This window comes from Ascaphus truei, chromosome 6 (genome assembly GCF_040206685.1).
Source record: "Ascaphus truei isolate aAscTru1 chromosome 6, aAscTru1.hap1, whole genome shotgun sequence".
NCBI classification, from domain to species: Eukaryota; Metazoa; Chordata; class Amphibia; order Anura; family Ascaphidae; genus Ascaphus; species Ascaphus truei.
In genome coordinates, this window is record NC_134488.1 from 133972209 (window position 1) to 134044297 (window position 72089).

General features: G+C 43.3%; 1 protein-coding gene across 1 annotated transcript; it reads left to right on the forward strand.

Annotated features, from left to right (window-relative positions):
* Positions 1-25030: 25030 nt before the first annotated feature.
* Positions 25031-47948, forward strand: LOC142496607 (phospholipase A2 inhibitor NAI-like). Its single transcript, XM_075603270.1, has 5 exons — positions 25031-25148; positions 26708-26821; positions 30433-30588; positions 40948-41100; positions 47470-47948. Exons 1-5 carry the CDS (start codon positions 25097-25099, stop codon positions 47613-47615), a joined length of 621 nt encoding a protein of 206 aa, XP_075459385.1. The 5' UTR covers positions 25031-25096; the 3' UTR covers positions 47616-47948.
* The last annotated feature ends 24141 nt before the right edge of the window (positions 47949-72089 follow it).

Sequence of the window (72089 nt, forward strand, 5' to 3'; positions counted from 1 at the left end):
GACAGCTGTCACCCCCTCGCCCCCCCCCCCCACCAGGGTCTTTTTTAATGGTTTTTAGAGTGAGGATATAATAACTCGGAATTACAATGAGAATTTGAGGATCTTCTCTACTGAGAGTTCTTCATTAATCACATGCAATACAAACAATGTGTGTACTACAAATATGAAAATAAGGGAAATAGGAAATCCAAAATAAATGTAGATATTATGAGTAGAATGCTAGTGGACCTAGAAAGGTGTAACATGTAGCTCACCACAAACCAGACGTGACCCCAAGGCTGAGGTAGGGAATTGTATAAAACGCCAACCCACAACCGGGAGGGCGCGTTTAGCGTGCAGAATGGTCTTGCAAGCCGGGTCAGGAGTACAGAAGGTAGAATAGTCTAATATACTTGCCGGATAAGGTTTGGAGAGTAGCAGATCGTTGGAGTACTTTGCCAAGGTCAGGATTGGAGAGTAGCGGATCGTTGGGGTACTTTGCCAAGGTCAGGATTGGGGATGGTAGAATGGTCGTACGTAAGCCAGGTCAGGAGAGGAGAAGAGCGGAAGTCAAGTAAACGTAGGAGGGTCAGGCAGCAGCAGGTACAAGGCAGGAGCAGCAAGGCACAAGGCAGAATGCAGCAAGGCACAAACAGAATGCAGCAAGGCACAAACAGAATGCAGCAAGGCACAAACAGAATGCAGCAAGGCACAAACAGAATGCAGCAAGGCACAAGGCAGAATGCAGCAAGGCACAAACAGAATGCAGCAAGGCACAAACAGAATGCAGCAAGGCACAAGGCAGAATGCAGCAAGGCACAAACAGAATGCAGCAAGGCACAAACAGAATGCAGCAAGGCACAAACAGAATGCAGCAAGGCACAAACAGAATGCAGCAAGGCACAAGGCAGAATGCAGCAAGGCACAAACAGAATGCAGCAAGGCACGGCATCACAAAAGGTTTGCTTTGCAATGAGTGAATGAGCAAAGCAGGTATATAAGGAGCCTCCCTCCGATGGTGAGCCAGGGCGGAGCAAGCAAAAGAGAACTGATAGGCTGCTGGGTCGCGCAGGTGAACCCTATTGTGCAACCAGATTAGACTTGGGGGCGGAGCTACATCCCGCGCGCGTCACCTAAGTCAGGGGTTGGCAACCCAATCACGCGCCACTCGCACACTGTGCATGCCCGGCCGCCGAACGAGAATGGACTCTGGAGGCGGGTCCAGAGGAGAGCTGTCCCGCGTGTGTCATTGAGGTCAGAGGGTGGCCACTAGACCGCGCGTCACTCGCACAATGCGCATGCCCGTCTGCCGAACGAGAACGGAATCTGGAGGCGGGTCCAGAGGAGAGCTGTCCCGTGCGCGTCATCGAGGTCAAAGGGCGGCCACTAGACCGCGCGTCACTCGCGCACTGCGCATGCCCATCACTAGAGCGGAGGCGTTGCCTGGGAACAGCCCTGGAGTGTAGGCTGGCCGAGCAGACACGACGCACGTCAGAGCGGGGGCGGAGAACGAAGGCAGAGCCCACGGAGGGGCAGACCGATCATGCACATGTAGCCTGACCGTTGCGATATCGCGCATCCTGAGTGCCTGTCATGGCTGAGGGGGTAAGATGAGAAGATGAGCTCCAGCCACCAGGATTGCGAATCCTCACAAAAGGGATCTAAAGGTTCTCTGTTTCTTATTCAGTGACTATATATACACAAACATTGGAACATTTTGTCCTTAGAGCCAACCATATGAAAGTACTGTATGTTCAATCTGGTCCTAGATGTGTTTATAGGCAGGCTAAAACAACTGAAAGACTGTACATATCACCGTGCTCCTCCCTATAGAAGTTTGCTGCTGGTAACAAGATAGAAAAATGTGCTTAGCAGCACTAATGCTTAAAATATTATTAAGTGCTTACAAAATAAATACTTTCAATTGTGAAGGATTGATGATTCCTGACGAAGCAACAGCGAAACGCGTAGAATCAGCTGTTGGAGGATACTGAGAATTGGGGAAACAGCGCAGGGAGGTGCTGGCAAGTCACGGAGGCTGGATTACCAAGCAGCTTCATCCGCCATGATCAGAGCCGTCACAGGACGTGACGTAGGCAGATGTGACGTATGCGGAAGCTTTCCAGTGACTGAATACACCGGCGTCCTCCACGAGTCACCAGCAGTTCTCTCCAACGAATTGTCTCTAATGCCAAAATGTGAGTGCATTACCTATATGCTATTTTTGTGCAATATATACCCTTATCATACCACACTATTGTGCGCGCTCTCCTTTCTTTCTCCACATTCCTTGGGAGGTATACTGAGTACTTTACGATTCCATCACACGTCAAGCTTACCAGACCAACAGTTATAAGGCTTCCATCACTAGAGGGCTTCCAATAAAGGGCTCCCATCAGAGAGAGATGGATCTCTTATACGTCTGACATATCTGAATAAATTTGTGAGTAACACTAACACTGAGACTATTTTATATTTCACTTATTAAAACCATCTGCACTATTATATAATTTTTTTATTTTTCACATATTATCTCGAGAACCACAGCGCTCCTCCTACCTGGAAGACAACGCAAGACTACATTGGACCTGGACAGTCCTTTAAAGGGTGTAGAGCTGATATATTCATTTGTATTTCACATTTAACATTTAATATTTTACTGATCACGTCTTTTGGTGAAGGTTATTTATTCACTATATTTGTATATATATACTTATGTTTTTTTAGGTTCACTGTTATTGGTTATTTTTAACCACTAATTGACATCAGTTATTTCATAGTTAGAAGTGCCCGGTTCCACCTTTTTGTTCTGTGAAAGATAGGCAGCCTGAAAAAAAGTTTGATACAAATCTAACCAATGACATATAAAAAAAGGGAAATTTGGCGCCTAATATTAAGTGAACAGAAAAACTACGTGAACTAAGTGTCCAGAAAATAAATAAAAGGAACTCCAATCATAAATAGTCCAATGGCAAGATGTAGGAAACCTCCAATAGGTCTCTTGAAAGTTGTCTCACAGCACATGGAAATTAAAAATTAAGAATATCATAGTGCAACACCATACAGTGGAGACAGAAGTTAACCAATTCCATTTCTGTAGGTAGCTGCAACACCATGCATCAAGAAAAACACATGAATGCACCAATAATAACAAAAATAATAAAAAAATAGATATAAAATAAATATGAATGAATATTAATACTAAAAAATAATAAATGAATAATAAACCACAATTAATACCAATATATAAATAAACACACGTGGCTAGTGAAAATATAGAAAGACTAATATATTAAAAATAAATAAAACAGACAAATGCCTTCACAAAGGGAAATACTGACACAGTGATTCACTTCCAGAGAATCCTACTCACAACAGGGAAAAGTTATTAAAGTGTTATGTTTAATAGGGATATGAACTGATAACCTGTGAATGAACTGTGGGATTTCCAAGTCATGGATTCCGAGGGACCAGATGGCTACCAAGCTTGGTGCCTCAGGGTCTGTTGGAGTCTGGACTTGAAAGCCTCAGGGATGTCAAGGTGTTAGACCAGGAGGGGTACTGCAGTTCTGCTTGAGTACCCAAATCCTGGGCTAACACAGGGCTATCCAGCAACAATTTGCTAGAGCCCAGACTCTGTGGAGCCTGGAGCCATGGGGGGCTCGGTATGCAAAGACGCAGAGTTGCCAGATTGGCGCATGCCCCTTTGCAGAATGAAAAAATGTGCCCACCCGGCTTTACAATACCGGCAAATCAGTGATTGGCTGCCAGGGGAATTCCCACGCTCTGATAGGCTGTGGAAAAATAGAGGAATGAACCTCAAAGGATGGCGCTACTAGTTTCTAAAGACAAGCGTGCATCACGCTGAGGCATCCATATGTAACCCTTAGTGTACCGGAGTCTGGAACCTTGTATTCCAGGCAAAGCTGCCACTGCAATAATGTAAGCCCTTAAGGCAATCACAGAGAATGGGGACCAGCTGGGTACGGCGACCGTGAGGTCCCCCGACGGGAACCAGCAGACCCCCGCAACATCAACCAGACTACCCCTAGTGATGAAACAACAATGAATAGTCAATGGACGGCGTACTCACGAATCCAATCCCAGGTAAGCCGAAGACCTCCAGTAACAGCAGCGTGCATCCACAGGTAAGCAGAGACAAAATTGGGAGAGAACTACGAGCACAGCAAAAAAGGGAGAACTGGAGGCCAGTGGAAAAAATAACAAAATATTTATTGAGACATATCCTAGTTAAAAAGAGAAACCTCTAACGCGTTTCTCGCCAGGGGCGCTTTATCACAGAGTAGTTTCAATGGTCTAAATCAATCTCTTTATAGCTCCCTCCTTCAGAAAGCACCGCCTACCTGTGCCCAGCTAAGCAATCCGCCTGGACACAAATCCCCTGCGAGAATGAAACGCAGGGAAGAGGCGCAGCACTCCGAAGGTGAGGAACAACAAAGACATAATATACATCGATAAAAACATACTGAATAGACCAATCAAATCAAAAAATAATAACAAACACATAAACATTACCGGTGGAGCAATATAAAACAAGCGTAAAAAAAAACTAAACAACCATAAGATCAGTGGTACCTTATATCAATAAATGTAACCAATTAGACATAAGTAACTAATATAGCATAACAGATTTAATCAAATTTATATCAATTCAGGACCCCTTAGATCATCTAATCCTGAAATTGGGTATCCCCCTGATTTAAGATAGTCTTAACACCTGTAGAAAACTAATACTAGAAGAAATGCATGAAAGTGCCAGCTATTGGAGACTGTTTGAATTTAAATGTTGTAAGGTCATCCAGATATAAATTAAAAAAAATGCATAACTCCACTAGAAAAAGAAAAAAAGGAAAAATCCACCAGAGGGCAACAGAGACCCATGCCAGATCAAAAGAACTTAGAATTATAATAATCAAGTCAATACCACAGCTGAATAAACATTTGATTAACAGAATCAGAGAAAATGTTTAAGATCCCACTCTGTATTAATTGCTCTAGGGAACAATGTGTCTAAGGAATGAATCAAAACATTTCACATTGATTAAGTAGTTTTAATCTATCTCCACCCCTCACAGGCATGGACCCTGTTTACCTGAACTATATAGGTCTCTATCAAGAGTAAGGGTCCCCAATGCTTGTGAATAATAGAACGTATCTGTTCTGCCTGACGACTAAACTGGGTGACGAAATGAGGGGATGTCCCCCTACCCAACTCTTGATCTCTTTTAGATCTCACAGATGGCTGTAATAACAACTCCGTCCTTGTAGAAGACTTAGCATACATATATGCTTCCTCAATGTCTTCTTGTTTATATCTCCTAGAAACAAATCTATTTTTTAATTCTTCAGCTTGTTGATCAAATAAATCATCATTTGAACAGTCGCCCCAGAGGGAGAAATTGGGCCTTAGGTATACTCCGAATCAATGATTTAGGATGACTGCTATTTGCTTCTAATAGCATATTTCTCGAATTACAGTATGTAGAAAAAAGGATCCCAGCGGTCATTGCTAGCCTCCGTGAACTCAACCAAGCATAATTAATTCAAAAAAACTTTATTGAAATAAAAACATGGACATGAAAAAATCTCTAACACGTTTCATCCCGTAAAGTCCCTTCACGGGATGAAACGCGTAAAATGTTTTTTCATGTCCATGTTTTTGTTTCAATAAAGTTTTTTTTAATTAATTATGCTTGGTTGAGTTCACGGAGGCTAGCAGTGACCGCTGGGATCCTTTTTTCTACATACCTGTTACCCTGATCGGCTGGAGCACGCAGGACGCTATCGCAGCAAGAGATTCAGCTGTTCTTCAGCTCCACGGTAGATCTTACAGACAGCCAGCTGAAGCCTAAAGCACTTCGTTGACACGGGAGTTCGGTAAGGGCAGCAGTTTCTGTGTTATTTAGTCATTACTCAGCAGCATGTAGAATTATGTGTAGCATTGTTCTTTCCATCATTAACTGCAATCTGGCCCCCACCCCGGTTTAGTCTTTACACGAGTGCTGATTTACTTTATTATTTACTCAATACTGCTGCAGTGCTGTGTCCACCTTCGTTTTCACTCCACAGGATATTAAAAAATTCATAGCACGTTTGGAGCATCTGGATATTTCCTTCTCTTATTTCTCGAATTAGGCTTCCTAAAAATGTCCGTTTGAATAGTGCCTGTTGTGTCCATAAATAAGGTGACATCTAAATAATTATTGTGATTAATGTGTTCCTCATACTGTATGTAAATTTAAGGTTTAATGTATTAACATTAAGTGTTTGAATAAAAGTGTTCAGTGATAATAAATCCCCATCCCAAATCATAATCAAGTCATCAATATACCGCCTATAAAAAATAATCTGATGACGAAAGGAATTATCAGCACCGAAAATGTGAGTGGATTCCCAAAGACCCATAAATAAATTTGCATAGGAGGGGGCAAAAGACGTCCCCATAGCAGTACCCCGTGTTTGTAAATAAAACTGTGCATCAAAAGAAAAATAATTATGAGTGAGAAGAAACGTGATGGAGTCTAAAAGAAAAGCACGTAGTGAAATGGGCAATGTGGAAGCCTGAAGAAAGAATTCAACTGCTTGAATCCCTTGGTCATGATCTATGATTGAGTAGAGGGACATCACATCCATCGTGACCCATCTGAAACTTTTCTGCCAGCAGATACTTTTAATAGCAGACAACAAATCCATAGAGTCTCTCAGAAAACAAGGCAAACTCTTAACTAAAGGCTGTAAAAAGCCATCAACATAGCGTGACAACCCATCTCCAAAGATCCAATTCTAGCCACAATAGGCCACCCAGGAGGGCGGACCAGTGACTTATGGATCTTTGGGAGATGGTGGAAGATGGGCACAATGGGTGAGGCATTATAAAGAAACTCATACTCTTTATTGTTCAAGACAAATAAGGCTTTACCCACATCAAGAACCTCTTTTAAAAGGAGTAAAAATGCCGATGTAGGGTCTTGTAGGAATCGACATCCTCTAATAGTCTAAGTGCCTCTGCCTGTAAGTCTGATGAAGAGAGAACCACAATGGCCCCTCCCTTGTCCGCTTTCTTAATTGTAATAGACCTATCTTCCCTGAGAGCAATCACCTCCTGGAATTCTTTGTCTGACAGATTCGTTCTCTCTTAGAAGGGTACCCCTAAGGGTATTATACCCCTAGCCAATAACCTGAGATCCCTCTCAACCAACTTCTCAAAGGTCTTAATGTTATGATTATTAAAGATTTGAGGACAAAAAGTCGATTTCCTCTTGAGACCTGAAAGTAATTGACCAAAGAAGCTGAATGACGATGGGATCTCAGGGTCCAAATCCTGATGCTGTTCATTGTAAAGATCCATAAGATCTGACAGAGCACATTGTTCACGAAATGTGGATAAATCCAGACCCCCCACCGGTTCAACCCCACTATCTACATTCTGGGATAAACCCCTTGTGGTAGAATAAAGTGGAACCTCAGTTGTACCCGGTCCACTAAAGTATTTGTTGAGTGACAATTTACGAGTGAACTTTTAGAGGTCAATGATAAGGTTGAATAGATTAAAGTCCTGATAGGGAGCAAAAGTCAGTCCTCTGTTAAGAACCACAAGTTGTTCCTTTGTAAGAATCTTATGGGAAATAATGATAACATTGTTAACTTGATCTTTTAGGCATATTTTTTCCGCTTGCCCGAACCTCTGGGACCCCCTCCTCCCCCTCCTCTTCTTTGATGATCTCCTGGTCCTCTTTCGTTTTTTGACTCCCCCCATTGAAACAAGGAGTATGATGGTCTCTCTTCCTTCCGTGAGGAAATCACTGTGGATTTTTGTGAAGTGTCATTCTCCGGGGAGGTAGATCTTACCCGCCAATTATCTTCATCATCACAAAATGAGACCCCCAGTGACCGATTCTCATAATCCGACCCGTCTGATTCAAAGCTGGAGGCGTCCCCATGACGTTTAAGGATGGATTTATTGTGGGTCTTGGATTCAGCCTGTTTTTTTATTTTGGCCCTTAGGATAAAACTTTGATTGAAATTTGGATGAATTTGCAATGTTACGTTGCTACATATAGACCTGTTGTTTTATCATAATCTGCTTTGTCCCTATCAAACTTCTGTTATTTCTTTATCATTATAGACTTTTCCATAGTGCCATTGTTGCTTAATAACATTTGATCATATTTAGAGAAATTCTCAATTTTCTTACAACTTTTTAATTTATTCTGCAAAACCTTGACATTAGCTCTCACAATCTTTTTCTCATTCATTTTATATTTAATGATCAAGTCAATAAGCCTGAGCGAACAGTTATCCAATATAGCCTTCCACTCATTTTCAAAATCCTTGTTTAAAAAAACAAACGAAGGTGCCTTTTTCAGGCGCAGGCCCCTTGGAATTCTTTTAACTCTAGCATAGTTTTCTAAAGTAGTGATATCCCACCAGTACCTAGTGTCCTGTGATAGCAGTTTTTTCCAACTTGAAGAAGTGCGCAATCAAATCAGTCGGCTCCTCACAGATGAAGTTGGCTCCCTCATCAAAGACTGCTTCTGCCCTCCTCTGTCGATTGGTATCATCTCCACAATTAAAGGCTGATAGGCTGTAGAGGTTTGTGAATGGGACACGGAAACCCATTAGAAATCTTGCAGCCAATCAGGAGCGCAGATTCCAAGCTCCAGACCAACAGCGGCAAATTCGAAGATGCTCTGTGCTGAATAGACGCGAGCCGGCCTCCAAGATTTTGAGTGAGACATTTTTCTAAGTCCCGCTTTTTGAAAACTTAGCGTCGCGGCTGGCATTGCACGCTGAAATCAGTTCCAGGACTTTCGTGAGTACCTCCCAGTCATTGGAAAGGGCTCCTACAGAGGTCATTTTTGTGAATTTCGTTTAAAGGACAAGTTTATTCGTTAGCCCCGTTCCCAGTGTGTTAACTGTGTAAATTGTGTCACAGATGCAGCAACGAGTATTAGAACTCTGCCTGGGGAGATTCTGGGGCAGTCTCACAGTAAATGCCTCAACATTGCCTCAACATTTCTGTGAGATTCTTAATGGCCCATAGGATTAGCACAGCAGGGGGTCCCTGCAAACTGAATGGGACTGCAGGGACCCCCTGCTGTGTTAATCCGTCACAGAAATGTTGAGGCATTTACTGTGAGACTGCCCCAGAATCTCCCAGGATTTTCTCTGGTAAGTGTTCTAATACTGGTAGCTGCATCAGTACATTGTGTGTATGTCTTTTCCTGAAATAAATTACAATTTATTTTACCTCCTTGCTTTGCTCAATCAATGATCCCAGTATAAAAAGGTGTTGGTAAACCTGGGAGTTGGGTTCCCAGGGGCACCTCAGTATTTTGGGGGAATCTCACCAGGGTGTGGACACTACGGTTGGAGGACACTGTGGGGTTACGGATGTGAGAGGCCTGTATGTATACTGTTATTACAGTATATACAAGTGTGTATCTATTGTATTGGATCCTGTGTAAGGGGGTATCCAGCAGTGCTAAGATCCTTCACAGGTAGAGGCGCTGTCACCAGATGTATCAGGTACACCTCAGGCTCCAAGCAGTGGAGGTTCAGGCCTCCTGTGAGCCACAGGTAAAGTACCACACACACCCAGTAGTTGCCACATCTCCCACAGGGTGGGGGAAACAGCACTACATTTGCTTTCTTCTGTATGTGGATTGCGTTATATAGGAAGATCTACTAGGTCTCTCAAAATACATATTTTGGAGCCTTTAAGATTGATTAAAAATGGTGATACTCAACATCCTGTGTCCAGACATTTGTCAAAGTATACAGTAACTATGATAAAATTAAAACTTTATCATCATTGAACATATTGAAATGAGAAATGGAGGTGGTGATAGAATTATTCATGTAGGGGGCCTATGCTCTAAGCAGCGAAAAAGCATTTTCGGCAGGGTTTGAACTCTCCATGTTTTTGGCGAGTTGCTCTCACGGTATGCAGAAAGGCCCGAATATCAGAGAGATCAACCTGAGCAAACATGGTGAGTTGCCGGTGGCGAGATGACCTTTCCTGGCGAGATCTGTCTGCAGCAGAGATATCCGCTACTCTCTCTGTACAAATCTCGCCAGAACAAAATATGTTAAAATAAAAATGTTATTCCTAGTGTAGATGAGCAGGAGCTGATTTAATGTATTTTGATTTATATTGTGTGGGGGCGGGGGTTCTCCTGAGATGAACTGCATTGATTTCAGCCTTGGAGACCCCCTGTTTCCCGAGTTACAGTCCCAGATATAGGGTGCCGGTATCTCCTCCATTATTTACATGTCACATGCGTCGTGGACGCAATAAAAATGGTGGCGGTGTACCTGAGCAAGAAACTGCTGCCCAGGGAAGTGGCTTATGCCACCATTGAAAAAGAATGTTTGGCTATAGTGTAGGCGCTACGCAAACCAGCCCTTTTTGTATGGCCGGACATTTACAGTGATAACCGATCACAACCCTCTGAGTTGGCTACAAAGGGTGTCTGGAGAATATACCTATTTGAAACATTCAATGAGCATATATTTGGGTGCATTACTACTGTAAGTGTCAGCTCCTCCCTGTAGAAGAATTTCAATATATACACACTTACCATTGAAAACACCCTGCTCAGCTTTTGTTAAATTCTGTGGTGTTCATGAATACCCTGAGCAGGAGAGAGCATTTACTACAAACTAGTGCTGCATGAATACCCCACACTGAGCAGGAGAGAGCATTTACTACAAACTAGTGCTGCATGAATACCCCACGCTGAGCAGGAGAGAGCATTTACTACAAACTAGTGCTGCATGAATACCCCACGCTGAGCAGGAGAGAGCATTTACTGCAAACTAGTGCTGCATGAATACCCCACGCTGAGCAGGAGAGAGCATTTACTGCAAACTAGTGCTGCATGAATACTCCACGCTGAGCAGGAGAGAGCATTTACTACAAACTAGTGCTGCATGAATACCCCACGCTGAGCAGGAGAGAGCATTTACTGCAAACTAGTGCTGCATGAATACCCCACGCTGAGCAGGAGAGAGCATTTACTACAAACTAGTGCTGCATGAATACCCCACGCTGAGCAGGAGAGAGCATTTACTACAAACTAGTGCTGCATGAATACCCCACGCTGAGCAGGAGAGAGCATTTACTACAAACTAGTGCTGCATGAATACCCCACGCTGAGCAGGAGAGAGCATTTACTGCAAACTATTGCTGCATGAATACCCCACGCTGAGCAGGAGAGAGCATTTACTGCAAACTAGTGCTGCATGAATACTCCACGCTGAGCAGGAGAGAGCATTTACTACAAACTAGTGCTGCATGAATACTCCACGCTGAGCAGGAGAGAGCATTTAATACAAACTAGTGCTGCATGAATACCCCACGCTGAGCAGGAGAGAGCATTTACTGCAAACTAGTGCTGCATGAATACCCCACGCAGAGCAGGAGAGAGCATTTACTGCAAACTAGTGCTGCATGAATACCCCACGCTGAGCAGGAGAGAGCATTTACTGCAAACTATTGCTGCATGAATACTCCACGCTGAGCAGGAGAGAGCATTTACTGCAAACTAGTGCTGCATGAATACCCCACGCTGAGCAGGAGAGCATTTACTACAAACTAGTGCTTCATGAATACCCCACGCTGAGCAGGAGAGAGCATTTACTACAAACTAGTGCTGCATGAATACCCCACGCAGAGCAGGAGAGAGCATTTACTGCAAACTAGTGCTGCATGAATACCCCACGCTGAGCAGGAGAGAGCATTTACTGCAAACTAGCGCTGCATGAATACCCCACGCTGAGCAGGAGAGAGCATTTACTGCAAACTAGTGCTGCATGAATACCCCACGCTGAGCAGGAGAGAGCATTTACTACAAACTAGTGCTGCATGAATACCCCACGCTGAGCAGGAGAGAGCATTTACTGCAAACTAGTGCTGCACGAATACCCCACGCTGAGCAGGGGAGAGCATTTACTGCAAACTAGTGCTGCATGATTACCCCACGCTGAGCAGGAGAGAGCATTTACTGCAAACTAGTGCTGCATGAATACCCCACGCTGAGCAGGAGAGAGCATTTACTGCAAACTAGTGCTGCATGAATACCCCACGCTGAGCAGGAGAGAGCATTTACTGCAAATTAATGCTGCATGAATACCCCACGCTGAGCAGGAGAGAGCATTTACTGCAAACTAGCGCTGCATGAATACCCCACGCTGAGCAGGAGAGAGCATTTACTGCAAACTAGTGCTGCATGAATACCCCACGCTGAGCAGGAGAGAGCATTTACTGCAAACTAGTGCTGCATGAATACCCCACGCTGAGCAGGAGAGAGCATTTACTGCAAATTAATGCTGCATGAATACCCCACGCTGAGCAGGAGAGAGCATTTACTGCAAACTAGCGCTGCATGAATACCCCACGCTGAGCAGGAGAGAGCATTTACTGCAAACTAGTGCTGCATGAATACCCCACGCTGAGCAGGAGAGAGCATTTACTGCAAACTAGTGCTGTATGAATACCCCACGCTGAGCAGAAGAGCATTTACTGCAAACTAGTGCTGCATGATTACCCCACGCTGAGCAGGAGAGAGCATTTACTGCAAACTAGTGCTGCATGAATACCCCACGCTGAGCAGGAGAGAGCATTTACTGCAAACTAGTGCTGCATGAATACCCCACGCTGAGCAGGAGAGAGCATTTACTACAAACTAGTGCTGCATGAATACCCCACGCTGAGCAGGAGAGAGCATTTATTACAAACTAGTGCTGCATGAATACCCCACGCTGAGCAGGAGAGAGCATTTACTGCAAACTAGTGCTGCATGAATACCCCACGCAGAGCAGGAGAGAGCATTTACTGCAAACTAGTGCTGCATGAATACCCCACGCTGAGCAGGAGAGAGCATTTACTGCAAACTAGTGCTGCATGAATACCCCACGCTGAGCAGGAGAGAGCATTTACTGCAAACTAGTGCTGCAGGAATACCCCACGCTGAGCAGGAGAGAGCATTTACTACAAACTAGTGCTGCATGAATACCCCACGCTGAGCAGGAGAGAGCATTTACTGCAAACTAGTGCTGCATGAATACCCCACGCGGAGCAGGAGAGAGCATTTACTACAAAATAGTGGGGCTCTAGATCCATTTTTAGCACTGCCCTTGTATATAACGTGTTCACACACTTTTACCCTCTCAGCTTATGGCAAATGCCTGCTGTGTTTATCCATACACCTTACTGAGCAGGAAAGCGAATGGAAGATTTACTTAGCAGTGCTCTATAGGCTCAGGCCTGGGAAAATGTTCTGCATTTAAACCTCTATTTTGAGCTAATTGAATAATTACATACAGTATGTGATTTCAGCTCTCTCAAGAGGTTCATGAATACACCAGCTGAAAACGAAATCAGTTCTCAACAGAGTATTAATGACGATATCTTTTAAATGTGATTCAGCATTACCTAGAGGTGTTCATGAATACACCAAACTGATCACACAAGTACCACTTTAGATATTCATTTTTGGGTGTATAATCAACAACTGGTTAATCGAGGTGACTAGAGACATCATTTGTTTAGTTAGATGCCTCAATCTACAGTTATTAAACCTTTAGATGTTTTTTTGAGCTACATTGAAGCCAGCCTTGAATCATATCAAGACACATCATTTGTGGTACTCATTTTAATTAGCACTATTCTCTCTAGAGGGGTTAATTAACCACCTAGCTTGGTCATAAGGGGCCCGATTCCACCCCCTATGTAACCCATATACCCCCCCCCCCCCAATCGTAGATAGGGTGCTTATGAGGAGAATCTATACTGTATGTATTACCGGTGTGGTGCTTTACCTTTTAGGCTCACAGGAGGCCTGAGCTTCCGCCAGTGAGAGCCTGGGGTGTATCCTCCGGAACAATACTATATGGTGCAGCGCCTCCACCTGCGATGGCTCCCAGCAGAGCGGGAGTTGTTCCTCGCAGGACACATACAAATGAACACATACACTAGATGTAAAATAGCAACGGTCTATACTATAACAATATGCATACACTTCTCACTCTATAAACACTTATTACTCTATAATACTAATGGCACAACTACCCAAAGCGCCAACACAGGCGCAACCCTCCACCGTGTCCACTGTCCCACACCCAAACCCAAGTGTGTGGTGACCGCGCGGCCCACAAGTATGAGGATGTTATAGATGGTGCACTTAGGTGTAGGGTTACCTTCCGAGCGCTCCTGCACTCGGACCAGCAGAAAATCTTCACAAACGCACCGCCGCCGCGATGCCTTCCACGACGCTCCTCCTGGGTGATCCCACTCGAATAGATATGACAGTCTCTGCACTTGCAGAGAGTGATTCACTGCAATCACTGGCCAGGATATTCCTCTTCCTTCTTGGAGATGAGGAGGAGCGCAGGTAGGTGTAGCAAAATATGCAAAAAAGAATAACAAATATATAGTGCAGATGGTAAACACTGTGTAAGTAGATGTAATCTATAGAATAGAACTCACATAGATCGCAGAAAATATCACGTGTCAGAGATCCTTCTCTCTCTGACTGGAGCCCTTTAAATGGTAGCAGGGAAATCCCTCAAGGCACGGATATGTATGGATAAGAAGAAAAGCCACAATAGTGCATACTATTCCAATAATGTATTAATCATACAAATAACACGAGTATATCACACTCACATTCGCCATGTATAAATCGGGTGGGGGAGAGAACCGCAGCTCGTTGTATAATGGTGTAGGTGTAGGCAGCTTCACAGCATTCAGGATTCTCTTCCGCGTGTGTCACAGCTGTCGCGTCATAGAAAGAATTGGGAAAAACCTTCTCTGTATAACTCTCAACAGTGTGTGTCTGGCAGCATGGGGGCCCCCATGCTGCCAGACACACACTGTTGAGAGTTATACAGAGAAGGTTTTTCCCAATTCTTTCTATGACGCGACAGCTGTGACACACGCGGAAGAGAATCCTGAATGCTGTGAAGCTGCCTACACCTACACCATTATACAACGAGCTGCGGTTCTCTCCCCCACCCGATTTATACATGGCGAATGTGAGTGTGATATACTCGTGTTATTTGTATGATTAATACATTATTGGAATAGTATGCACTATTGTGGCTTTTCTTCTTATCCATACATATCCGTGCCTTGAGGGATTTCCCTGCTACCATTTAAAGGGCTCCAGTCAGAGAGAGAAGGATCTCTGACACGTGATATTTTCTGCGATCTATGTGAGTTCTATTCTATAGATTACATCTACTTACACAGTGTTTACCATCTGCACTATATATTTGTTATTCTTTTTTGCATATTTTGCTACACCTACCTGCGCTCCTCCTCATCTCCAAGAAACAATCTACCCTTCTGGGACCTGGAACTGTCCCATCAGAGGAAGTTGAGCTGCTTTTACACACATTCATTTTTTCACTATTTCACTATTGGTGTTATATTGTGTGTTATTAGTTGTATTACCAACAACAATATTGGTTCACCAGGGAGCGCCCAATCCACTTCCTCACCTCACCCCTTCACCTTTCCTTCACATCCCCTTGTTTTGTATTCCTCTTCCTGGCTGGACCTCACTTGTCTGGGTTCTACAGGACCCTGTCCCTATCTAAGGGGAGTCCCTGTAGTAACCACAAGCTGAGGTGATTGGGGCCTAGCTGGGGCCTAAGGGAGAATGTCTGGCCTAGAGTATGAGCCTCTTGCTCTCTACACTTACCCACCCTCCCCTGTCTGTGTCCCAGCTTCTTCTGCTTCCTCACTGCAGCACACAACAATGTATCTTTCCTCTCAGGGAAAGCTGTAAGCCCTATTGGCTCCCTGGTGTCAGGTGGCCTGTCTGCCTCTAAGCATTCTGGGGGCTGTAGTCCTCCATGGCCCTCTTTCCTAAATGGGCGCGTGCGCGGTCTGTAATGGCCACCGCTACTCTCCACTGAGCCTGCGCAACCCTGCAATGGCCGCCGCATCGCCCTAACGGCACATGCACGACTGTGAACCGCGACACAACCAAGATGGCGGTGCCCTGTCTCCGACACCGCCGGTAGCCCCCGCAGCAGCAAGGGTAAGGGAAACCTGGGGGGACCATGCTTCACTTATATCAATTATATGCTGGAGTTCACGTGCAAATTTCCAAACATTTCTATACATAATATAACGAGAGTCAACAGCTAGGTGGCGCTATTGCTTAATGCTCATCAGCATAACCCTATTTTCTGGCCCTTACTTCTATGTACAAACAGAGACCAGACAAGAGACTACTCATTTAATCGTTTTTTAGTTTTGTATCATTACGTTCGAGGTCTTGTGTGTTCGTGCTGTTTGTTTAGTAGTGTTTTGTCCAACATTATTTTAACTATCAAGACCATTAAAGCTTACGTTTAAATGTCATAATTTACCCACATTTTTTGGCGAGTTCTGTACCTAAAGGGGTCTTTTTCACTTGCTTCGGCAAGTTTCTGTGGCTCCTTTTACCTATACCCCTGGCACCACCTACAAACTATAGATTGTAGCAAGCGCCCCTCCCTCTCTTTCCCTTACCCTAAGACAACAACGTTACCATCCAACACAAAAAAGGCGTTGAGCAAGGAAATGCAGACGGACTTTCCCACCAGGACCAGTGAGCTAACATCTTCAAGAGGTGTCAGGCCAGTTAAACCGCTGGGCGAGGCGCTTGCAACAAAGCCTTCATCTTGAGGGAGGAGGTGTGATGGTGAGGGGGTAACCAGGCTCAATAATAAAGGTTAAGCCCACGTGGTTGCCCCTGATCCATGTTTTTGAGGTCCTAGAGCAGAGGTCATCAAACTCTTAGTCCAAAAGAGCCAAATATGAGTAGCACGGCGATTTAGAATTTTTCAAAGAGCCATAAATATATTTTTACAAATACGGTTGATTAACCGTCATCACATCAGGCTGTCCCCCCATCATTATTCCCCCCCATCACATCAGGCTGCCCCCCCATCACATCAGGCTGTCCCCCCATCATTATTCCCCCCCATCACATCAGGCTGCCCCCCCATCACATCAGGCTGCCCCCCCATCATTATTCCCCCCCATCACATCAGGCTGCCCCCCCATCATTATTCCCTCCCATCACATCAGGCTGCCCCCCCATCATTATTCCCCCCCATCACATCAGGCTGCCCCCCCATCATTATTCCCTCCCATCACATCAGGCTGCCCCCCCATCACATCAGGCTGCCCCCCCATCATTATTCCCTCCCATCACATCAGGCTGCCCCCCCCATCATTATTCCCCCCCATCACATCAGGCTGCCCCCCATCATTATTCCCCCTCATCACATCAGGCTGCCCCCCCCCCCAGGGCTGCCAACAGAAACCATGGGGCCCGGGACAAATGAAAGCAGCAGCCCCCCCCCCGAACCCATAGCGTACCCCCCCTGAACCCATAGCGCACCTACCCCGAAAAAATATCTTTTCGCGCGCAACTTTTACTTAACTGTTTTTTTATTGTGATACAGAAAAAAAACATTACAATGCAACATGTTTATTTTTATATTTTCAACAAAAGACATGTGACTGCCTGTCTGGGTGGCTGAGTGGGTTGGGTGGATGACTGGGTGGGTGAATGATGGTTGTTTGACAGTCTTGAATTGCAGTGGGTGGGTGGGTGGGGGAATGACAATGGGTGGGTGGATGACTGGGTGGGAGACAGTTACTTGGTGACTGGGTGGGAGACAGTGACCTTGCCAGACAGTGACTTTGGTAGACAGTGACTTTGACAGTGACTGACAGTGACTGGGTGGGTGGGTGGTGACAGTGACTGACAGTGATGGGTGGGAGACAGTGACTGGGTGGGAGACAGTAACTGGGTGGGAGGCAGTGACTGGCTGGGAGACAGTGACTGGGTGGGAGACAGTGACTGGGTGTGTGGGAGACAGTGACTGGGTGGGAGACAGTGACTGGGTGGGTGACAGTGACTGGGTGGGAGACAGTGACTGGGTGGGAGACAGTGACTGGGTGGGAGAAAGTGACTGGGTGGGTGGGAGACAGACAGTGACCAGGTGGGTGGGAGACAGTGACTGGGTGGGTGGGAGACAGTGACTGGGTGGGTGGGAGACAGTGACTGGGTGGGAGACAGTGACTGGGTGGGTGACAGTGACTGGGTGGGAGACAGTGACTGGGTGGGAGACAGTGACTGGGTGGGAGACAGTGACTGGGTGGGAGACAGTGTCTGGGTGGGTGACAGTGACTGGGTGAGTGGGAGAGAGTGACTGGGTGGGAGAAAGTGACTGGGTGGGAGACAGTTACTTGGTGACTGGGTGGGAGACAGTGACCTTGCCAGACAGTGACTTTGGTAGACAGTGACTTTGACAGTGACTGACAGTGACTGGGTGGGTGGGTGGTGACAGTGACTGACAGTGATGGGTGGGAGACAGTGACTGGGTGGGAGACAGTAACTGGGTGGGAGGCAGTGACTGGCTGGGAGACAGTGACTGTGTGGGAGACAGTGACTGGGTGTGTGGGAGACAGTGACTGGGTGGGAGACAGTGACTGGGTGGGTGACAGTGACTGGGTGGGAGACAGTGACTGGGTGGGAGACAGTGACTGGGTGGGAGACAGTGACTGGGTGGGAGAAAGTGACTGGGTGGGTGGGAGACAGACAGTGACCAGGTGGGTGGGAGACAGTGACTGGGTGGGTGGGAGACAGTGACTGGGTGGGAGACAGTGACTGGGTGGGTGACAGTGACTGGGTGGGAGACAGTGACTGGGTGGGAGACAGTGACTGGGTGGGAGACAGTGACTGGGTGGGAGACAGTAACTGGGTGGGAGGCAGTGACTGGCTGGGAGACAGTGACTGTGTGGGAGACAGTGACTGGGTGGGTGGGAGACAGTGACTGGGTGGGAGACAGTGACTGGGTGGGTGACAGTGACTGGGTGGGAGACAGTGACTGGGTGGGAGACAGTGACTGGGTGGGTGACAGTGACTAGGTGGGAGACAGTGACTGGGTGACTGGGAGACAGTGACTGGGTGGGAGACAGTGACTGGGTGACAGTGACTGTGTGGATGGCAGACAGTGACTGGGTGACTGGGTGGGAGACATTGACTGGGTGGGTGATTGACTTGGGTGGGAGACAGTGACTGGGTGGGTGGGAGACAGTGACTAGACAGTGACTTAGACAGTGACTGCCAGTGACTGGGTGGGTGACAGTGACTGACAGTGACTGACAGTGACTGACAGTGACTGCCAGTGACTGGGTGGGTGACAGTGACTGACAGTGACTGCCAGTGACTGCCAGTGACTGGGTGGATGACAGTGACTGACAGTGACTTGGTGGGTGACAGTGACTGACAGTGACTGGGTGGGTGGGTGACAGTGACTGGCAGTGACTGGGTGGGTGGGTGACAGTTACTGGGTGGGTGAGTGACAGTGACTGACAGTGACTGGGTTGACATTGACTGACAGTGACTTGGTGGGTGGGTGACAGTGACTGGGTGGGAGACAGTGACTGGGTGGGTGACAGTGACTGGGTGGGTGACAGTGACTGGGTGACAGTGACTGGGTGGGTGGGAGACAGTGACTGGGTGACTGCGTGGGAGACAGTGACTGGGTGACTGCGTGGGAGACAGTGACTGGGTGGGTGCCAGACATTGACTATAGACAGTGACTGGGTGGGAGACAGTGACTTAGACAGTGACCTTGACAGTGACTGACAGTGACTGACAGTGACCAGGTGGGTGGGTGACAGTGCTTGACAGTGACTGGGTATGACAGTGACTGACAGTGACTTTGATAGTGACTGACAGTGACACTTGACAGTGACTGACAGTGACTGGGTGGGTGGGTGACAGTGACTGACAGTAATTGACTTGACAGTGACTGACAGTGAGTGACTTTACAGTGACTGACAGTGAGTGACTGGGTTGGGTGGGTGACAGAGACTGACAGTGAGTGACTTGGTGGGTGGGTGACAGTGAGTGACTGACAGTGACTGACAGTGACTGGGTGGGTGACAGTGACTGACAGTGACTGGGTGGGTGGGTGGGTGACAGTGACTGACAGTGACTGGGTGGGTGGGAGACAGACTGGGTGACAGTGACTGGGTGGGTGGGAGACTGACTGGGTGACAGTGACTGGGTGGGTGGGAGACTGACTGGGTGACAGTGACTTGACAGTGACTGGGTGGGTGGGTGACAGTGACTGGGTGGGTTGGTGACAGTGACTGGGTGACTGGGTGGGTGACAGTGACTGGGTGGGTGACAGTGACTTACCTTGCCCAGGTGGGTGCATGTTCCGCCAGACTCTTTCCCCTCCTGCCCCCAATATCCCTGGGGCAGCTGCCTGGGAGGGGAGTTGGGCTTAGGGGTGCGGGAGGTGCCCTCCGGGGGGAGCCACAGGAGGTGAGCTTGGGGGGAGCACGGGAATCTGGCGCGGGGGGAGCGCGGGAAGCTGGCCGTGGGAGGAAGCAGGGGGAAGCAGGCCGCAGGATTAGCTGGTACTTCCCCCTCCGTCCCACGTTGGGAGCAGGGGGTGGAAGGGGCAGCCGCAGGAAGAGCTGGTACTTCCCCCTCCGTCCCACATTGGGAGCGGGGGGAGGGGGAGTGGCCGCCGCAAGAAGAGCTGGTACTTCCCCCTCCGTCCCACGTTGGGAGCGGGGGGGGGAGGGGCAGCTGCAGGAAGAGCTGGTACTTCCCCCTTCGTCCCACGTTGGGAGCTGGGGGGGAGTGGCCGCCGCAAGAAGAGCTGGTACTTCCCCCTCCATCCCACATTGGGAGCGGGGAGGGGGAAGGAGCCGCCCCAAGAAGAGCTGGTACTTCCCCCTCCATCCCACGTTTGGGGACCTGCACATGCGCACGCCGGGACCGCTTGGGAATCGCCGCCATTTTGCTCCTGCATCGCACCTGCCCCTCAATTTCAAATACTGAGGGGAGAGCCGCATGAACGAGCCCAAAGAGCCGCAAGTGGCTCGCGAGCCGCGGTTTCACGACCCCTGTCCTAGAGTATCAGCTCTTGCACCTGACTGTTGTATATGCATCGCTGTGACTGTGTGTAAATGATGCGGCAATGCAGTATTTTTGTGTTTTTGCCTTTCCAGGAGGGCTAGCAAGCAGAGATTGCGGGGCTGGGAATTTCAGAATTGGTTTTGTGGAGAAAAACTTGTCAGATTGTGTCTATGTTGCGGGTTCCCCGAGTTACAGGATACCCCAAAGAAGTTCCTGAGAATCGGGTAAGGTTCTCAGGCACATTGAAGCACAGTACTCAGGCAAAAATCCAACCCTGGAAACGTTCTTGCGTCTCACCGCCAGAATTCCCTGCTTCAGCACAGACAGGAAAGGTAAAAAGGGTATATGGATCAAGGTATCCCCAGAATGGTACAGGGGTCCCTAGCATCAGGGGGGGTGCCCAGTTCATGCCCAAGTCACCCGGACCTTGGTATAGTTGTCCAGGGGGTGACCCAGCTATGTGATAAAGCTGTGAGGCTTTTATTTGTGGGTTAAATGTAAAGTCAGGTTTTTACCGTGTGGCAGACATAAGGCCAGTAAGAATAGAGAGTAAATATTCGTATTCTATCCCTGACACCAGAGACGGGGGACTTAGACATTTTAACCCAAAACACAGTGTAAAAGTATATTTTATTAAAGGTTATGTTTGATAGGTATACTCTATATGCTTGTAACCTGTAAATGAACTGTGGGGTTTCCAAGTCCTGGTTCCGAGAAACCAGATGGCTAACAGGCTTGGTGCCACTGAGTCTCCTCTGGTCCCGGACTTGAAAGCCTCAGTGATGAAATACACTTGAACAGATGACCACCAGGGGTCACTAAAGTCCTATAATTGCACTCAAAGTCAAAACACCATGGGTGTAGGTGTTGATACAAAATCCTCTTATGTCAAAATTATAGGACCAAAAAGGAAAAGGTCCAAGGGCCACCTAGTGACCGACTAATAGCAATCCATTGTAAAATCAGAAAAATGTATTAATAACTATGTAACGATGAAAAACACAAATACATTTATATACAGTGAAAGGTTAAAATCCCCAATGGGAGAGACGCAGAAAAGTAGAATGTAACAAGTATATATAGCAATTCTACTAGGAATAAATATCCTATTGTGGGGAAGAGGGGTAGGAGGTCAGACCATGCTGATCGTAGGTGTGATGGTCAACTCACCGATATGCAAGTTAAATATGCGTATCTAAACAAAATCTCCTACATACATGGTATATATAGCACATATAATGGAGACCAATTTTACAAAATTCCATAGGTAGACAGATACTCCTCATAGTATACACATCCATACTATAAACGTTTATATAGGTTACCTGTCTCTGTAGATGACCTCTGCCATCTTTAGTAATGACTCATTTAGTCGCCATGTCCCTTTACTTGGTTTCTTAAGTATATCTTCAATGTGAACTTCGACTGGGGCATGATCTGACCATGTAATTGGGTGCATTGTGGCCTTTGTTATTTTGGGGATTAGCAGATAATCTACAAATATGTCATCTATCCTTGTATATACTTTATGAGGTGCTGAATAAAAAGAGAAATCTCTTTTCTGCGGATTCATCTCCCTCCATGCATCCCTTAGATAAAACTCTTTAAGTCCTCTCTTAGCGTTTTTCTCCCCCCGCTTCGAGATACCAGAGTTGTAATTGAAGCAGGTTTAGATATATCTTGTTTTTCATTTAAGGCGATATTGGAATCTCCTGCTAAAATTATGCGACCCCAATCATTTTTACCTATCAATCGGAATAATTTTTTGTAGATTGTTCTCTTGTTTTCATTGGGTGCGTAGGCGTTGACCTGAGTTATCTGTGTACCTTCTATATCCCCTGTGAGTATTAGGTATCGTCCCTCAGGGTCCCTTCTTATCTTGTCTACCTTAAATGGAGAGTTCTTGCTAGGAGTATGGCCACCCCTCTTTCTTTTCCTTCCTTTGCGGATGCTGTGAATACCTGGGGGTCGTGTTTGCCCCAATATGTCCATACTATAAACGTTTATATAGGTCCCCTGTCTCTGTAGATACTTGAGTCATAGTGTGAATAAACCCATATCATATAGTCAAACACAAGCGTGTGAAGTATGCCAATAGAGTGAAGTAACCTTCCAGAAACATATTAATGTAACCCAGCTTCTGAATTAATCATGACAAGGGTATGTTCTGTATGTTAGATGGCGCATTGTAACAATGCTGTGTTTGAATGATGTTAGGAAGATGAAAACATCTCTCTGTGTATAGCGCTATACAACCATATCTTCATAGACATTCCCTTATTTCCGAGTCGATCACGTAGACACCGTTTCTCCTGGTGCACGTCACAAACCTGACGTCACGATACCCGGCACTCTTCTTCAAGGGCAGGAGTCACATTTAGTGATTGTCGGTTACGCAATTTATAGTCCATCGCATGGGAGGAGCCACAATATCAACCAGTCATCAGGTGAATAACTGACAACGCCTCTAAACATTGGCAGAAGCATCAGCTGTTGCATAATGCGGCAGCATAAGTGGTAAGTATAGGGAGCGTATATACATTAATACTGAAAGGCAGGTGTGTAAATAAACCTGTCTGCTCAGGATAGGGTATGTCCATAATAATTATCTATTTGAAAAAACACCCATCGAGTGCATTTGACGTGCATGGGGTAGATGGTATTAATAGTCACATAATATTCAATGTGGTATGACCCATCTCATCAATAGGGCAACGTCCAGAGTTGGTAAAGGACACTTAAATCGTAGAAGTGGATCATAAGAATAGAGAGTCGAAGTAGGATTTTCAGAACATATGATATATTGCATATTAGAAGCATGAGCATGGCACCATCAAAGTGAAGTCCAAAGTTCGAAGAGGATTCTGTCAACTCACGCATTGTATACAACAAAGGAGAAGTATGTCTATCCCAGGGGCCAAGCACCTTCAGCTAGACTCATTTTCAGATGAGCTTTGCACTATCACAAGCCTCACCTAGGAGATTCCAGTGAGATTCAGGGTCTCAAGAGTTAAAGAACAGAAAACACAAAATATATACATCCTTTTACAATTCTTTGGGAGGTATTCCCTTCAACCCACAATAATGTCTTGATTGTAGAGGGGTGGTAATTTCATAGGCTAATTATATCGAGATCATATTCTGCCTGATTCACTCTCCCTGAGAGCAGTATTCCCAGGGAAGTAGCAATATCAATCCCCTTATTTATTTATATATATATATATATATCTCCACAATTGGGAGAGGACACTCACTGTACAGCATGTGTGTCCCTCTGCAGCCGGTGGGTGGTTGGAAGCCATCAGTGTGCAATCCGCTCAAAAAGTGCACAGAAGTAGATAGAGGGCTGCGTCGCACCACCAGAGCAATAAACAAGGTCGAGAGGGTGACTGCAGAAAAATAAAAAATTTATTTGATCCTAAAAATGAGGTGAAATGGGCCAACATGTTTCCCGTGGCAAGCGCTTTGTCAAGGTCCCTGTTGGGGAACCCTCTGTCTACCTCTAACTCCTTAGAATTCCTGTATTTAGAAAACTGGGTTCTCAGTGATTCAAGAATGTTCCATATGACCCCACAGGCATAGAGGCACAAAGCATCATGTGCCAGTCTACCCGTACGTTTACTGTAGGATTTCTTTGTACCCGCTTTCACTTAGTGTGACTGGCTGCATTGGTGACCCTTTTGTTATACTGTTACATTTTTCTGTAAAACCTACAGTATTCATTTTTAAGTTAGGCGAATCAAGTAATTTTTTGACCAATTACCAACAATTAAATAAGTGTTGTATTCGTGGCAAATGTGAATGGTGGTAAATAATGAGCTCAGCTCTGCAAATTACTTGAAAATATCTATTTCCTGGTGGCAGTGAATCACTTCAATTAAAATGGTCAATGATATTGGCATAATGAGAAAAATTAGATTTACATTACCTACCAGTGTGCCAGGTGCTACCAGTGTGCCAGGTGCCTCATCCAATTCTTTTGTTGACTTTTCCAATCCTTACATCCCTGCCACGTCAACTAACTTTGTTTCAAATGTCGTATGTAATCCTCTGTAACATGGATATAAATATCAGGACCGGAGCTTGTGTTACTCTAACTAAAAGAAGAAGACACTTGAACACAAAGAACTTCTTCTATCAAAATGACGTCTTTCATTTGCACTCTCTCTATCTTCGTGGCTCTAATGAGTACAGGTGAGTTGATTTATTCAATATTTAATTTCCATGTACCAAAATGTTTACAATTTAGCCAAATCAATGATGTGTTGTTGGTTTGTGCATTAGATATAACAGCATTTGCTGAATAGAGATTTTTATTCTTGCCCTAGTCATACACAATTGAGTGCTCAGGATGTTATGTAGCAAGGTCTCCCATCTGTAACTGAATAGCACTAAATGAAACATCCATTCAATTTCCAATGGGGTTTTTTTGCATGATAAATGTGGTGCTATATCTGGTCCACTTTGACAGCTGCAAGAATATGATATGCGGCCCCCATCAATGTCAGTGGTTGAGCCTCACTTCAAAGTTATCAGAAGATAGATGTTACTAACTAACTCATCCTTCCTAAGCCATCATCACCATGCTTATTCAATCCATCATAACAGACATTATGGGGGTCTTGCACTAAGCAGTGATAAGTGCTTTTAAGTGAGATAAAGGGGGTTATGCACTAAGCAGTGATAAGTGGGTTTTCTGGGTGCTATGCACAAAGCAGTGATAAGTGCTTTTAAGTGAGATAACTGCCTTTATAGCGTGATACTGCCTGCTGTGAGATTCACAAAGCAGTGATAACAGTGCAGTAACCTACTATAGGGGGTTATGCACAAAGCAGTGATAAGTGTTTTTAAGTGAGATAAATGCCTTTATTTCTCAATATTGCGTGCAGTGCGATTCACAAAGCAGTGATAACACTGCAGTATCACGCTTAAAAGGCTTTTCATCATCAAAACACAATCATTGCTAAAAAAATTGCGCCATAAATTGTGCCAAAATGCAGTTATCTCACTTAAAAACACTTATCACTGCTTTGTGCATAACTCCCATAATGGCTACTTAAAAGCACTTATCACTGCTTTGTGAATCTCACAGAAGGCAGTAGCGGGCTATAAAGGCATTTATCTCACTTAAAAATCTTATCACTGCTTTGTGAATCTCACAGCAGGCAGTATCACGCGATAATGGCTCTTTATCTCACTTAAAAGCACTTATCACTACTTAGTGCATAACCCCCATAAAGCCATTATAGCGCGATACTGCCTTCTGTGAGATTCACAAAGCAGTGATAAGTGCTTTTAAATAGCCATTATAGCACAATACTGCACTGTTATCACTGCTTTGTGAATCTCACAGCAGGCAGTATCACGCTATAAAGGCAGTTATCTCACTTAAAAGCACTTATCACTACTTTGTGCATAGCACCAGAAAACCCACTTATCACTGCTTAGTGCATCACCCTCTTTGTGACAAATTGTGAACATTGTTATTCTTTGTTTTGGCCCATGACCTAAAAGTATTCTGGCATGTGAGAAATGCATGTTGCATGTTCAATTATATAGATGCATAGAAACATTATCTATTATATCCGTGTCAAAATGATTTCTAATTACATTGAAAGAGTTTGGCATGAAACCCACAAGTCTGTCTAAGCAAGATCAGCACATGAGTAAGTACAGTACACCATGTACTCTCCCTTGTGGCCTCAGAGATGCTACTGTACTAAATGTTTTTTTCCCCCTCTCTTTTCTTGCAGTTTATAGCATCAAATGTCAACAAGGTTGGAGTATCAATTCTAAAACAATTTGTTCTACAATAGAAGTTGAATGTTCAGGGTCTTGTATAACATACTCAGATAACTGTTACGTCGGTGAGTAATATATTTACAAAACCAAGTATTGTGATCCGTGTGACTAAATGCAAGAGGTAAATGTATTTCACAAGGGAAAACATAATTAAATAATGTACATTTATTGAGATCCTGTAGGTGCAAAGATGAATGGTGTACTTATGGTTTGGGGGATACTTGTGGGTGTTTAGGATTCAACAACCAATCTTTTACTGTTAGCTTTGAATTACAAATCCTCCTCGGGGTTTAATGTGAACAATAAATTATTAATTGAGAATTTAAAAATTGAAACAATGATTAAGAATACATGTGCTCATAATCTATTTAACCAATGTTGGTTGTAGTGGAGAATATTAGGTAAATAAGTACATTGGGAAGCTTTCCCTATTACTTGTTATATGATCAGAACAGTCTTTATTAGAGAATAACACAGTTGATTTGGATTTGAAAGACAAGAAATATTCGTCTTGCATAATCATGTCCAATTAAATACATTTATACTGGAATAATTGGGAAGCAAACTGTACAAATCAGATGGGTATATCTAGGTCTTACATCGTGTATGAGATACTTAACAGAACACACGCCACATAGCAAGCTAATATCTCTAGTATCATTGTATGCTCTTTAAAAAAAAAAAAACAGAAAGTGATACAAATCTGTATATTTTATTCCCATGAAAGGGCTGGATATAAGTTATTTATTACTACTCTGTTAGAATAACAACCGTACAGTAATTTACTTGCTCGCTGCTCATAAAACCCGGCTACACCACACATTTGATAAAGCTTTAAACACAGTAACTAGGTTACACATCGATGAACAAACATCTCCTCCTTCTCTGGTACTCTTCTCACCTGAAGCAGGCCCTCATACCTACAACACCAATTGCATATTGTAATTGAGAATAAATACTGTAAGTAAAATACTTGCCACCCATATATTTTAGCCGTTCTAAAATGACCATCTTGCAAAATCTGTAAATAAATGAATGCAGAAATCAAGACAGCTTTTCTCAATATATTTATTTCATACTCTGTATAAAAAAAATCAACAGAGTACATAAATAATCATTATAAACAATACATACAAATTATCTCTCTTTATAAATAATCAACAGGAACACAACCATTGTCTCTTAAATATGAAAACACAAAACTTCATACTTAATAACATTGAACAATAAAATACTATAATCACCCCAGGTTAATAGCGTATAAAGGAGGAGCGGCTCAGTGGTTAAAGGGACTGCATGTGAAACTAACGACATTCATTTAAAAGCAGGGAGCCTGGTTCCAAACTCAGTGTCAGCTCCTTGTGACCTTGGGCAACTCATTCTATCTCCATGTGCCTCCCTGTGCCACCAAAACTGGATTGTAAGTTCTGCAGAGCGGGAGCACTTGAAATAAAATATTATACTAACAACCCACATAGAAAAGGGAATTATTGGCCACTAATTCACTGACTGGGTTATAAAGACTTTGCATTGGCTCATCATCTCACCCAGCCAGTGTTGTTCGGAAAGGGACAATTAGCCACGGCCACTTTGCTGTGGCCATTGAGCCACAGCCGTTCAGCCAATGAGGGACAGTTAGCTATGTTAGAGCTTCTAGGGTAAGGGGGTTAAATGTAGGAGTTTTAGGATAAGGGGTCACATTTATAGTTTTTAGGGTAAAGTTTAAAATGGAGGGTTTAGAGCAAGGGGATAAGGATTTTGGATTTAGGGTTTTTAGCTAAGATTTTAGAGGTTGCCTTACTTGCAGCAGCCAAATGTCCTGGCGGTGGAAAGGCCGCGGCAAGTTGTCCTAGACAAAAAATGTTGCATTCGTGTACATGATCAGATAAACAGGGGAAAGCTAGGAAAATGCATGAGAAAGATTATTAAACTAATTGATTATGGAGTCCGTATCCAACAGAGCAAAAACATCCAATCTTGTGTGTACTGGGCCAGCCTTGCAAGTATTTCCGCCCTGTTTTTGCATTTTCATCGACATTATGAAGGTCCCAGAATACCGGTTATTTGCAAGGGTTTGGGCATGTGAGATGGGATTTAAGAAAATGTAAACATGCATACAGTACCTGTGCAAAGGTCAATAGGACTTTGGTACTTTGGTACATATAGGGGGTCATGCACTAAGCAGTGATAAGTGCTTTTAAGTGAGATCAAAAGCCATTATAGCGTGATACTGCCTTCTGTGAGATTCACAAAGCAGTGATAAGTCTTTTAAGTGAGATAAATGCCTTTATAGCGCGATACTGCGTTCTGTGAGATTCACAAAGCAGTTATAAGTGCTTTTAAGTAGCCATTATAGCAGGTTACTGCACTGTTATCACTGCTTTGTGAATCTCACAGCAGGCAGTATCACGCTGTAAAGGCAGTTATCTCACTTAAAAGCACTTATCACTGCTTTTTGCATAGCACCCAGAAAACCCACTTATCACTGCTTAGTGCATCACCCCCATAGTATTGTTAAATTATTTTGCCCCAGAATTGTTCCACTTTTTCCTTGATATACACTAAAAACCGATAGTTTGGGTCCTTATCCTTTTACCATTTCTTAAATGCTATTTTTCGATTCCCCCTGTGTTTTATTTCCAACCAAGTCGCACACATGTGAGAGACTATGGGGTCATGCACTAAGCAGTGATAAGTGAGTTTTCTGTGTGCTATGCACAAAGCAGTGATAAGTGCTTTTAAGTGAGACACATGCCTTTATAGCGTGATACTGCCTGAAGTGAGATTCACAAAGCAGTGATAACAGTACAGTATCGTGCTATAATGGCTACTTAAAAGCACTTATCACTGCTTGTGAATCTCACAGAAGTAGGTATCGCGCTATAAAGGCATTTATCTCACTTAAAAGACTAATCACTGCCTTGTGAATCTCACAGCAGGCAGTATCACGCTATAATGGCTTTTTATCTCACTTAAAAGCACTTATCACTGCTTAGTGCATAACCCCGAATGTGTATTGTAATTGTGAGATCTTAACATGCAAGTGTGTATGCACTTTGTTCCATGAATGTGTTCATAAAGAAAGAGAGGGAGCCTTCCTATTAAATGAATATCCACTTCCCTTTACAGTATATAACAACAACAACAATAGTTACAGTAAAATTTCAAGATTTTCTCATTTCAATACAAATTTTCCTACTGTATCATACTAGTACCAAGAACAAATCAAACAGTTTTCCTAAATAACACTTTTCACAGTTTGGACTTTAATTAATATATAATATTGAATAAATATGGCGAGATGACATTTACCCCTCAAATAATCCATTCATGCCCTTGATTGAAAACGGTCACACTGTAGACTCTTCCCTCCGTTATTTATGTTGCTTACAATCTCTTCTTTAATGCTCTCTAGCTTATTTTCTTCATTGTTTCTTTCTTGGCTTATTCTGTGTTGTCTGACATGGTCGTTCGTGCCAATTTCCACAAAAATCCCCCTTTCAGTGGAAAATAACCTGAGCGAACACTTTGGGCAATTCAGAATGTCCTCCTTTGTCTCACCCACTAAATGCCCCATCACATACAGTGTGTACACTCTGACACTCGTTACTTTCCTCCGTGTCTTGAAGATTATTTTGTTAACATGACTGGTTTTCCTCCTGTGTTTTTATCCCAGACAATGTATACCGTCCATCAATCAGAAAAGGTTGTGAAACTAATCAGGATCTGTGTAATATAACTGTCAGTATCAAAACAGATAATGGGGTTGAAGCCAGGGTACCAACTCAGTGCTGTGAGACAGACTCCTGCAATCAGGAACATACTTTTCAAAGTAAGTATAAATAGGTTTATGAACTTATAAAGATCATGAAACTTAAAATTCTCCTGATAATGTTTTCAATAAATCAAACATCATTTTGTTGCAGGGGAAATGTTTGAAAAGGGCAGATACACCTTTAACTGATGGTACACGCATACACAACAGCAATGAACAGATTGCAGCGTTAGAGGGCAGAAAAAGCCCCTCACCCCTTTATTACAGTAACTGATGAGTAATATCTCTATACAATATCATCTAGTAACGTTGCATCTTGTCCAATACACAGATGTAGCAATCGTTATTACTCCAGCTAATGCACCGAGCTGCAGTAACGCTGCCATGTTATTTAACACAAGATTTCTCGCAGTTCTATTGAAAGTAATGGGAACGCATGCTTTATCTCCGTGTTATGCCTGAGTACTTCAAGTACTAACAGTAGTAATAATGCCTGCTATTCATGTACACTCTTCAGCTAAAGTTTGTATAGCATCATGATTGTTCTTTTTTTTTGCCTTTTCATACTACAATGATTAAGAGAGTTTCTAAAAATGTTGAACCAGCCAATTGGGCAGTTTTCTGTCTGAATTCCCAAATAAAAGTCAATGGGAAATGTTGGCTGAAAATGGCCTGATTGGCTGCATCGGAGGATATAGCAGAAGACCCATAGTCTTCTGGATATTATGGTCCCATTTCATTACACTTGGCTAGAACTGATTTAAACTAATTCAAATGAAAATGACTTCACAGCATATTACATGGGGCAGTAATGTATTTGCACTTTGTGAAGTTACAAAATGCACCTCTTGTTTTGATAAAGGGCAGTGTTTTCCAGATTGGTGTCAAAAAGTGACCTCACTTTGGGGCGAGTCACTAAGCAGTGAGCTTTTGCGCCTGATTGGGAAATTTGTAATCCCACGATAAAAAATTAAGGCAGATGCGGATTCACTAAGAAGTGAAGGGCGTTTGGGTAGTTGCAGGCAGAAACACACCCAATGGCGCGAGCTGCTATCGTGCCTAAAATTCTAAAGCCGCCTGTAAGAACTGCATGGAGACGCTGTGTCCCCATGTACGGCTCTTACAGGCGATCATACTGTATACATATACATTTTAATACTAGTGTACATATGCAGGGGGTCTCCTGAGCCGAACCGCATTGGTTTCAGCATCTGGACCCCCTACTTCCTGAGATACAGGCCCGTTATGGGGTGCCGGTATCCCCTGTGCTTTTAAATCTGTGCGGGAGCAGGGGGTCTCCCGAGATGAACCGCATTGATTTTGGTCTCAGGCCCAGATATGGGGTGGGTGCCGTATCTCCTCCACTATTTAAATGTCCCGCGTCATGTGACGCGGATGCTTTAGAAATGGCAGTAACATTGGCATCCGATGCCCCATATCGGGACCTGTTATTTGGGAAGCAGGGGGTCCCTGTGCCAGAAATCAAAGAGGTTCAGCTCAAGAGACCCCCTGCTCCCGCACACTATACAAAAAATACACACTATTTTACATGTTACTTTACTTCTCCCATATCTCTTTTTGCTCTGTGTAACCACAGCTAAAGTCATATATTCCACAAAATGTATTGTTATGTTCTATAAGCAAAGATGGAGAAGTGTACAGGCATTGGGAAGGTTCCTGTCTGACGTTTCCAGGTTATATTTGTTTGTTTTGATACCCTTTACAAAATAATAATTGATGACTATACATTAGACATCTTTTATTGCAAAACTTAGATCCAGATCCACAAAGCTCTGTAAATGTACTTACTATAACTTAATGTTACCTAACTTAGCATCACATTAACACTACCAGACAATGGTGTATATTCAAAGAACAGTAACATCACGTTAAATTAAGTATTCTACTGTAAGAGCATAGCGTTAGCTGGAACAGATATTAAGGTTAATAACAGGCAAATGAGGCTTTATCGTAGCATTACACATCCTGCAAGGTTAACATGTGGACTTAATGTTACATCAGTTACAGTAAGTCATACATAAACTTAGCGTTACTCACATCCAGAACATGAAATAGGCTTGGATGTGTTTGGATGGGTGAACAGTAAGTCACAGTTAGGTATGATTTAATTAGCATAGTGTTATTTTCCTGTATTATTTCTATTTCTCAACTTAAGCTAAAGACCTATATCAGGGTCTGTATGGGAGCAATGCTAGGTCACACTTAATATCACATTATTGTAAGATAAGAAGCAGTTTTATGCTACAATAACGTGATGTTAAGCCTGTGCTAATGAGATGTAGTTGGACGTTGTTTTTGCAATAAAATTAGCTTTGATGATACCCTGTTAACTCAGGAACAACATCCATTTCTGTTTCAGGAGCTCGGATTTAACAAAGTTTGTGGATCTAGGTCATAATATCTTCTCCTACTAAGGGAAAAGCCAGCGCGCATCTGTTTATTTGTCTTTTCCAAGTACTGTAATACACAAATTAATGTGCATCTCTATTTGAACAAATGAATATGTAACGGTATTTCTGAACCGGCCTGACCCACCCAATCTCACATTGGCCCCTGTGGTCTAACCGGCCCCCATTACAGTGTGGTAGTGTCTGGTGGTGCACCTGTTGGCAACAGGACTCCTGAGTCTCCCGCATGATGGTGTATGGGGAGGACCCATCCAGACAGGCAGCTGAGGTAGTGTGCTGAGTCTCACCTAGTTCCAGTGCAGCGCCTCCACCTCATCAGGGTCCCTTCGGTCACTTGGGGATGGTCCTGACGAGGAACTCCTCCGTGGTGCTCCTCTCTGTACATTCACTCCACATATGTACACGAGAGGGTTTGCGATTGAGAACATCTTTATTGTATGAGTGGGCTAGCTGCCCCTCGCAGTAGAGAATTAGCCACTCATGATCAGTCTCTGTGCTTCCCTTAAAAGGTGTATCTCTCCTTAGATAGGGATTCCCTATCCCCGCAGGGATCACTGCCCTGTGCCAGGTCCCTGGACACAGTCTCCTCTGGAGTTACTATAACATAACTAGAACTCTGGTAGAACTACTCCTCCTCTCAGCAGAACTCAGTTCTCATGCAGAACTCTGGCTCCACTAGACTAACTTTTAGAAACAGTGCTGTGCCTTATGTAACTTCTGAGGCTGACAAACCTCTGACATCACTAACCATGGAGTCAGAGCATGTGACCAGTCCCATCCATACACAGGGCACCCCACCAGGGTGTGAGGGCAAACCTCCATAATTACTGCTGGCATGCCCACAACTTACCAGGCCTTACTGTCAGCAGGAGAGATGACTGTAGCCATTTTACATGACTGCTACAAATACATTAATGTACTTACTATATGCAAAGATTCCATGGGGCCTACTGTATATACCAAGACCATATTTACAGTACATTTGAATTAAGCATCAACATTTTTGTTCTATAAATGACTACTGATGTGCCTCGTAACTATAACGTTCCTTATAGGACATCACATTTGTGATACATAGTTTTGTTGTTTTGAATTCATTTTGACAGATTTTGTCAAGTTAAATGTTTGAATTTACAATTTAATTTTAAAAAGAATTATGAGTATATTATTTATATCTTGTGTTATAAAGATAAATTATTAGTGTAATTCTACTAACATTAGACATACTGTAAAAATAATCTATTTTACTAACCTACAATATATAATGAAGGAAACATCCATACTATGTCACATACATCTTTTACGCTTATGTCACACAATGAGTTGAATAAGGTTAGTACTGTAAAAATGTCTCTCTGACCATCACCTCATCTCATTCTTTCTATCTCGCTTCTCCCCTTCTCCACCTCCATCTACCCCCGGTTCTGCAGAAACCTGCGCTCTATTCACTTACCTGACTTTGAGTCCACTTTAAGCTCCACCCTCTTCTCTCTCAGCTCTGCTACAGACCCTGACAACCTGGTCAGAAACTACAACTCTGCCTTGTCCTCGTCTCTTGATCTACATGCCCCACTTTCTCTCTGCCGCACTCGCCCTTCTAACCCTAGACCCTGGCTAAATTCCCACACGCGCATGCTGCGTTCCTCCACTCGTTCCTCTGAACGCCTCTGGAGGAAGTCTCACACTCTCGCAGACTTCCTTCACTACAAATGTATGCTATCCTGTTTCAACTCTGCCCTCTCGCAAGCTAAACAAGCCTATTTTTCTGCACTAATCAACATGCACAAGTCTAACCCACGCCGACTGTTCTCTGTCTTTGATACTCTACTCAAAGCACCCTCAGCTGCCTCTCCTTCCTCCATCTCCGCTCAGGACTTTGCTGACTATTTTAAGGAAAAGGTGGAATCCATACGGCAGAACATCCCCTCTGTTTCTTCCTCCCATCCTACACCTCTTCCTAACTCTCCTCCTGCCTTCCTTGACTCTTTTTCCACTGTCTCAGAGGAGGATGTGTCGCTGTTGATCGCCTCCTCTCCCTCTACCACTTGCCCACTTGACCCCATTCCCTCCCATCTCCTAAAACCTCTAGCTCCTACTATAATCCCTACGCTCACACACATTTTTAACTCCTCCCTCTGCTCTGGAACCTTTCCATCCTCCTTCAAACATGCAACAGTCATACCATTACTCAAGAACCGCAAGCTTGACCCTACCTGTCTTTCTAACTATCGACCTGTCTCCTTTTGCCTCTAAACTCCTTGAACGTCTTGTATTCTCTCGCTTGCTCCATTTTCTCAACACCTATTCTCTCCTAGACTCTCTACAATCTGGCTTCCGCTCTGCTCACTCCACCGAAACAGCCCTCACTAAAATAACTGACGACCTCCATGCTGCCAAAGACAGAGGTCATTACACTCTGCTCATATTACTCGACCTCTCTGCAGCATTTGACACAGTGGACCACCCTATTCTCCTTCACATTCTCCATACTCTAGGTATTCGGAACAAAGCTCTATCCTGGATCTCATCCTACCTCTCCCATCGTACTTTCAGTGTCTCTTCTGCTAACACCTCCTCCTCCTCTATTGATCTCTCTGTGGGGGTACCCCAGGGCTCTGTCCTGGGACCTCTTCTCTTTTCTCTGTACACACTCTCTCTAGGTGACATAATAACATCTTTTGGGTTTAATTATCACCTCTATGCCGACGACACGCAAATATACTTTTCAACACCTGTCCTTACACCTGCTGTACAAACCAAAGTTTCTGGATGTCTCTCTGCTATATCATCATAAACTCAACATGGCTAAAACAGAGCTCCTCATACTTCCTCCCAAACCTGGCCCTACTACCTCCTTCCACATTACTGTTGGAACTACAATCATTCACCCAGTAGCCCAAGCACGCTGCCTAGTGGTCACGCTCAACTCCTCTCTCACATTCGCCCCTCACATTCAAAACATTTCTAAAACTTGTCGCTTTTTCCTCCGCAATATAACAAAGATACGCCCTTTCCTCTGTTGCTCGACTGCTAAAACTCTGACTCAGGCCCTCATTCTCTCCCGTCTTGATTACTGTAAGCTCCTGCTGTCCGGCCTTCCTGCCTCTCACCTGTCTCCCCTACAATCTGTCCTAAACGCTGCTGCCAGAATCACTCTACTCTTTCCTAGATCTGTCTCAGCATCTCCCCTCATGAAATCCCTCTCCTGGCTTCCGATCAAATCCTGCATCTCACATTCCATTCTTCTCCTCACTTTTAAAGCTTTACATTCTTCTGCCCTTCCTTACATCTCATCCCTAATTTCTCGTTATGCACCATCCAGACTCTTGCGTTCTTCTCAAGGATGTCTTCTTTCTACCCCCTTTGTATCTAAAGCCCTCTCCCGCCTTAAACCTTTCTCACTTTCTGCCCCACACCTCTGGAATGCCCTTCCCCTCAGTACCCGACTAGCACCCTCTCTATCCACCTTTGAGACCCACCTTAAGACACACTTGCTTAAAGAAGCATATGAATAGCACTGTGGATATTCTGAACACAATACATAAAGCTTGGCCCCCTGCAGACGCACTTACCAGAACTCCCTCCTACTGTCTCTGTACGTTCTACCTACCAATTAGACTGTAAGCTCCTCGGGGCAGGGACTCCTCTTCCGAAATGTTACTTTTATGTCTAAAGCACTTATTCCCATGATCTGTTATTTATATTATCTGTTATTTATTTGATTACCACATGTATTACTAATGTGAAGCGCTATGTACATTAATGGCGCTATATAAATAAAGACATACAATACAATACAATAGGTGCACACACGCACACACGCACACACGCACACGCGCACACGCGCACACACGCACACACGCGCAATTACATTTGAGATTTTGATGCATTCATTTTATGACAAAATTGCCATTTGCAACACTTGGTAAATAGCCTCATTGTTCCACAGATAACAGGGGACCTTAACACAGCAGTCTGCACTAATCACCCTCTTTGTTTGTATTTTCCCCGAAGACCTTTCCAACGAGGTTTTTATTTGTAACATCTTATGCTCCCTTCAGGAGATTTAAGCGTTTCAAATAATACATTTCCAGGAGGATAAAATGAAGCTCTCCCCAGAGCCCAGTGCAATGTAAAAGTTACCATGGTAACCGCGGAAGCATATGAGTTTAACTCATATCATGTTAGCATCTCAGCCACTGTGCATGTTCTGCTCTTTGTTTAAAAACCATAGAATGTTTTGTCGTAAGGGAATGCCGAAATTTCGTAGACTCCCAAATTGACACTGAGTTGGTCATTGAGGAGAGCGGCATGACGGTAAATTTTCGCGCCGTTTTAGGTAACCAAACTAAGCTGCTCAGTTCCAGAGGTGCACATGCAGCATTTTCTAATTCCACCCATCTCTTTAACTTTGGGTTAGAATGCCATTGTACAATCTGACTTAATTGTGCCGCCTTGTAATATGATACCAGGCAGGGTACAGCCAGGCCGCCCGCCGCCACAGATCTTTTCATATTTAATTTACTTACTCTCGGTTTTTTACCTCCCCAGATGAATTTGGATATTTCAGATTGAAGTGAGTGCAAGTCCCTCCAACTGAGTGGCACTGGGAGAGTTTGGAAGAGGTATAATAAACGGGGGAGTAAATTCATTTTGACACTATGGATACGTCCAATCCAGGATATCCTTTTGGATGTCCACTTCCGTAAATCAGATTTTAAGGTCCGAATCAGGTTGGGGTAATTTGCATTGTACACGTCCTTTACAGTTTTGGTGATGTGGACACCCAAGTATTTTATGTGGTTTTGTTGCCAGTTAAATTTGAAATTTAATTTTAGTAATTTCTCTGTGTGTCTAGGGAGGTTGACATTGAGGGCTTCCGACTTGGATTGATTGATTTTGAAGCCGGAGACCTTAGCGAATCGATCTAGTAGGGCGAATAGGTTTGGCAGGGAAGTAAGGGGTTTTGTGATAATCAAGAGGATGTCATCCGCATACAGGGCCGCTTTATGGGTTTGGGAGTATGCGTTTAACCCTGAGATGTCTGGGTTTCCTCTGATTTGCGCCGCCAGTGGTTCGATACAAAGGGCAAATAAAAGTGGGGATAATGGGCAGCCCTGTCTCGTGCCACTCTTTATTTGGAATGGCAGAGAGGGGTAGCCTTGGTGTATGACCCTGGCGGTGGGGTTAGAGTACAGCGACAGAATCGCCTCGCTCACCCGATCTCCAAAGCCAAATGTTGCAAGCGTCTCTTTTAAATATGGCCAGTCTATCCTATCGAAAGCTTTTTCTGCATCCAGACTTAACAACATGCTTTGAGTTGCCTTACTATTTGCCAAATCCAACAGATCAATAAATCGTCGTGTATTATCCGCTGCTTGCCGGCCCTTGATAAATCCGACTTGATCTGGGTGTATAAGTCTGGGTAGGATGAGACTAAGTCTATTGGCCAATAATTTAGCGTATAATTTAACATCAGTGTTAATTAATGATATAGGCCGGTAACTTTTGCAGTCTAGCGGGTCTTTCCCAGTTTTAAGAATTAGTGATATTGATGCCTTTAACATCTCCTTGGGGATGGGGGCTCCCGCTAAAATAGCGTTAAACATGCGGAGCAACCTTGGGGCGAGCAGCTTTATAAATTTCTTATAGTAAAGCCCTGAGAATCCATCAGGCCCAGGGGTGTCCACATCACCAAAACTGTAAAAGACGTGTACAATGCAAATTACCCCAACCTGATTCGGACCTTAAAATCTGATTTACGGAAGTGGACATCCAAAAGGATATCCTGGATTGGACGTATCCATAGTGTCAAAATGAATTTACTCCCCCGTTTATTATACCTCTTCCAAACTCTCCCAGTGCCACTCAGTTGGAGGGACTTGCACTCACTTCAATCTGAAATATCCAAATTCATCTGGGGAGGTAAAAAACCGAGAGTAAGTAAATTAAATATGAAAAGAACTGTGGCGGCGGGCGGCCTGGCTGTACCCTGCCTGGTATCATATTACAAGGCGGCACAATTAAGTCAGATTGTACAATGGCATTCTAACCCAAAGTTAAAGAGATGGGTGGAATTAGAAAATGCTGCATGTGCACCTCTGGAACTGAGCAGCTTAATTTGGTTACCTAAAACGGCGCGAAAATTTACCGCCATGCCGCTCTCCTCGATGACCAACTCAGTGTCAATTTGGGAGTCTACGAAATTTCGGCATTCCCTTACGACAAAACATTCTATGGCAACACCCATTTGGAATAACCCTGATTTCGCTCCAGGTCTATCAGTCAGTAATATCTCAATCTGGAGACAGAGGGGCTACAATCGGATTAGAGATCTGGAGGGTCACGACAGAAAAATCAAAACATTCGACCATATCAGGGAAGAAAAACAGATCCCTCACTCAGAATTCTTTAGATACCTCCAGATCAGGGCATTTTATAACAAACTTGCCCCATACCCCCTATTAACATCTTTCGAAAAGCTCTGTCTGGCTGAGACCGACACGAAGGGACTTACATCTCAGCTATACGGAGAAGTGATCAGATCTGGTGAACATGAGCAGCGGATACCCTCATTCCGTTCTCAATGGGAAACAGATCTGGGAGAAAACTTAGAAGATGAAGAATGGAGCGCCATATATATGGCCACAGCGAAGAGCTCCATATGCACCACGCTCAAGGAGAACGCATATAAAGTCCTAATGCGATGGTACCTCACCCCACTGAAATTATCAAGGTTTGTGCCGGGTTCCTCTCCCCTGTGCCCCCGCCAGTGCGGAGGAACAGCCGACCTGTTACATATGCTGTGGTCTTGTCCACGGATCTCTCCACTGTGGGAGGCGATTAGACATTGGATACAGAGACTGTTCGATCTCACCATTCCCCCAGACCCGTGGTTGTTCCTACTGAACAGGCCATTGACGGGCCTTTCCAAAACAAATAACAAACTAATTGTCCATTTCGCAATTGCAACGCGGTGCGAGATCGCAGCATTATGGAAACAATCTGATATTCCAACCATCCCAAAGATTCGGAATCGAATTTGGTTCATTTGCCAGATGGAAAAATTAACGAGTTTAGTTAACGATACTGGTGACAATTTTCTAAAAGTCTGGACGCCTTGGCTGGCACAGACAGATATCCCGGGGATTGAGAGGTCCTCAATATGGCTCTGATAACAGTAGGTGCGTTCTCCTTGGGAGGGGCTTACAGGAAGTATTCTATTCACCCAGGACCCCTTATAGCAACATTATAACATAAGTAATAAGAGAGACGACTCAGCTTGCAAACATCTGCGATGCTTAGCACGGAGCCACGTGTCGCACCTACTATCAACACACTCCCCCTACCTCACCCCCAACCTACCCCTTTCCCCTCCCCATCCCGCCTCAACTTTTTTTTTTTTCTGTGAGTATGTATTGTCTCCCCTTTTAAGTTGAGTTATATGTGTCTGTTTGTCCATTTAAGTAGAGTCGGCTTGGACTATATAGTCCACACCAAAGTACCCGGAAGGCCGGGTCCCGAAGCACAGCAGGATCTCGTTGTTACTTATATAATTGTTAAAATATTGTTTGCATACAAGACAAAAGTATTCTGTAATGTATTTTATGCTGTCTTGATTCAATAAAATTTAAGTTATAAAAAAAAAAAAAAAAAAAAAACATATATTTATTTTAAGAGCAGACCATACTGAGGGTCTAAGATACTAACATGATATCAGTTCATATCGGCTTCTGGGAGGATGTTGGAATAAATGCAGCTGGGATACTCTATGGAAAATCAGCTCAAGTTACAATGTATATTTTAGTGATACAATTTAGATACATATAATCACCTGATGATTGAGAAGCCCAAGTATACAGTACATTGTATCTTGTTATTCCTATTCTCACTGTGTTGGATTTGTTCCTAGTGTTATAGAGCTTAGGATGTAGTAGAAGCTGTGAATTTATGTTTTTTTTAAATATTTTTTTATAATTCCTTCTAGCTCCTCAAGAAGATGTGCCTGCCAATCCGCCATTGCAATGTCCATCCTGTTATAATAACGACAGTACAGTGGAATGTGTGTCCAATAAGAAAGTGACCTGTTCTGAAGGTCAAGGACAATGTCTGAACTATGTGGGAAAGGTACAGCTGGCAGGTAAGGATTTCACAGTCACTGACCCCTCCAAAGACTGTAAATGTTCTGCAGCAAAGGAAAGATGCTCACTGGCTCACTGTATTTTGGTTTTGCCACTGGAAGGAATATGTGATCTCAGATATATACTGTATTATGTGTATCTAATAAATGGGGTCTTCATATAAGTATAAACAGTATATGCATGGGGGTACAGGGTGTGGTGCTGCAGAGCCCCCTCCCGCCCAAGACTTGTATTGTACATTTTAACATTAAGGACATACATACATACATATGTAGCCCCTTTTCTGACGCCTTCCAAAGGGACTACTAGTACTATACACAACCTGCAGGTTCAGAAGATCTGGGCCTCCGCTAGCTGGGAGCCTGGGGTAACGATTCTAGTGCAGCGCCTCCACTTACCCAGGATCCCCATTATGCAAGATTTACCCTGGGCAAGAAACATACCATACATTGCGTGTGCAACCAAGTTTTACTGGGCTTATGCTGTGGTACCTCACTCTTTACATAACATCACACATAACCTGTACATTTATCATAACGTTAATACCGCCGCAACACTGAACGCCTTTATAACAACTGGGTCCTTATACTATAGTGGCTCGGCCACACCTCTAGGGGGATAGTGTGCTGTACAACCGTGGCTCTGCCACGCTCTTATAGAGTGTGTCCTTGTAATGTATTAGGTAGTATATGCTCATTCCGCTAGCCACTTGCTAGTGTCACGTCAGAGTTACTCCTAAGGCGGGATCAGCGCCTGATGACCGGTGTCGGTGCACTTGTTGCTACAAAGTACCTTCCGGTCACGGCGGTGACCGGCACCTCTTCACAAAGGGTCCGTCGCCTCCGACCCCTGACCTCCCGACGTCACGGAGTCCCACCGTCTGATCCCAGATGGCTGTATCCAACCACAACTCCGTGCGTTATTCCTAACTAAGGTGACAGTCCTTTCCACTACGGGCGTCCCTATAGTACCGCAGCCTACGGTGACTCAGGGAATACTCCTATGGGCCTGAGGGTATTAGCTGGCCTATGCAGGCGGGTCACGGACCCCCTGCACTCACACTACCGCTCGCAGCACCGTCCCGCTCTCCTCTGGCTAGCGTGGTCTCTCCCCCACGCTTCCTGTTCCTCCTCCCTGCAAACCCAGCCTTTTCATTGGCTCCTAGCGTCAGCTGACTGATCCAGGGCTCACGGGGGTTGTAGTTCATTAACAGAGCCCTTTCCTTATTGGCTCTCGTTCGCGCGCTTCCATGGCGCATGCGCGACCTCTTCACTTTGGTCAGTGACCTCGGCAACGTTGCGTGATAACATGGCGGCGCCCTGTACTAACTTGCCATCGTGGAACCCGCCGTACCCCCTGCGTGCACACATATAAGGTATCTAACACACCCTTACACACACATACATACATACATACATACATACATACATACATACATATATATTGCAGGATGAATGAGTACTTCAGAATTAGGTGAAACCTTTTTTATTTGGACTAACAATTTATGTCATAGGACAAGCTTTCAAGAGTTCTCCTCTCTTCCTCACGTCAGCAATTCTGATTAACAAAGGAATATATGCCTCTTGAAAGCTTGTCCTATGACATAAATTGTTAGTCCAAATAAAAAAGGTATCACCGAAATCTGAAGAACTAATTAATTCTGCACTATCACAACTGGACTATCGGCTATTTATATATATATATACAGTGTTCGACAAACCTATACATTTGCTCGCCCCGGGCGAGTGGATTTAACCCCGGGGTGAGTAAATATTGGCCCAAGCAGCACACGTTTGGTACTAGGTGGCGAGTAGATTTTTTTGTGTGGTGAGTAGATTTTTTGGTGATTTGTCAACCACTGTATATATATATATATATATATATATATATATATACACACACACACACAGCAGAGTCTCGTTTATCCTAAATAAACGGGACCAATACCGTGTTGGATAACCGAAAAGACGGATAATATGGAAATTATTATCCGACATCTTCGCCCCCCCACTTCTTTTCACTTACCAGGCTTACCGGTGGCAGCAGAAGAGGAGGACTCAAAACCATGGGAGCAGAGCAGTACAGGAGGAAAACAGCTGCGTGGGTGAAAAGGACCATGCCAGCAGACGAAAGGAGTTGAGACAGCGAGCAGCAGCAGGAGAACACCATGTGATTGGAGCAAATCAGCACAGGGGAGAATGGCCAGGGAGGAATACTGGCAGACTCCGGAAGTCAGATACTGGTCAACATCCCGTGTTACAGCGTCTTCCTCCCCAACAATTCTCCTGTTCTGCTTTGCTCCTGCTCTGATCACAAGGTCTTCTCCTGCCACTGCCCGCTGTCTCAACTTCTTTCCTCTGCTGACATGGTCCTCTTCTCCTACCGCCAGCTGTCTTCCTCCTGTGCTACTCCACTCCTGTGGTCTTCAGCTCTACTTTTCTTCCACCGCTGCCGTTAAGTCTAGTAAGTGAGAAGAAGGAGGGTGGGGGAGGGGAGGGGGCACTGATGTCGATAAAATGGAGTGTCGGTTAACTGAAAGTCGGATAACCGGGAGTCTACTGTAAATGTTACTGATTGTGTATGAACAGCACCTCTCTCCAAAATACGTCCCTGCGCTTCAGGGTGTGTTTTTATATAATTTATATAAGGTAGTATATTTATAAGGAGTCTTTATAAGGGCAAATATTATAAAGATTCAATATAAATATTAATTGAACAAAATTCCCTGGGGAATTTAATAATTGTAAAACAATAAATAAACACTGCACTAATATAAAAAATAATGAAATAACAAAAACAGTTGAAGGCATCTGACCGAAACGCGTAGGAGTGGGTGCTGTAGGCAGGATCCTCTGGTTTGTCCCCCCATCTGGAACACGTAACTATACCTTGAGCTGCTGCTCCTTGCATTTTCTGTGACACTTTTTTTGATGCAATGTAGGATAGTGCTGCACACTCTACTAGCTTTAGGACTGTGATATCTGCATACCTGGACTGATATTTAGTTGCCCTTTTTTTCCTCTACAGCCTTGAATTTATGTATAGCCTTGTTGAGTATACTAGGGGATCATTACCCCTACTCCAAGTGTAGTGGTTAATTATATAGAGCAACTTTGGTCTCAGTCTTTCTTTCTATATTGCTGTGTGGGAGTTACATGTTCAGTCACTTCCCTTTTGCTTCAGACTTATATTGTCTGTGATTTCTCATTTGAGATATTGTGTCCTACTTAACTTATTTGCGAGTAAGCAAATGCTGTGGCTTACGTACATGGGATTCATGCCTTATTTTAAATATTCTATGCTATCTTTTATTATGTTCTGTGACTGTTAATAAATAAATTTGTATTTTTTGAAACCTCATATGGTATACTAGAGTGCTATAATTTTGGGCTTCTTTTCCCTCTTGCTTATATATATATATATATATATATATATATATATATATATATATATATATACTGTATATATATATATATACACACTTATTAAGGTTATGGTGGGTAAACAAAGTGACAAAAACCCTCCACAGTATAGCATATAGCAACTGTAAATATTCCTGTATATTCATTTGCATGTCTTAGACAGGTCTTCAACCCTGTCTTTGTGAAAGACAAGGTTGCAGACCTGTCTAAGACGTGCAAATGAATATACAGGAATATTTACAGTTTCTATAAGCGATACTGTGGAGGGTTTTTGTCACTTTTTTTACCCACCATAACCTTAATAAGTGTGGTGATTACCTACTCTTAATCTCAAATGAGCATTTGCCAGTACCAACCTCACACTGATGATACCCATCAAGGATGAAACATGTCTGTGAGTGGGTTTACTGGCTTTGCATCTCCCAAGCCCTTGCTTAAAAGCTGTGTTTAAAACAGCATGCATTGGCTAAGGGTTGCTCATGTAATGTGAGCTTGAGATAAAAGGTGGCACTGTGTGCTCATTTGCATGTCATTTCCCAGAAACCCTTGCTGCAGTGGAAGTGCTGTGTGCTGGGCGATAATGGTGAAAGACAGGATTGCAGACCTGTCTAAGACATGCAAATGAATATACAGGAATATTTACAGTTGCTATATATATATATATATATATATATATGAACAAAAAACAAACAAAAGTGCAATCTCCATACTGTAGCACGTAACTGAGTAAAAAATAAGGTACATTTATTTAAAAAATCAACAACCCATAAGAATGTGCACTTACAGGATTTCAAACAGAAATCTCTATTGTGGTCATCTGCAGTGGTAGGGTGAGTCCCACAGTGTGAAGAAACGCGTAGAGCTGTGACGTCATCGCGTTTGTTTTGGTGTATTTGGAGTCCCTGGCTTTCCTGCGCTCCGGCTGGCGGTTATTTCAAGTGTTAGCAATCATTGTATGAGGGAGCAAAGGACGTGCAGGCATTGGATGCCTTTATATCTTGCTGCCAATTCATGGAGAACCTGGGCTGTTTACATCCACTCTGCAAACCTGGGACTCACCCTACCACCGCAGATGAACACAATAGAGATTTCTCTCCCACGAATGGTTCTGTTTGAAATCCTGTAAGTGCACATTCTTATGGGTTGCTGATTTTTTAAATAAATGTACCTTAGTTAGATACGTGCTATGGAGTTTGCGCTTTTGTTTATTTTTTTGTTCATAGATTCCAAAAGTGGTTGGCTATAGCACTCCCCTTAAAGCTGCAAAGACTCTCCCTGGTTCTTCTATTGGGACTATATTTCGCTCTGGATTTTTTGTTTGAGTGGAACATTCAATTTGGATTTTCCTTTTTTTTACTATCACGTTATGGTTTGCAGATATTATTAGGTTAAATTGTGGTAATTTTAATTTATTTTAATATTTTAAATATGTTATTATAATTTATCATTTATTAGGGTTATTTCACATCCTCTTTAGCGCTACTTAATTTTTGTGTTGTTTTTATATATATAATATATATATACTTTTACTAGTGCCATTATCACTCATAAAATACTACAATAGATAAACGTTGTAGTTAAAAGGTTATGCTCTATCAGTAAAAGGCAATATATACTAAATAATACTGAATATTGCAAGAAAATAAAAGCACTAAAACCAACTCCTTGAAAAGCTATAAATGTATATAAAAGGATTATCACTGTCCTAAAAACAATCTATTCAATATCGTCACTTTATTTCATTAATATTTGTTACAATGTAAATACAGTATTAGAGATTTTGTCATGAAACCTGCCCACTTTTAGTGATGAGAAACCGTGTTTCAGTCGGGATCTCAGGCGATTACGTGCATTGCAATCTCAGACATTTTTCCTAATTTGCTACATTTTCTAAAATGGCTAAATCTTCTTAATGTCGAGACAGAGACTATAATTAGGACACACACCATGTTCCTCTCACATCCTCTTAATGCCGAGTCAGAGAGATAGAGAGGTACAGCTATAGAGAGACTGCACGGGGATAGCTACAGTATAGAGAGAGTGCTCAATGAGAAGAATAGAGAGAGCACATGGGGAGAGGTACAGAGAGAGTACACAGGGAGAGCAATAGAGAGAGTGCACAGGGAGAGCAATAGAGAGAGTATCGAGAGAGTACATGGGGAGGGTATAGAGAGAGTGCATGGGGAGAGCAATAGCGAGAGTACATGGGGAGAGGTACAGTGTAGAGAGAGTACTGTACATGGGGAGAGGTATAGAGAGAGTACATTGGGAGAGGTACAGTATAGAGAGAGTTCATGGGAGAGGTATAGAGAGAGTGCATTGGAAGAGGTATAGAGAAAGTGCATGTGGAGAGCAATAGAGAGACTCCTTGGGGAGATTGAGGGAGTGGAGGGAAAAGGGAAACCATGGAATCCCGGGGGAGGGGTGGGGGTGGGGGGAATAATATCGTAAAACAGGTGAGAGAAAAGAGATTGGAGGCAAAGAATGAAAATAAAGAAGTACAGCATATGGTAAAGATAACAAGGAAAAGGCGGAAGCAGTAATTATATTTATATATTTTCTATAATAAATGACTATAAGTTAGTCAATTATTTAAAGTTTACATAATAAAGTGCAGCAATAATGCCATAAAAATAATTCACTCTGGACGTTGATAATTGAGACTTTTTTCTATTCTTCAATTCACTGACCTGGGCCCCACATTTCTGTGCAGATATAGCATGGAAGGGAGCGTATACTTAAGGTAGTGAGGGAGGTGACTATTACGTACAATGTACAGGTAAATAGCACTTCCATATACTGTAATAAATAAAGTAATTGGTAATATAGAGACAGTGCTGAGGTGCATGGTCTGTACTTTCATATTAATATAAAAGCACAGTGCTGTGTGTGAGATGTGAGTGTAATGCGGCTAACAAAACGTATGTGCTATCATTTGTCTTGCAGATGGCTCAGTACACAACATGTCTTATAAAGGCTGTATCACCACAGGAGGGTGTCTGCTTGGATTTGCTGTGTTACCAGGAAGTAAGCAATTGAAATGTAACATACTGGAGTGCACTCCGGCTGTACCAAAATCCGATCTACAATAACCAACTTGCAGATGGCAGAACACACAACTACTCCATCAAAGGCTGTATCATCACAGGCGGATGTGCTGCTGGGTTCAAGTTTTACTGGGAACTAAGTAATTGTAACATGTACAATTTGTGTTTGTTCTGAGGTCCAGAAAGTTACATACATTGTCTTTACCCTGTAACTGCTTATCAATTAGTTGCTAACACAATTTGAACCTGTGTCATATTTAGTGATATGATGCATGTATAATGTAACCTTTCCTTAACCTTTGCTCTAGTGCGATTTCTGTTCTGTATGTTTCATGAATAATTCATACAGACTTTCTGATCAATAAAGATTTAGCTGCAGACACTGTATGGTTTCATTCTTGACAAAGGTGTTTCTCCTTTACTATATATAAATCTAAAAGTGCTTGCCCGCCCCCACCCCCCACCCCCCTGGAAGATTCTGCCATTACACAATGTGGTGTGGTGCATACCTGCTGGCTCACAGTGGTTCTGAGCTTCCTGCGTTGTTGTAGGGGAAAACAGCACAGGCTTCTGGGGTATTAACTGATTCTTTCTCACGGTGAGAGCACCTCCATCTCTTGCAGGCAACAGGGATGTGGAGAAAATACCTGCAGGAGAACTTCTTTCCCTCCTCCTGATAGATTGATAGATTGTAGTCTCAGGCAGGAAGATATATTTGAACAGGATCACTTTATTCTGACAGCACACTCAGTTCTTACAGCAGGCACGTCAGAGATCACTTCTTGGGGTTTCATCTCCACTCCAGGCCAAGGGGCCCTGAAGCAGTTCTTGCTGTTCACCTACTCCCTGGTGGAGTTAGGGGCATATTAACCCATTCACTCCACTATGGGAGGGAATACAGATTGGCAGAGCCCTGCACAATTGTTATGGGTTGACCAGCCTCTCTCAAGGTGGTAGAAGCACTGACTAAATTTAGCAGTGAGGTTCCTTAAATACAAGGGAAGTATTTATTTATTTATTTATAAAATATTTTACCAGGAAGTAATACATTGAGAGTTACCTCTCGTTTCCAAGTATGTCCTGGGTACAGAGTAAGACAAATAATACATAGTTACAAATACAGTTACATAAATAAACAGGGTATACATTATATACAAGACATAGCGTGCACAGTTAAAGAAAATATAAATTAACTCCTTGAAAAGCTATAAATGTATATAAAAGGATTATCACAGTCCTAAAAACAATCTATTCAATATCGTCACTTTATTTCATTAATATTTGTTACAATGTAAATACAGTATTAGAGATTTTGTCATGAAACCTGCCCACTTTTAGTGACGAGAAACCGTGTTTCAGTCGGGATCTCAGGCGATTACGTGCATTGCAATCTCAGACATTTTTCCTAATTTGCTACATTTTGTAAAATGGCTAAATCTTCTTAATGTCGAGACAGAGACTATAATTAGGGCACACACCATGTTCCTCTCACATCCTCTTAATGCCGAGTCAGAGAGATAGAGAGGTACAGCTATAGAGAGACTGCACGGGGATAGCTACAGTATAGAGAGGTGCACGGGGAGAAAAATAGAGAGAGTACATGGGGAGAGGTACAGAGAGAGTACATAGGGAGAGCAATAGAGAGAATATCGAGAGAGTACATGGGGAGAGGTATAGAGAGAGTGCATGGGGAGAGCAATAGAGAGAGTACATGGGGAGAGGTACAGTATAGAGAGAGTATTGTACATGGGGAGAGGTATAGAGAGAGTACATTGGGAGAGGTACAGTATAGAGAGAGTACCGTACATGGGAGCCGTATAGAGTGAGTGCATGTTGAGAGCAATAGAGAAACTCCTTGGGGGGATTGAGGGAGGTGTGAGAATAGGGAAACCATGGAATCCTGGGGGGGAGTGGGGAATAAGATCGTCAAACAGGTGAGAGAAAAGAGATCGGTGGCAAAGAATGAAAATAAAGAAGTACAGCATATGGTAAAGATAACAAGGAAAAGGCGGAAGCAGTAATTATATACAGTAGAGGCAACGTTTATTCTACCATTTGCCGTAAACTAGCCAGGTTACATTCTGGGTGTGTGCTGGGTATGTGCTGGGTATGTGCTGGGTATGTGCTGGGTATGTGCTGGGTATGTGCTGGGTATGTGCTGGGTATGTGCTGGGTGTGTGCTGGGTATGTGCTGGGTATGTTCTGGGTATGTGCTGGGTATGTGCTGGGTATGTTCTGGGCTAGTTTGAGGCACATTTAAGGCATTTCTGCATTGACTAACGACCCATAGGATTAACACAGCAGGGATCCCTGGCAGTCCAATTCAGTTTGAATGGGACTGCCAGGGACCCCCGCTGTTAATCTGATAGGCCATTAATCAATGCAGAAATGCTGGGGCTAGTTTCAGGAAAGTTTAAGGCATGTACCCAGCATGTACCTGGCTGTTTCCTGGGTTTTTTGGGGAATTGCCACTGGTTTTTGTTCGAATAAGAGTTGCCTCTACTATATATATATTTTCTATAATAACTGACTATAAGTTAGTCAATTATTTAAAGTTTACATAATAAAGTGCAGCAATAATGCCATAAAAAGAATTCACTCTGGACGTTGATAATTGAGACCTTTTTCTATACTTAAATTCATTGACCTGGGCCCCACATTTCTGTGCAGATGTAGCATGGAAGGGAGAGTATTCTTAAGGTTGTGAGGGAGGTGACTATTACGTACAATGTACAGGTAAATAGCAGTAAATATACAGTAAAATAGAAAGTAATTGGTAATATAGAGACAGTGCTGAGGTGCATGGGCATATGAAACAGCCTTAGATTTGAAAGAACTTAAACTGGTGGTGGATGTGAGAGTCTCTGGTAAGTTGTTCCAGTTTTGGGGTGCACGGTAGGAGAAGGAGGAACGGCCGGATACTTTGTTGAGTATCAGTAGGTATCAGGTCTGAGTCCCTGATTGGACACACACAGACCTAGTCCCACCGCCTCCCCTTTGACTCACTGAAGCTGCTCTGGGTTGGAAAAACCCATGATAACTCCTGGCAGCCTATTTTTACCAGGGCATACTGCCAGGAGGGGGCAGACTGGCAGCCAGAAACAAGTCCTGGCTACACTCGGCATCTGGTGGTATCCAATCGTCCCCTTTTGGAGCCAAATTTACGGGTCCATTCAGCAGATGAGTAACCTGAAACAATACAACATGATATTAACAACCAATAACAATGGTATACAGTTAATCATACCGTCATATGCGCACTCAGGTTTTTACCCACCCATCTTTGAGTGGGGATCAAGAACTAACATGAATTACTCCCAACATGGTGAATCCTTTTAATTGTAATGCCTGGGGTCAAATTTCTTTACAATCCTTCCCTCAAGGTCAGACACCTGGTTGAAGAATATCCTCTTAGGTGGATTTTGTAAAGCATACTCCACATGTCTGGGGGAATCATATCCTGATGACTCATCTGAGGATACCGCTAGAATATCATCCTGTCCAAGATCACTATCCCAGTTCTCATCCGAATCCTCAGAATCCCACTACTTTGGTACATTACTCCGATCAGGGCGCGTGTGGGAAAGACCTTTGTCACGGGAGAACAGCACTTTTAACACCAAATAGCCGGATCCTTTGATTGAGCAAAGCAAGAGATAAAATAAATTGTTATTTATTTACAGAATGAACAAACACAGCTTGATTTCCAATTACAACAAAAAAATACACTTAGTTGTTACAATGTTAAGTCTTGTTACAGAATGGATCTTTCACTGCATGATAAATCTTAGGTGAATCTGTTACATGATGGAACTGATCCCTGATGGGCTGCACGGATTATTATAGTGTTAAAACTCCCTATACCTAACCTGGTCAGCCAATCTCTGCGTGGAAATCAATTATCCCACCTATCCTACAGTTGCCAGTCCTGTGTAGCCTAGCAGAGGGCTTCTTAGTATGTTGAGAGCATGTGCAGACCTCGCACGTTTGCCGCTTAGCATACCAGACCAAACCCTCTTTACCTGGCGACATTTTGTCTGCTTTGGGCCAGACATCTGCTAAAATGGAGGTGCTTGCATCTACCCCTCCTCACTTAACACTTTACTTGGCTAACCCTTTTCAATTACGGCTTTTCCTAGACACAGTGGAACCGAATCAGCATTGTGGCTTAGAAGTCCGAGTTATGTATGCATTGCTCACCTCACAGGAATTTCCTGCTATACACGTTTAAGCACAGTACTTACAATTTAAGTGTTATCTCCTGTTCCGGAAGCCTGAATGTAAACCCCTTATGTTTATAATGTTAAAACGGCTAAAATAGCGGAACTTTAATTCATCAATTTTTATAAGGCTTTATAAAATATGCGTGATAACCTTCTTAATGGTGTTACCAGACCAGCACTCACAGCAAAATTCAGCTTGCTAGGACCTTCCTAGCAGAAGTTAGCTAAAAGCTATTCACTTTGCTGTGGGCTGCTTGCTTTTAAAACCCTTTTTTCTTTGCGCGGTTTACAGGGAAACACTGTTTCAATAATGCATACATTTAAAACATGATATGATTCTCGCCACCTTATCCCTGGTGGGAGACACACAGACGGTTTTTAATATAATTACAGTATTACAGCCATCATTGGGTCACAGAGCTGACACTCTACACTTTAACTTAAAACCCCTATAACTCTCTTCACCTTATACCTGGTAAGAGATGTACGGAACCCCTCACTGGGTTCTGGGGTTTTGGCATTAACCAGGACCTGTAATGTAACCCTGTTCACTGCCTGGTCTTACTGCTCTGGTCTGTGCTGAAGCAGTGAGATTTGGCGGTGAGCTGCAAACTGCTTTCTAGGGAGGATTTTATCCAGTGGTCTTTGTTCCTCATGTCCTCAGAAATCTGAGGAGATTCCTGAGTGCATGTTTCGGGGTAATCTGCAACATTGGCCCGCTTCTACCCAAACACACCCTGACAACAGTTTAACGTAAAATCATCCCTGAAACTCACACCCTGCACATCTCCGCTGGTTAGCACTCCCTGGAAAAGTAAAAACATACCGACATATTTATTACACATGCAGTTACATACTGTAACATTATTGGGTTGAAGAGCTGACACTCACAATCCCGCAATATGGCTCAGGGGCACCCAGCCGGGCCAAATACCTTTATTAATGGCCTGGGTACCCCTTCACCGTCACAACCTTCTCTAAACCTGGGATACCTATTAGCAAATCCCCCTAATTCTCCCTCCTCATCAGAACTATGCTGCACCTCACCTACATCAGAGCCATACTCAAACTCGATCGGCCCAACCCAGGGTTGCTGAAAATACAGTGCAGCTTTCATGCGATTGCGAGCCCATCGTGCAGCATTTTTATGCACATTGGGCTGTGAGGGTACATCAGAGGAAGCAGGGGCACTAGTGACAGGGGGTAAGGCCTTGGGATCAACAATGTCCGGGACAGAGTCCTTAAATTTTACTAGGCTGCGGCCAGCTGCAGGTGTTGCGATCTTAGTCATTTTGTCCGCAGCCCGACGTTTTCCTCGGCCCACAACCTTGTAAATATAGCACACCATTTCTTGCCTGGAGAGGGCAGAACTCACCAGAGCGGTCACAGAACAGTCCCGGTCCATTTCACCAGTCCCCGCGGAAGTTACGTCATCAGCAGGGTGTGGTCCAGGAAGGTCGGCACGATCCTCCGCACAAAACTAGGCGCTGGGCAGGGCCTCTCCGCTGGATACCTCCATCGTCTGCAGGGAGTAAGGGGGTGGAGCCTCACCGCTCCGCTGACACGAGATGGGCTTCAGATCATCTGGAACGCCGTCAGGTACTGCCTCTGCTGCGCTGGACACCGCCATGGCCATGGAACTTATCCGCGGTTCTGGGCACACCAGCGCTCACCGTGTTGTGGGCCCGGGACTTCGCCTCTCTACTTTAATGGTAGGTGGCTCTTTTTCCTCAGCGTCTTGATGGTGGATGGTGGATGGTGGATGGTCCGCCGGTTGGCGCATCAACACGGATCTGAAGCTGTCATCATTGTCTGATGAAGATGGTATGTGCTGCTCCACCGGGTCTGGGGTACCTGTCTGAGTCCCTGAATGGACACACACAGGCCTAGCCCCACCACTTCCCCTTTGACTCACTGAAGCTGCTGTGGGTGGGCAAAACCCATGATAATTCCTGGCAGCCTGTTTTTACCAGGGCTTACTGCCAGGAAGGGGAAGACTGGTAGCCATAAACCAGTCCTAGCTACATAAAGAATATCACTTGTGAGTACATTCACATGTCTTAAACAGGTCTGCAACCCTGCCTTCCAACCATAATCACCTAGCATACAGTGCTTCCACTCAGCAAGGGATTCTGGGAAATGACATGTAAATGCTAAATGCAATTGGCTATATGCTAACGGTGGAGGTTTTTTGTCTCCTTTTTCACCCACCATAACTTAAAATGTGTGTATATATATATATATATATATATATATATATATATATATATATATATATATATATATATACACAGATATCAGGAATGTTTAGGGCACTGAAATGGGAAAATGAAAGGAAATTAAACTTATCTGATCAGTTGTGGTGCTTGCGGTGCAGCCAGGATCACCATCCAGCAACAAAAATAGATAGGCTCATAACACAAAAAAATTGCAGCACTCACAAATTCCAAAGATTAAATTTAAAAAAGCAACACAAGCAACACAACACATACAATAATCACTATATAATTATTAATTAGTATATACTTAACAATTAAACTCAAACACATATTGATCATTAATACATAACAATATGGAAGATGGGGGCATGCCTTTCTTCTGTCCTTGCTTCCATCCATCATTTGCAGTTTATTCTGAACTCCTCTGGCTTCCTTTGAAATCTGTTCCACCTATGTCAATCGCGCATATATGTGAGTATATTTCACACATATATATGTATATATTTATTTGTTATATTAATCGCCAAGTTAGCAACCAGAATTCAACTGGTATTTTCTAGTCAAATTAGTAATTTGACTGACATCCATCCATAAATAAAATAAAATTCAGAAACATCCTTATGTGTGCACTATTTGGGAATATAATATTCTATGGTTTTTTCTAGCCCTTTGAATGCCTAATCTTTTTCTAGTCTTTTGAATGCCTGGTGTTTCTCTATGTGTGTGGGGAGTTGTTCTTATAGTTCAGGCTCGGTATACACATGGAGAAATACTATGTGTGCTCATATGTGAAATGCATGCATTAATTTACATATTATATGGTTTTGACAATTTAGTCATTTATACATATTGCTATTTATAACTTTGTTGTTTATTTTTATACTCATTTCTATTTACTTTGAAATTTGCTATGAGCTGAAAAGATTGCATTGATTTATAGCTGGTTTCATGCTGGGCCATCATCAAATTAAATCTGATTGTTACACATGTGCATAATCAATTAATGGAAAAAAAAAAAAACCTTTCTCTCCCCTATATATTCTGAGAGGGTATACCTATTGGGGTGCCCCTGATGAAGTCATTTTGATGATGAAACGCGTAGGGCGTGGTCTAACTGTGTTGCTGACACTCACTTAGTTGAGGTTGTGTATGAGCTTCTGAGTCTCCCCACGATTCGGATTGAACGCATTTACATTGTCTTGTATGGACTCTTGAATCCATTGTATACGGAGGAACATCTTTGTCGGGTGCTCAAGGGAGAAGGTTCCGCCTCCAGTTCATGTGGAGGAGCGATGCAGGAGAACGCCGGGATCTCGTAGTGTGCTGAGAGGACCGCGTTGTTGGCGATTGAGATCTAGGGGATCATGCAGTAAGAGGCAAAAAGGCACTTTTCGCCCGTTTTGCGCCAAAAATGCATATCACGATTCAGTAAGCCCCGAGAACTTGGCGAAAAGCGAAAAAAACGCCAAGTTTTTTGGTGGTTTACTTTTTCCTGCCAGAGGCTCGGCAAAACGGCACTTTGCGCCGCTACTAGCCATGTTTTCAAACCCGCTCAATTCTAGTAGCCCCGAGCAGCTTTGCGCCGCTACTTGCCGCTCTAGAAATGAGATTTTCACGCCAATCCGTCTCGCCCCAAAAAGTTGGTAAGTTGCTGGGGAGAGGCGGAGGATGAGCTGCGGAACGGCACTTAGAAAAAAAAGTCACTGTTGAAATATATGTTTTAAGCATGGTGTCAATGGAGCTGGGACATATTACTTTGGATTATTGCTTCCGTGGTCTTTCCAAAGATATTATTTGTTACATTCAAGAGTTTAGCTTCTTGACATAATAGTGTCACCGCGGACGTTTATTATGTTTTAAAATATGACTTGTTAATGTTAGAATTATTTACGGAGTAACTCAATGTTTCTGTTATGGTGATTCTAGGGATAGTCTCTTAAAGGAACACTTCAGATAAGATGAAACATGTTTCTCAACATAAACAGTTATGTAATTCCTTTACCTAAAATACTGTAGTTTGTAATAATAACAATGATCATGTCGTAAATGTTGCTATTTATTTCATTGTTTATAATGTTAAAAGCATGATTCAAGTTTCACATTATGCATATTGGTAATGTTTACATATTTTTTAGCCCGCCCTCTCTCAAGCACAGAACCAATTGTATAACCAATTGTTAACACTCATTAATATTCCAGGAATACATTGGACACAATGCAGTGCAAGAATTACATGTTAAACCTCTGCTTTAGCCACCAATTACAGGACAAAAGATACAGTATATCTTGTTTTTAAATAATCACTTTGCATTCTACATATTGATTGTATTGACGGATATTTCTTTCACCCAAAAAATGTTTGTTAAGTTATAAAGATATTGTTACAAAACACCTTAATACGTCACTATGCTTCAATTAATTTCTTAACATCCATGTTCCAAAATCTTATTGCACACAGTTGTGTACATAACATTTCGATGCATTTTAAATATTTTGTTTAATTGGTGGAAACAATGGTGTAGTTTATTTTTATACATTTGACATGATTATATTGCGATGTTTGTAACAGCTAATTAACACTTACTCATTGTTTGTAAACACGAATCTCAGATTACAATGCAAATATATTTTTACACAACGTTCATTTATTTCAGTTACGTGCCCTAATCCCATATTTATTTAAAGGAGGAAAAATCCACACTCACTGTGACGTGGAGATGGAGATGCAAATTATACGTTTCTTAAGGAGAAGGCGGAGGCTTATTTTACAAGAGGGAGAAGATATACAGGATGTGGGAGGGAGAGGAGAGGGATAGGAGAGGAGAGGAAGGGAGAGAGGAGAGGAGAGAGGTGGTGCCAGCCCGTCCACGTGTGTACTATGAAAGAACACTTGTAGATGGGCTGACTGAGGAGGAGATTATTAGTCTGTATACATTGAGTTCAGCAGCAATCTTATCTCTTTATGAAGACATAAGAGAAGATTTGGATAGTGTAACAGCCAGAGGTCATGCAGTCTCTGGGCTTGTTAAAATGCAGTGCTCATTACATTTTCTTGCATTTCAGACAACTGTGGGCATAGTGGGCGGGGTCTCACAGTCATCATTCTCGCGGGCTTCAGCCAGTTTCTATGTGCACTGACTAGACGCGCTAGAAATTATATTCATTTTCCTAGAGAGCAGACAGAGTGGCTGGAAGTCAGAAATGGCTTTTATACCATAGACAGGATGTGTGATGGGTGCAATCGATTGCACCCATGTTGCCTTGATCCCGCCTAGTCAGAGTGAGCATGCTTACCGGAATAGAAAACACTATAATTCCCTCAATGTGCAGGTGGTATGCGATGCCACTATGAAGATTATGAATGTGGTAGCCAGATTCTGTGGTTACAGCCATGATCCTCGATACTAACGAACTCATCAGTTTTCCATGCCTTTGAAAATGGGTATTTGGGGCATGGTTGACTGGTGGGTGAGTACATATTATGAAGTATAAGACTATGAAGTGGTAACATACATATTTAATCATGTATCATTATTTTACATGTAACATTATGATTAATATGACATGTATAGTGTTTCATTTTGTCAAATAACCAAAAACATAGTTACTGTGCATTTTTCTGATTGTATTCATACTAATTTGTAATTATATACATATTTGCTAATATCTACACACACACACACACACACACGCACGCACGCACGCACGCACACACACGCGCGCACGCACGCACGCACGCACACACACACACACACACAATAACACATGTGGTCATAAATGTAAGTCTTACTTGAAATATATGATTAGCCATATTTAAAAACAACATCGGTATCATCACATAAAGCCATTTTTCATTCACAAAAACATGGATGTGTAAGTGAACATTATTGAACTATCTGTTTACTGTTTATAAATTATATATGTGCATGTTTGATGAGCATCTCATATATGGACAATCAAATCGCATGTCATATATGTATTTGTTGAAACATGTGTCACAATTAGATCAAATAAATATCTTTAAGAACATGACTACATTGTATGCTGTGTAATAATTAATTTTTACGCTGTATTGTAGGTGACTCAGGTTACGGGATACGACCGTGGCTTTTAACACCACTGGCTAACCCTCAATCACCTGCAGAGGAGCGATATAATGTTGCACACATATCCACTCGGTCAGTTATTGAGCTGACATTTGGACTGTTGAAATGTCGGTTCAGGTGTTTAGATAAAACGGGCGGTGCATTACAGTATAAGCCTGAGAAGGTGTCTGACATAGTAATTTGTTGCTGCATTCTGCACAATATTGCACTGCGTCATAATCTTCAAGGTGACATACGGGAGGGGATAGAGAAGGACCCTCCCATCCATGCTGCAGGTTAAAATGAGCAGACAGCCAGTGGTGTTGAGACACATCAGAATGTGATCAACACCTATTTCTCAGGTAAACAACACAGTGTATGTGAATATTAATATATACAGTCATTAAAGTTTCGTACAATGACATGTGTTACATTCTTATTATCATATGATAGTGTTGCCTCTCCTCCTGCAAGATTGTTAATCTCTGTTGTTTGTACAAGCACATCTGCCTATGGTATGTTAAGCTTCAATTATTTAAATCCAATTCGTAATCAAATTGTGTATCATGTATGCATGAATGAACATGTTGTGCAAGTAGAAATGTTATGGACTTTTTTATTTCGTATATGAGTGAAACACATGGAATATTTGTGCAACATTCATGAGTGTTACAACAAAAAATGTGAATTCATCTTACTAATTTACATAGCTTCAAACTATATAATGTTAAGTACTTTTTACATAATCTCTCATGTTTTTATTACATGTTATGACATTATGCAACTATAGCATATTCCCTTCTAAATTTGGCACACATATTAATTATTCTTCAATAATCACATGTATGTTTGTTAACATGTTGAAATTGTGTGGATGTTCATGTGAACAATTTTAATGGAACACAATTAATGAAATATAATGACGAATAGGGGTATACACAGTGACACGTATTGTTACAGTATCATGTTGTAACATTTATATTTATACATAGATGTGTTGCAACATTTCTGACTGTATTGTGTTGTTGGTGTTGGCTCAATGTTTGCTGTGTTGGACACTGTTTGACATTGTTATTTCATACATTGTGTAACGTATACGTATGACCAGTTTCCTCACTCCACTCATGCACATGTGCGAAGGGAACACTGTATGTGTATCTAGCACAACAATTAAAAAATTTGTAGAAGAACATCAATTGCATGACAATATGTTTGTTGTCTAGCTATACTTATTGCACAGATATAATATTGTTATACGTACAAGATAATTTAAATAACACATTTTCATGTTACAAAATATAATTTTTGTATAGAATAGCTTGGATGCTTTAAACAATAAATTTTCAATCTAACTATTTAAATTTAATTTTTCAAAACCTTTCATGTTTTACAATGATAATGTATAATATATAGATAAATAAAGTGGCATTGATATTACTCAGCACATTAAAACATCATCACATGAATCTTTTTAAAAAAGTTCCATTAATTTCACAATGTATACATTGCGTTTTTGTGTGTGTATGTATGTATGTATGCAAATGACAAAACATATATGGTAATAAGTATCATCTTTTTATACATATACCTTGACGTTTGGTATGCAGGGTTTGTACGCTTTGGCCATAGGTTGAAACTAAATAACCCCAAAATTATTCTTATTATTTTTACATTTGTTTAACTTAAAGCTGCAGTTCAAGCAATATCCTGCATGTGTGTGTTTTTTTTAATAAATCAGTTCTGTAGTAAAAAAAATATGTTTAGCATTTTCTGTTTTAAAAAACAATAACTTTAAAAAACCAATTTTCTTGTATTCTATTTTAACAAGCATGCCTGTTCCTATAGCAACCATTTACATTCCCCATATTTAAAGATGTCGCCAAACTTTGCCGATCAATAGACAGAAAACAAATTGACAGGCAGCTATGCAGTTCTTTGCAGTTCTTTAGCTAATTAGAGATTGCCCACATGAAACTATTGAAGTAAAAAAAAAACTAAAAAAAAAAAAAACGGGAGCTTGAACTGCAGCTTTAATACTTATGACCATATATGTTTAGCCAAATGGAAGTAGCATTGGCCACCACTTTCTTTTGTAGTATACATTTGCCACGCCCAGCAGCACTCTTTTTTACATACATATATATTCATGATGTGATGGGTGTAGGATTTGAAGATCGCTGGTAATGTATGTATGTATGTATGTATCTATCTATGTATCGAGTGAGTTCTTGCAAAAGGTGTCACTGTGTATTAATTTGCATGTCATTTCACATATTCAGTTTCTGGATTATAAGTATTTTTTGATGTGTGATCATGCTGAATATCCGGTTTGCAGACCAGTGTAAGTAATTTAAATGAGCATACACTAATTATGACATTTAAAATATTGCTTCCGTAGAAGCAGTCCAGTCTCTCTCTCTAAGGAAACCAGCGCACGACCCCTTACCACCCCCAAACCAACGGACTATGTGAGAGGTTCAACGGTACCCTGAAGCAGATGCTTCGAACCTTTATAGAGGCAGAGGGCAAAGACTGGGAGATTCACCTGCAGCACTTGCTGTTTGCGTACCGAGTGGTACCGCAATAATCTCCCTTTGAGCTGCTATATGATCGCAGTGTACGGGGACCTCTGGATCTATTCCGTGAGGGATGGGAAGGAGAGACTACCAATACAGATGCTTCTGTGCTTCAGTATGTGGTAGATATCAGAGACCGACTAGAGATACTCATGGGGTTGGCACAGGACAATCTTAGGGCTGCTCAGACTAAGCAGAAGACTTGGTATGACCAGATTGCCCATAGTAGAGAATTTATCCCAGGACAACAAGTACCCACTCGAGAGAACAAATTGATGCCTGCCTGGTCGGGACCGTATCCAGTGCTCCAAAAGATGAATGAGTGCAACTATGTTGTACAGGTAGATGCTGAAGCAGGGAGAAATAAGACTTATCACATCAACATATTGAAGGAGTACATAGCCCCAAGTGTGGCATCGGTGCTGGCTATTTGTAGCCCACCGACGGGAGATCCGGCGGGCAACGCTCTGCCAGATCTCTAAGGGGAGGCTAGGCAGATGAGTACCATAGAGCAAGTGGAGATAGGGTCCCAGTTGAGTGTCAGGCAGCGAGCAGAAGCCAGAGCTATGCTAGGTCAGTATAGGGCTCTGTTCACGGATAAGCCAGGCAGGAGCCATATCAAAGATCACCCAGTGCTCACGGGGGATCTGCGCCCTCTGCATAAGCATGCCTATCGGGTATCAGCAGAGATTAAGGGCAGTATAGAGAGGGAGGTAGAAGAGATGCTGGCCCTAGGGGTAATTGTACTGTCCCAGTGCCCTTTGGCTTGTCTGGTAGTCCTGGTACCTAAGAAGGATGGGACTACCGGGTTCTGTGTGGACTACTGGCAGCTCAATGCAGGGATGGTGTCAGATGCCTACCCCATGCCCCGCATGGATGAGTTGTTAGATGAACTCGCGGAGGCAAGGTATCTGACCACACTGGATCTCAGTAAAGGTTAATGGCAGATCCCCTTGACCCAGGAGGCTAAGGAGAAGTCGGAATTTATTACCTGTATGAATTTTTAGTGATGCCATTTGGGATGAAAAATGCACCGGCTACCTTCCAACGCCTGGTCAATCACTTGCTGGAGGGTATGCAGGGATTTGGAAAGGCATACCTGGACGACATTGCTGTGTTTAATAATTCGTGGGACTCACATTTAGTGCATGTAGCTGCGGTACTAGCCAGAATTAGGGAAACAGGGCTCACCTTGAAAACCAACAAGTGCTTAGTAGGGATGGCAGAATTACTGTACCTAGGGCATAGGGTGGATGGCGGGCACCTTAAACAGGATTCAGCCAAGGTGAGGCAATAGTGCAGTGGCCCATTCCCAAAACCAAGACGCAGGTTATGGCTTTCTTAGGCACTGCAGGCTATTACAGAAAGTATGGTCCCCAGGCATTGAAGACTGCACTGGCCAGTGTCCCTATCCTAGCTGCCCCAGATTACTCAAAAAGATTTCTGGTGTAGACTGATGCCTCGGACTATGGTATCGGTGCTTTACTCAGCAAATTGGGGGAGGAGGGAAGTGAACCCCCTAGTGGTATATCCAAGCTGCAAGCTGCTGCCCAGGGAGGTGGCTTATGCCACCATTGAAAAAGAGTGTCTGGCCATTGTATAGGCTCTGATTGAACTGCAGCCCTATCTTTATGGCAGACCCTTCACAATGATTACGGACCACAACCCGTTAAGTTGGTTGCAGAGGGTGTCGGGGCAAAATGCTAAACTGTTACGCTGGAGTCTTGCCTTACAGGAATTTGATTTCACCATCCAGCACAGGAAGGGCAATGAGCATGGCAATGCTGATGGCCTATCCCGCCAGGACAGTCCTCATGAACTAATAATCTCAAAAGCAACCAGGCCAGCCCAACCACCGGACGAGGTGGTCGGGACAGAGCCTGCGCTTTGAGTGGGGGAGGTGTGGTGATGGAGGGGTTAATCAGGCCATTAATCAAGGCATTATACCCGGCTGATTAGCCCTAACTCACATTGGGAGCAAAGGGATTAAATGTATGTGCACCACACTGATGTATTTGCCCTGCCCCAGCATTCTTGTCCCCATTTTGCAGTCTATTCCCTGTCGGTGATAATAAGAATGCATACAAACTGTGCCCTTAGCTTTTCAGACACAAGATGGTGTTGTGATCGCTGAGCAAAATGCTGATTGAAGACGTGTGACTGTGTATGGGAGGGCTGCTTTGAAGTATACATATCCATTTCTAAGCACTAGACCTCGTAACCGCAAGGTCAATTGAATAAGTAGTTTGCGGTTAATCTGAAGTGGATTTCTGTCAAAATGTATCTCTTGCCTTGTTAGCGTCTTAACTTGAAAGGGGGAAGTCTTTCAGAACTAGGTTAATTAACTAGGAGAACTAGGTTAATTAACTATGGACCTCACATCATAGCCCTTTCAATTAAGTCGGCTAAATTGAGAACGGAGTGAGCTAGCACTCTAATTTTTGGAGTGCAGCTCAGGATAAAGAAAACATACACCCACATATAAAGGTTATTCCAGTGGCACAAGCAGAACATACTTTATTAATAAAATGTATTTTTCTGTTGGTTTTAAATGTACAGGCAGGAAAGGTATTTTCTGTGAGCCCGGGAAAAATCCTTTAGCATGCAAATATGCTAAGGGTGAATGAGCTGAGGGCATTTTCCTCTCTGTACTTCAAAGAGCCCATACTGAGTGGGAGACTCTGAGTCTAGTGAAGTCCGGAGTTGAAAAGCCTCAGAGATTCAAAGTGTGAAAATGGCCGGGATGTTGCTGCGTGCCAGATACCGGTACTCAGCATGGGCCATTCACACTTTGGGACCAAACTACAGACTAAGAGTCGCCAAGTAAGGGGCGGACCACGGTATAGTAAACCGCGTAGGTGTCAGGCTGACACATGCACTTTGCAAACCGGAAAGCCCGTTTTGCCAGTCTTGCCCGTTTTGCAAACTCCGGGCAAATCAGGGATTGGTGGGTTAAATGTTCCCACGGAGGGGATTGGGCATGCATGTTAGGGATAGGACTGTAAACCCTATAAACCTGTCTGACGAACTATACCATGTGTGATTCATGATTTCTTCAAGCGTGGTTCAAGATCCCGTACAAGTACAGCGGCAGCGGTTCTAGAACGTAAGGGTTTAAAACATCGTAACCAAGGATTTACCCCTACTTCAGGAATTTGTTAACGCTGGGGATCTCAAAACGAACTCCAACAAACCAGAATATAAATAAAAAAATGCATAACTCCACTAGAAAAAGAAAAAAGGAAAAATCCACCAGAGGGCGACAGAGATCCATACCAGATCTAAAGAACTTAGAATTATAATAATCAAGTCAATACCACATCTGAATAAACATTTGATTAACAGAATCAAAGAAAATGTTTAAGATCCCACTCTGTATTAATTCCTCTAGAGAACAATGTGTCTAAGGAATGAATCCAAAATATTTCACATTGATTAAGCAGTTTTAATCTATCTCCACCCCTCACAGGCATATAAAGTCCCTTCACGGGATGAAACGCGTAAGAGATTTTTTCATGTCCATGTTTTTGTTTCAATAAAGTTTTTTTAAATGAATTATGCTTGGTTGAGTTCACGGAGGCTAGCAGTGACCGCTGGGATCCTTTTTTCTACATACCGGTTACCCTGATCGGCTGGAGCACGCAGGACGCCATCGCAGCAGGAGATTCAGCTGTTTTTCAGCTCCACGGTAGATCTTACAGACAGCCAGTTGAAGCCTACAGCACTTCATTGACACGGGAGTTCGTAAGGGCAGCAGTTTCTGTGTTATTTAGGTCATTACTCGGCAGCATGTAGAAGTATGTGTAGCCTTGTTCTTTCCATCAGTAACTGCAATCTGGCCCCCACCCCGGTTTAGTCTTTACACGAGTGCTGATTTACTTTATTATTTACTCAATACTGCTGCAGTGCTGTGTCCACCTTTGTTTTCACTCCACAGGATATTAAAAAATTGACTGTTTCATAGCAAGTTTGGAGCATCTGGATATTTCCTTTTCTTATTTCTCGAATTAGGCTTCCTAAAAATGTCCGTTTGAATAGTGCCTGATGTGTCAATAAATAAGGTGACATCCAAATAATTAATGTGATTAATGTGTTCCTCATATGTAAATTTAAGGTTTAATGTATTAACATTAAATGTTTTAATAAAAGTGTTCAGTGATAATAAATCCCCATCCCAAATCATAATCAAGTCATCAATATACCGCCTTTAAAAAATAATCTGATGACGAAAGGAATTATCAGCACCGAAAATGTGAGTGGATTCCCAAAGACCCATAAATAAATTTGCATAGGAGGGGGCAAAAGACGTCCCCATAGCAGTACCCCGTGTTTGTAAATAAAACTGTGCATCAAAAGAAAAATAATTATGAGTGAGAAGAAACGTGATGGAGTCTAAAAGAAAAGCACGTAGTGAAATGGGCAATGTGGAAGCCTGAAGAAAGAATTCAACTGCTTGAATCCCTTGGTCATGATCTATGATTGAGTAGAGGGACGTCACATCGTGACCCATCTGAAACTTTTCTGCCAGCAGATACTTTTAATAGCAGACAACAAATCCATAGAGTCTCTCAGAAAACAAGGCAAACTCTTAACTAAAGGCTGTAAAAAGCCATCAACATAGCGTGACAACCCATCTCCAAAGATCCAATTCTAGCCACAATGGGCCGCCCAGGAGGGCGGACCAGTGACTTATGGATCTTTGGGAGATGGTGGAAGATGGGCACAATGGGTGAGGCATTATAAAGAAACTCATACTCTTTATTGTTCAAGACAAATAAGGCTTTACCCACATCAAGAACCTCTTTTAAAAGGAGTAAAAATGCAGATGTAGGGTCTTGTTTTAATTTCTTGTAGGAATCGACATCCTCTAATAGTTTAAGTGGCTCTGCCTGTAAGTCTGATGAAGAGAGAACCACAATGGCCCCTCCCTTGTCCGCTTTCTTAATTGTAATAGACCTATCTTCCCTGAGAGCAATCACCTTCTGGAATTCTTTGTCTGACAGATTCGTTCTATCATAGAAGGGAACCCCTAAGGGTATTATACCCCTAGCCAATAACCTGAGATCCCTCTCAACCAACTTCTCAAAGGTCTTAATGTTATGATTATTAAAGATTTGAGGACAAAAAGTCGATTTCTTCTTGAGACCTGAAAGTAATTGACCAAAGAAGCTGAATGATGATGGGATCTCAGGGTCCAAATCCTGATGCTATTCATTGTAAAGATCCATAAGATCTGACAGAGCACATTGTTCACGAAATGTGGATAAATCCAGACTCCCCACCGGTTCAACCCCACTATCTACATTCTGGGATAAACCCCTTGTGGTAGAATAAAGTGGAACCTCAGTTGTACCCTGTCCACTAAAGTATTTGTTGAGTGACAATTTACGAGTGAACTTTTGGAGGTCAATGATAAGGTTGAATAGATTAAAGTCCTAATAGGGAGCAAAAGTCAGTCCTCTGTTAAGAACCACAAGTTGTTCCTTTGTAAGAATCTTATGGGAAATAATGATAACATTGTCAACTTGATCTTTTAGGCATATTTTTTCCTCTTGCCCAAACCTCTGGGGCCCCCTCCTCCCCCTCCTCTTCTTTGATGATCTCCTGGTCCTCTTTCGTTTTTTGACTCCCCCCATTGAAACAAGGAGTATGATGGTCTCTCTTCCTTCCGTGAGGAAATCACTGTGGATTTTTGTGAAGTGTCATTCTGTGTATTGTGGGTCTTGGATTCAGCCTGTTTTTTATTTTGGCCCTTAGGATAAAATTTTGATTGAAATTTGGATTATTTGTAATATTAAGTTGCTACATATAGACCTGTTGTTTTATCATAATCTGCTTTGTCCCTATCAAACTTCTGTTGTTTCTTTATCATTATAGACGTTTCCATAGTGCCATTGTTGTTTAATAACATTTGATCATATTTAGAGAAATTTTCCATTTTCTTACAACTTTTTAATTTATTCTGCAAAACCTTGACATTAGCTCTCACAATCTTTTTCTCATTCATTTTATATTTAATGATCAAGTCAATAAGCCTGAGCGAACAGTTATCCAATATAGCCTTCCACTCATTTTCAAAATCCTTGTTTAAAAAAACAAACGAAGGTGCCTTTTTCAGGCGCAGGCCCCTTGGAATTCTTTTAACTCTAGCATAGTTTTCTAAAGTAGTGATATCCCACCAGTACCTAATGTCCTGTGATAGCAGTTTTTTCCAACTTGAAGAAGTGCGCAATCAAATCAGTCGGCTCCTCACAGATGAAGTTGGCAACCTCATCAAAGACTGCTTCTGCCCTCCTCTGTCGATTGGTATCATCTCCACAATTAAAGGCTGATAGGCTGTAGAGGTTTGTGAATGGGACACTGAAACCCATTAGAAACCTTGCAGCCAATCAGGAGCGCAGATTCCAAGCTCCAGACCAACAGCGGCAAATTCGAAGATGCTCTGTGCTGAATAGACGCAAGCCGGCCTCCAAGATTTTGAGTGAGACATTTTTCTAAGTCCCGCTTTTTGAAAACTTAGCGTCGCGGCTGGCATTGCACGCCGAAATCAGTTCCAGGACTTTCGTGAGTACCTCCCAGTCATTGGAAAGGGCTCCTACAGAGGTCATTTTTGTGAATTTCGTTTAAAGGACAAGTTTATTCGTTAGCCCCGTTCCCAGTGTGTTAACTGTGTAAATTGTGTTACAGATACAGCAACAAGTATTAGAACTCTGCCTGGGGAGATTCTGGGGCAGTCTCACTGTAAATGCCTCAACATTTCTGTGAGATTGTTAATGGCCCATAGGATTAGCACAGCAGGGGGTCCCTGCAAACTGAATGGGACTGCAGGGACACCCTGCAGTGTTAATCCGATGGGCCATTTAGAATCTCACAGAAATGTTGAGGCATTTACTGTGAGACTGCCCCAGAATCTCCCAGGATTTTCTCTGGTATGTGTTCTAATACTGGTAGCTGCTTCAGTACATTGTGTGTATGTCTTTTCCTGAAATAAATTACAATTTGTTTTACCTCCTTGCTTTGCTCAATCAATGATCCCGGTATAAAAAGGTGTTGGTAAACCTGGGAGTTGGGTTCAAAGGGGCACCTCAGTATTTTGGGGGAATCTCACCAGGGTGTGGACACTACGGTTGGAGGACACTGTGGGGTTATGGATGTGCGAGGCCTGGGAAAATGTTCTGCATTTAAACCTCTATTTTGAGCTAATTGAATAATTACATATGTGATTTCAGCTCTCTCAAGAGGTTCATGAATACACCAGCTGAAAACGCAATCAGTTCTCAACAGAGAATTAATGACGATAGCACTTTAGATATTCATTTTTGGGTGTATAATCAACAACTGGTTAATCGAGGTGCCTGGAGACATCATTTGTTTAGTTAGAAGTCTCAATCTATGGTTATTAAACCTTTAGATGTTTTTTGAGCTACATTGAAGCCAGCCTTGAATCATATCAAGACACATCATTTGCGGTACTCATTTTAATTAGCACTATTCTCTCTAGAGGGGTTAATTAACCACCTAGCTTGGTCATAAGGGGCCCGATTGCACCACCTATGTAACCCATATACCTCCCCCCCCAATCATAGGTAGGGTGCATATGAGGAGAATCTATACTGTATGTATTACCGGTGTGGTGCTTTACCTGTTAGGCTCACAGGAGGACTGAGCCTCTGCCAGTGAGAGCCTGGGGTGTATCCTCTGGAACAATACTATATGGTGCAGCGCCTCCACCTGCGATGGCTCCCAGCAGAGCGGGAGTTGTTCCTCGCAGGACACATACAAATGAACACATACACTAGATGTAAAATAGCAACGGTCTTTACCATAACAATATGCATACACTTTTAAGCGATTTCTATACCAAGACAAATTTCCCTAGCCAATTCCAATCTGGGTTTCGTCCCAAACACTCCACCGTAACTACCCTGCTAAAAGTTTGCAATGAAATCCAGTGTGGAATGGAACGGGGACAACTCGCTGGCGCAGTATTCCTAGATTTTGCAAAGGCTTTTGACACAGTTGATCATGCTATCCTGCTTAACAAACTCCAGAGCTCTGGAATAGGGAAACATGCTTTAAACTGGTTTTAGTCCTACCTATCAGGAAGATCCCAACATGTGTCCATCTCAGGCTCTAACTCCAACCCCCTGGATATCACCTGTGGTGTCCCGCAAGGCTCTGTTCTGGGGCCCCTACTCTTCTCAGTGTTCATTAATGATCTTTCCACAGCTTGTAAGGAAGCCTCAATACACATGTAGAGGTAAAGAAGAAAAGAAGCTTCGGCGGTCACAGCAAACGAAGGAGCTCAGCCATGAATAAATAAAATCACTATTTAATCAAACTTGGTGCTGGACATTACAGGGATTCACCTTCTCTGACGCGTTTCATTCCGCAAGGAACTTTATCAACTCTTTGATAAAGTTCCTTGCGGAATGAAACGCGTCAGAGAAGGTGAATCCCTGTAATGTCCAGCACCAAGTTTGATTAAATAGTGATTTTATTTATTCATGGCTGAGCTCCTTCGTTTGCTGTGACCGCCGAAGCTTCTTTTCTTCTTTACCTCTACATCCAACGGCTGGAGCACGCTACAGATCCTCTGCATTGAGCAAACGTCACTACATCTCCTCCCCTGGCTATCGCGGGGATAGCTGGTGATCGTGGTGCGTCTCACTGGAATTTCCCAGACCCACAAGGTTGGCGCCGGCGATGACGTCACACGGAGGCGCCACACACGCGGCTTAGAGCCGGATCCATCACAGAGCTAGCAGTGAAGATACCAGGCGGGTGGAGGGCAGCAGGCACCGGTTGGCGTACGTGAGTACAGGAGAGGAGTTCTTATCCAGCTTCTTATCCTGACTCCTTGCGAATCCCTGCAAAACGGGCGCCCCCCCCCTAGGTTCATAAGTCTGCAACTGTTGCTCCATATATCTACTGATTGCCTCATATATTTATTGCAGTGGGATCTTGTTTTTTGCCTCTTACCAACCAAAGCTCACAAAGTACTTCCAATACTGAGACACCTATTATACTGTACATATGCACTTGTAGAGCACCGAACTCCATGGGGTTCATTCCCCTTATTCTATATCAATACACATGTATGCAGATGACACAATCCTATATGCACACAGCCATAGCCTCTCTGACCTTCAACACATACTTCAGTCTGACTTTTTGAGACTCGAAAACTGGTTTTCCCAAAACAAACTGTTTTTAAACACTGACAAGACTGTAACAATGGTATTTGGGACCAAGACTAAATTTGTAAAGCTTCCAGTGACTGAGCTCCAGATTAGAACCAACGCTAACACCACCCTAACACCTGTCACTAGTTTTAAATACCTGGGCTTATGGTTTGACTCCCACTTAACATTCGGGATGCACATTGATACCCTGACAACCAAGACCTATACCAAACTAGGGGTACTTTACAGGAACAAATCCTCCCTAAGTCTCCTGGTCAGAAAGCGTATCGCACAGCAGATGCTAATGCCAATTATTGACTATGGAGACATAGTATATGGCTCGGCTCCTCAAACCCACCTTAGCAAACTTGACACCCTCTACAATTCAATTTGTCGTTTTGTTCTCCAATGCAACTACAACACACATCACTGCGAAATGCTCAAAGAACTAGATTGGTCAACACTAGAGTCTAGGCGCAAAGTTCACCTTTCCTGTCTTGCCTTTAAATTCTTCATGGGCAAGCTACCCAGCTACCTGAACAAGCTTCTCACCCCTACCACTTGCAGCACTTATCACCTGAGATCAGACTCCAAAAGACTATTCATGGTCCCAAGGCTCAACAAAGTATCCGGACGTTCCTCCTTCTTCTTCAGCGCACCCCAAAACTGGAACAACCTACCAGAGATTCTCACATCCACCACCAGTTTAAGTTCTTTCAAATCTAAGGCTGTCTCACATTTTAACCTGGTCTGTAACTGTTTCATACGCTCATAATATATATTTTCTTTAACTGTGCACGCAATGTCTTGTATATAATGTATACCCTGTTCATTTATGTAACTGTACTTGTAACCATGTATTATTTGTTTTACTCTGTGCCCAGGACATACTTGAAAACGAGAGGTAACTCTCAATGTATTACTTCCTGGTAAAATATTTTATAAATAAATAAATAAATACACTTCTCACTCTATAAACACTTATCACTCTATAATACTAATGGCACAACTACCCAAAGCGCCAACACAGGCGCAACCCTCCACCGTGTCCACTGTCCCACACCCAAACCCAAGTGTGTGGTGACCGCGCGGCCCACAAGTATTAGGATGTTATAGATGGTGCACTTAGCTGTAGGGTTACCTGCTGAGCGCTCTTGCACTCGGACCAGCAGTCAATCTTCACAAAGTCTCCGCCGCCGCGATGCCTTCCACGACGCTCCTCATGGGTGATCCCACTCGAATAGATATGACGGTCTCTGCACTTGCAGAGAGTGATTCACTGCAATCACTGGCCAGGATATTCCTCTTCCTGGCTGGACCTCACTTGTCTGGGTTCTACAGGACCCTGTCCCTATCTAAGGGGAGTCCCTGTAGTAACCACAAGCTGAGGTGATTGGGGCCTAGCTGGGGCCTAAGGGGGAATGTCTGGTCTAGTGTATGAGCCACTTGCTCTCTATACTTACCCACCCTCCCCTGTCTGTGTCCCAGCTTCTTCTGCTTCCTCACTGCAGCACACAACAATGTATCTTTCCTCTCAGGGAAAGCTGTAAGCCCTATTGTCTCCCTGGTGTCAGGTGGCCTGTCTGCCGCTAAGCATTCTGGGGGCTGTAGTCCTCCATGGCCCTCTTTCCTAAATGGGCACGTGCGCGGTCTGTAATGGCCACCGCTACTCTCCACTGAGCCTGCGCAACACTGCAATGGCCACCTCATCGCCCTAATGGCACATGCACGACTGTGAACCGCAACACAACCAAGATGGCGGTGCCCTGTCTCCGACACCGCCGGTAGCCCCCGCAGCAGTGAGGGTAAGGGGAACCTTGGGGGACCTTGCTACACTTATATCAATTATATGCTGGAGTTCACGTGCAAATTTCCAAACATTTATCTTATACTATATTAGTGAAAGCACTGTATGTTTGCCTGCATGCATGCATGCATGCCTGCTGCCTGCCTGGATGTCCGGTGTCCCTAGGGGAAATCTCATTGGTCCCTTGGCCCGCCCCCGCACACCTCTCATTGGCCTGAGGCGGAGTGACGGGCCAAAGGACACACAGGGACACACACACACACAGGGACACACACACACAGGGACACACACACACACACACACACACACACACACACACACACACACACACACACACACACACACACACACACACACACACACACACACACACACACACACACCACACACACACGGACACACACACACACACACACGGACACAC

Bases quoted from the DNA above. Each gene is read 5' to 3' on its own strand.
- LOC142496607 (XM_075603270.1), top strand. From the start codon at position 25,097: ATGACGTCTTTCATTTGCACTCTCTCTATCTTCGTGGCTCTAATGAGT. The intron at 26,822-30,432 runs GTGAGTAATATA...TTTTTATCCCAG, and splicing joins CTCAGATAACTGTTACGTCG to ACAATGTATACCGTCCATCA. The intron at 30,589-40,947 runs GTAAGTATAAAT...AATTCCTTCTAG, and splicing joins TCAGGAACATACTTTTCAAA to CTCCTCAAGAAGATGTGCCT.